Genomic DNA, 72,089 nt, shown 5'->3' on the forward strand with positions numbered 1-72,089 from the left:
GTCTGACTGTGAAAGGAGCAGAATGCTAGAGTGACGGCTGCGGGGGTGTTGGATTGACAAAACCTCTTTCTGTAAGCTTTTTATTTTTCAAGATGAGAGAGACATGAGTAATTTTAAAGATTGAAAGGGAAGAACCAAAATAGCAAAAACAAAAGGGTGAAAGGTATAAGAAAAGAAAAAGATACTCGACTGAATGAGGTAGGAGAGGAACTAGAGCACAGGCCTCGGAACATTTAATCATTAACTCAACAAGTATTCATTGAATGTTTACTTGGTTCTGGAGATAAAGAAAGTGATAAGAGATTCAGGTGGGAAAAAAATAGATAAGTTTTGTGGCAGAAAATGTGAAAAACAGAGAAACTGAACATGAACCTGGTAAAAATGGAATTTGTTATAAAACGAAAGAGCATTAATTTGGGGGAGTCATTAAATTTAATAGAATTTTCCAGCTTAATCTCAATTGTGCTTTACTTCTAAGCTTCCTCTAAAATCATTTATGTCTTTATCATCTTCCATGACTGCTGAGTCTGAAGTTAGCTTGTTACCCCGGGGGAGTTATTCAATCCAAAGTGTTTTATTTTTGGCTTTACACAGAGCAGCTCGCTTATCACGATGCAAGATTTTACTCAGCCAGATTTGTTTCTTAAACACCACAGAGATAGGAGCGAGGGAGTTCATTCCAAATCACCAAATATTACTAGATAGGAACAGTTTCAAAGCCAAGATAATAATGCGGAGCAGCCCATACCCCCTGCACCTGATGTAGTTCAATGTTTCTCTATTCAACTGAAATCAGAGTCTTTTTTTAAATTATCAGCTGGTGCCATGGAGGCTAAGACCAAAACGAAATAGATTTGTCCCCTGGTACAAAGAAGGAAACCACACACCGCTCTTGGGTGGAGGAAAACAATGTGTGCTAGATTGTGTGCATATGCTGCTTAGGTCTGAGCCTCCAAGGAATCAGACTCACAATTCCATGAAAGGTTCTGATTCAATTGCTCCTTTCAAAAACACTTCAAAGGATGGTAATGAGGGATACCAAAGGGATAAAAGGTTTCTTTCGGGGCTGTGTTAATTTATTTTAGACCAAAGAACAAATATCTCAAAAGACAGAGTAATGATTCAATCTTTCTGATTGTAGTGACAAACCTCGTAGAAAGACCAGGTCAGGAGGAGGTTGGAAGAAATTCCTAATCAATTGTACACCAACTTGCCTATAAAGTAAGTCTCTCAAGTTACTCTAACTGGGATGTGCATGCTGACAGCTAGACCCAGAGAAAAGTCAATGAAAGTGAGATCTGGGGAGAGAAATCAGGCAGATGAGAGCCAGTTATACCTTTGCTCACCGGGCTGCTAATGACGTCTCTGAGGATACAGGAGTCAGAGACAGACACAGGCAAAGAAGAATCAAAGATTATTTTGTCACAGCCAACTACCTCAAGTCTAGTTAGAAAATGTAGTGGATTGGGAGTTAAAATTATTGAGTGTGGATTTCAACATGCCCCAGGTTAGGTTACCTATGAGACTGGCATCAAATAATTTAATTTCTCAGTGTTAAGATGGAGGCAATTCCTCGAGAGTAAACTTTGGAGTCGTTGAGAGCTTTAAATGAGAAACTATGCCTTAAGGCATTTTGTAAACTCTAATATGTTCCACAAGGTAGGCATTTTTAAAGTTATTATTGTAAGACTTAAACATGTGATAACATATTAGAACTTTAAAAATCATGTCAAAAATGGCAGTAAGTAGTAAAAACATCACCAAAATCCTTGAAAAGTGACAAATGCGAACTCAAGTAAGCTGAATGAAAAACCAAACTTATAGAAAATATTGGTAGCCATCTACAAGGTGAGATTGTGATACATTTTAAAAGGTCAAGTAGAACAAATTAAGCAGAAAAGAAAAAAAAGTGGGAAATCATGTCCTTATCCTGGTTTCACCATTACTCAGTTGGTAAGGCATCTTGAGAAAGAATTGAATGCAACTGCTGGGGCGCCTGTGCCTAAACTGAGCTTTTGTTTTCAGGGGTAGAGATGGTAAATTTTCTCTCTGTGTTGTTTCTATTATATTTATTTCAAGTGCGTCCCTTACCCCACTTACCTAACACTGACATTATAAAAAGATGTTTAATTTTACTCATACTCAGGGTTATACAAATTAACACTGCATCATTTTCTACCCATCAAATCAGCAAAAATGCAAATTTTAATGAACTTGGCAATGATGAAAGGACATAGGCACCTGCATATATTGCTAGCAAGTGTGGAAAAGGGCACAATTTCAGTGCATGACAAATGGTCAATATCTATCAAAAGTACACGTTCATTGACTAAATAATTCTAGGGCTAGGAATTTATCCTAGATTTTATACATATGAATGATAAAATGGCATGTGTACAAAGCTCTTCATTGCAGCATTATTTGTTATATGAAAAGTTTGGGAAAAAAATGAATTATAAAATATCAGTACAGTGAAAACTATGCACCTATAGAAAATAATGAATAAGATCTTTATGTATTGATATAGAAAGTTCTCCAAGACATATTGTAAAGTGAAAAACATTTAAGTGCAAGTAGTGTGTGAAATAGTTTACCATTTGTGAAAAAAGGGTGGGATAAACATATGTTCATATTTGCATTTACATATATGCTAAAATCTCTGGAAGTATACATAGGAAATTAATAGCAGTTTACATACTGGAGAGCGTTGTTTGTGGAAACAAGATTTATTACTTTTATACTTTTTGGTTTTAAAAATATATAAATGTATCATTATTTCAAAATTAAGTGAATTAATTTTTAAAGAAATCATTTGCTTGGAAATCCATTTTCCTAACCAGATCGCGGACTATGCCTTGTTCATTTCCATGGTCTCATTGCCTGGCTCGGTGCACAGCACATAGAACCTGCTCAACAAATGCCTACTAAATAAACATTGAAATGCTGTAGGTGAAACTTTCTTGATGGAAGGGCAAACACCCTGCCCAATTCCCAAATAGAGCTGTTTATGTAATAAGAGTGACGGTTTTTGAAAAGGATATGGTGGAGCAGCAGAATAGAGACTGAGAAGATAAGAAAGTGGGATTCAATGCAAAATCCTAATGCTCGATGTCATTCATTTTTTTAGTTAGTTCCAGAGCTTGCCTACCAAGGTTGGAGTGGGTGGAATGAGGCGGATAATTTCAAAATGCACGTCAAAGAGAGAGGGAGGCAGAGAGAGAGAGAAATACAAGAAAAGTTTTCAATGGAAGCAGCTGCTTCTCCCTCTTGAGAATCAAGATGATTTGGGGTTTATTCAGTTTCAGGTAAACTATTTTGTCAGTTGGACTCCTGTTTTTTAAATGGCTGTGGATTTTAAATTTTTACTTCAGCTTTTCTTTTATGAGTGATATTGTTTTCTGAACCTCTCAGGTTCAAAATAGTCAGCCCACATACGCTCAGTTGAAGAATGAGTGATTAACACAGACATTATATTCCATGGCTTAGAGGACTGGTTCTCAATCTTGGCTGTATATAGGATCCCTGTGGAACTATCAAAATAATACTAATGCATGGTTCCATCCCCAGGAAGAGTGTGATTTAATTGGTCTATAGAGTGGCACAGGCATTAGGGTTTTAAAAATCTCCCCCAAGTGATTCTAATATGCAACAAAGTTTAAGAATTACTGGTATACAGTATTCTCCAGACTTAGTATGGAGATAAACTATCTCCAAAATCAAATGGAAATGTAATTCACTATTTATTTTGAATAATTAACTTCATAGTGAAGACTGTGAAAATAAAATATAATATCCATTTTTTTTCTTCTTGGGAGTAGCCTAGAGTTCACTATCTTTATCTTTTTATTATAGGAGCTAGATATTATAACAAGCCCCTAAATGCTTCAAATTAATGATCACAGGTAGGATAGCTTCAAGGGTCTTTAGGATGCTACTGCCTTGAAAACAATTCAAATGACCAACACAGAAGAGTAGATAAATAATTTGCTTTATATTACACACACATACACACATTCATGCACATATACAGACACAATAAAAAATAATCAACTGCAATTACTTACATGTAACAATATGGATTAATCTTAGTAACATATTACAGTATCAAGTGCAAAAAACAATTCCCAGAACACTACATATAACCTGACACCCTTTTTTTGACTTTCCAAAATAAATAAAGCTAAATAATATATTGTTTAGACATACACATATCATAAAACTATGGGAGGGAAAAACAAAAGAATGTAAGAACAAAACTCAAGACAGCAGTCACCACCCCAAGAAGGGAAAGCACATAGGTAGGTGTGAGTCCATGCGAATGTTCTGGCTTTTGATCTGGGTAACAAGTTTGTGGGTGTTCATCATATTATTAAAATAAGGACATTAAAAACTAAACACACAAATAATAAAGATGGGAATGAAACTTCCTCATGACGGAATCATTTGGGATTTGGTATATAAAAATATGGTGAGTATTTTTGTAAGCTTTTACTTTGTGTATATATTTACTCTACTTTTAAATAAAGATTTATATTGGTGGTAGAATTTAACGTATTAATAACTTTTGTTTCCAACTAACATAGTCCCTGATACTTAAATTGTGATTGGTTTAAAATAAAACATTTTCACCTCTGAAATTGGAAAAATCACTTTGATAATGAGTAAGTGACAAGAAAACAACTTCCTGGAATAACCTTAACTTTTGACATTCTCTGGAAAGTCTGACCAAGAGTAAAACTGAATTCTTCACAGGCAACTATATTAATGAAATATGACTCTCCCTTACTCTTCTTTCTGGCCTTACTCCTTCACCTGCTTACCTTCCCCAGTAGAAGTAGAATAAAAACAATAACCATTTACCTTTGTGTAGAGCTTTACAGTTCATAAGAAGTGGTTAACTTTATTTCCCATATTTATCTTTACCACCTTGTGAAAAATGTAGGGCAAGGATTAGCTCAATACATGACTATAGATGATTCTTATGATATAAAATGTCGGTTCCAAAATGTGGCATGTACACCATTGATTGAATACAAGACATATTTCAAAGTGTGTGCATATTGTTTAATATTAATATTCATGCATAGAATTTTAATATTTTAATATTGTTTTTAATTTGTATTGATTTGTACCTACTATTTATGGCAGATAATGCTGTTTTTTCACTTACAGTAGTGGCATTGTTGCCTTTTTTAAATAAACTTATTTTAATAAAAATGAATTTATATGAAGAAAACTCTTAGATAGTAGCACAGAGGAGGCACAGGTTATAGAGGTGATATGATATGTGAATACCTGAAATGTAGAACACCTCATTCTGGCATACAATATTTAAGACCATTGTATTAGTCTGTTTCTGTTGCTTATAACAAAATATCTGAAGCTGGGTGATTTTTAAGAAAAGGAAATTTATTGCTTACAGTTGCAGAGGCTGGGAAGTCCAAAGTCCAAGGAACACATCTGGTGAGCGTCTTGGTGGTGGTGACAGTTATGCAGGGGTCTCACATGGCAGAAATTGCAGAGCAGAGAGAGACTAACCTACCATGTGCTCTTCTTTTAAAGCCCTCAGAAGCACGCCCTTGGCCACCATTATTAATCCATTTACTATGGCAAGGTTCTACAATCTAATCACCTCTTCAAGGTCCCATCTTTCAATTACCATAAGAAGATTTCCCACTCTAAACAGTAACAGTGGGGATTTAACCTTCAATGAGATTGGGGGGGGCATCCAATCTACAGTATTCTGCCCCAACCCCCCCAAAACTCATGTCTTTTTCACACACAAATACATTCATTTCACCCCATAGCCCCAAAGTCTTAACCTGTTTCAATTCAAAAGTCCAAAGTCTCAAGGTCCCATCTATGAAATCAAAACAAGTTATCTACTTCCAAACAAGCATAGGGTACATATTCCCATACAAAAAGGGAGAAATGGGCCACAAGAAAGGAGTAACAGGTCCTAAGCAATCCAAAACCCAGCAGGGCAGGTATTAATTCTTACAGCAGGTGAATCATGTACCTTGACTCTATATTTGGTGTCCTCTGCACTCTGTTGTGGTGTTGGGCCCTCAGGTCCTCAGGCAGCTCCATTCCTATGGCTTTCCTGGTGTCAGGTGATGCTTTAGCTCTTGCACACTAGGGTCGAATGCTGGTAGCTCTACAATTCTGGAATCTCCATGGAAGTCTGGCTGTCATGGCTCCACTAAGCATGGTGCTGATGGAGTTTCTCTGTGGCAACTTCAACCCCATGTTTTGCTCGTCATTGCTCTAGTGAAGGCTATCTGGGGTGACTTCAACCCTGTGACAGATCTCTTCCTGGGCCCCCAGGCTTTTCCATACATCCTTTGAAATCAGGGTGGAGGCTCCCAAGCCTTCACAGCTCTGGCATTCTGTGAACTTGAAGACCTAACTCAACATGAACACTGCAAAGGATTCCAGCTTGTATTTTCCAAAGCTATGGGGCCAGCCAAATCTGGAGCCAATTTGGCCATGGCTGGAACAGCCAAAGCAGCTGGGGTGCTGGTGCTGGAAGCAGCTTCCTGAGGTGGTCATGGGCAGTGAGCCTGTGGAAGGTGCCTCAGGCCTGCTCTCCAAGACCATTTTGTCTCCCTAGGTCTCTGGGTCTGTAATGAAAGGGTTGGCCCCAAGGCTTTGGCAATGCCTTCAGGGCCTTTTTTCCCCTTTGCTTGATAATCCCTTTCTTTTGCACTAATCTTCTTAGTACCACTGAATTTTTCTCCTGGAAATGCTCTCCACTTCTCTGCCACATGGCCAAGCTGCAAAATTTCCAAATCTTTATGCTCTGCTTTTCTTTTGAATTCTAGCTTTACATCATGCTTTTGCTGCCATAAGTCAGCATAGGCTGTTGCAAGTAACCATGTGGTTTCCTGAGTGATTTGCTGCTTAGAAATTTTTTCTGCCCTATACGTTGAGTCAGTACCTTTAAACCTCACATTTCATAAAATTTGGGGGCATGAACAGAGTGCAGCCACATTCCTTGGCAGTTCATAGCAAGGGTGATCTTTGCCCCAGTTTCCAGTAAGTCTCTTCTCATTTACATCTGAGATCTCCTCAGAATGGTCTTTACTGTCCATATTTCTATCAGCATTCTGCTTACCACCATTTAGCCAGTCTTTAAGAAGTTCCAAACTTTCACTGATTTTCTTGTCTTCTAAACTCCCACCCGCAGCTAGGCTTTTCCTAGCCTGCTCCTTCAAATTCTTCCAGTATTTCCTCAACACCCATATCCAAAGCAGCTTCTACATTTTCGAGTATTTGTTATAAGCAACACCCCACTTCTATGGTACCAATTTCTGAATTAGTCCATTTCTGTTGATTATAACAAAATACCTGAAACTGGGTACTTGGTAGAAAACAAAATTTATTGCTTACAGTTTCAGAGGCTGGGAAGTCCAAAGTCCAAGGAGCATATCTGGTGGTGTTGACAGTGACCCCTCACATTGCAAGATGGTGGAAGCCAAGAGAAAGAACTTCTCATGCTTTCTCCTTTTAAAGCCCTCAGAACCAAGCCCCAACCATCATTTTTAATCATTCACTATGGTACGGTTCTACAACCTAATCACCTCTTCAAGGCCCCTCCTTTCAATCACCATAATAAAATTTCCCACCTTCAATAGTTACAGTGAGGATTTAAGCTTCAATGAGGTGGGAAGCACCTGATCTACAGCAACTATATTACTATACAAGAAAAAGAAAAAAGGAAATATGTATTTACTATCTAAAAAAAAAAAAGGATATATGTATGTGTGTATGTTTCTGGGTCATCTACAACTAAACTTATTTGGTAGCCCACTTATTGAGGGATAGTTACAGTTTTTCCTACGTTTCACCTTGGGGGACTACATACTGGTGAAATAATAGTGAGAAGTACACAATCTATATCCTCATGGAACTTACAGTCCTAGGAAAACTCAAACAGGGCAAGCATAAGATTAGTGTGTGGCAATTGAGGAGTAAAGACACAACCCTATAAGAGAAGATAACCCATTCATTGAGTATCAGGAAAAGCTTCCTGAAGGAGCCAACATCTAAACTGAAGAGTGTCTAAGCATAAGCCGGGCAGAAGGATATTCTGGGCAGAGACGAAACCATATGCAGATACCTGGAGGGGAGAGAGCATGATGCAGTCAGTGGGCTCTAGGTGGACTGGAAAGACAGGATTAAACACAGAGATAGAGTTGGGTGGCAGGAAATGAGGCTAAAGAGAGAAAGCAAGTAACAGATCATGAAGGGATTTGTCCCTGTAGATCAGTCTTTGATGGCAAACAACATAAAGGGACTCTAGATTACATTTTTAAAAAAAGAGTTTGTAGAAGATTATCAGAGAGAGGTGATATGTTGCATCCCACTGGTAGTACATACTGGTGGCTTTCCCAAAATAAAATAGACGATCAGATGTAGATACAAAATATATAAGACTAAAAATGAGAAAATAAAATAGAAATACATTACAAGGAATTTAGATTTCATTCTGTAGACAACCAGGAGTCAAAAAGGGATTGGCATGTTCAGATTTGCCTTTTAGACAGATTATTCTTGCAATAGTGGGAATAAATTCAAGTTAGGGAGAGGAGGTTGAGAGTTGTTAGTGATATAAAAATTAAGGAATAATGGTGACCTAAGTAAGGACAGTGGAGGTAGGGGAAGATGAGAATGAGAAAGAGTAGATTTGGGAACCAGGCTTGGTCACAAGGGTGGCAGGAAACAGGTGCTCTTCTATGCTCTGTGGCTCCTGACTTGCATTTCTGGACACTGAAAAGCCATGACTTTGGTGACTTGGCTTTCATGAAGGGGGAGAAGATAAATTCCAGATGGCAGTAGATTTGGAGAGTAGAGAATTAGCTGTTCCTTCTTCCTGAACATTCCTGTGTGGTCCCAGAGTCTGCAAAACAGAATTGCCCACCTTCAACAGTGTGGAAGTTGTCTATTTTATTTTCAAACACCACCTGTTTGGCCATAACACCTAACCTTGACTGTCCCCCATAATGGTATGTAAATTTATTAGCACTCTTTAGTCAGTTGCCTGCAACTATATATTTTGGCTGCCTCCCAAGTCTTTAATTCTTTTATTGATGCATTTCATGATGGTTGTTGCTTCTCTTTAAAAGCTTTTTGCAATCTCTGAGTTTTTGGAATACTATCTGTTACTCTCTTATCCATTCTTTCATTAAAATTGATTTTCTCAGCTTCTCACCTATATCTGTATGATGCAAAGAAATTTAGATAAATACCACAACCTAAGCACCAGAGGTAGAAATGGGGAACAAAAGAGATCTGAGTAATGTTATTTTAATTGCAATTTAAAGCCAAAAGACAAAGACTTAGTAAGGAGCTGTTTTCATTACAGTTGTTCCACGCATGAAATGAACCATTACACATTGGAAAAGAAGAAATCATTCCAGAGTGGCTTAGTTATAACAAACAAAATGAGTTCCAACAAGCTGTTTTTAGTCCCATGGCCAAAAAATGCATTCTGTTGGTATTTAGGAATTTTTCTAATGTGGCATTATATTTTGAAATGTTATCTCATGTTATATTCTTTTTCTATAACATATTTGCATTGAATAATGAGAGAAATGACCAGCTGTTCTCTAGCAGTTACAAAGCCCTTTATTGGAGGCAGCAGGATGATGGCAGATGGCAATTTTAGGTTAAAGTTTCACTAAGAATAGATTTGCAGCACCTTGTTGATAAGGAATATACAACCTTTCTGAGTCTATGAGAATAATCGCAGGGTGGTTTATTGAAATACTAATTTGCCTTTTGATCTCACTGTATTTTTCCCCTCATTAAAATGGAAAAGATTTTGGGTTCAGTGTATTTGAGTTCCAAGCCCAAAGACAGAGGTACTCAAAGACAACCCCTCTCATGAACTTTTGTTTTTGAAAGCCTGAATTGATTGAGATTAGAGGCCAGTGAGAGGAGTAATGGGAGAAAGAAGGTCTTTGGGGTTGGAAAGCAGGAAGAAAAATTTAGTATCATTGGTAAGGGAAATTCTGCAAGCCCAGAAAGAGGAAGGTGGTACTTGATGAGGTAGCAGGATTGACCCTGACTCCTTTGGAAATTGTGTCATGCACCCTGAGAGATTGTGTACCAGGCGACAAGACCACCACTCTGCCCCTAGGCTTGGCACGGGTATAGCTAGATTTAAAGGGACCATAGAGAAGCAGAGTTCTCTGTTTTTGTAATGATCATGAAAATTTGAGTAATAAATTTCTCTGTGATCATCACATTGAAGACAAGAAACTCTAATTTTTCAGAAACTCTCGAGACCTCTATTCTCCTGTGTGACCTTCAAAGTTCAGGTCCTGAAACACCTCCACCCCAGCCCCATACCCTATGACTAGTAATGAATTTCCCAGCACCTTGATGATTGGAGATTTGGAGTATAGTTTAAATGATTTAGAATGGTAGTATGATATTTCTTGTATTAGAGTGGAATGAAGTAAAAATTCAAACCCTTCACAAATGTGAGATGACAAAGAATTATTTAGGGTATAAAAATATAAAAGAAAGGGTCTTGAAGATATGATAAGAGATCACTCTGCACTTTAATAATAATTATTAGAAGATAAGTGTAGTAGATAAGTACAGACTGGGGCTGGGAGAGAAGAACTGTTTCCTGAAAAGTAGATTTATGTCCTTCACTGGCAACCCACCACTGTATTGCAGTACATGTTCCTAGGAATCTTTTCATTTCTGTCCTGAATCCTTCATGTGGAGATAGGGATAAACCGCTGCTCTTCCCAGGCCAGTACGTCGCTATCCTTCACAAACCAAGCTTGCACCTCACCCTTCTCTTCACCAGACTAAATGATGATGCTTCTAATAGGTTTATCTCCCAAATGGATAGTTTCAAGGGAGTTGCTCTTTTCTTTGCACTCTTTAATAGCACTTCTGTTTTCATATTCCATCATTCATTTGTGCCTGAGACTATTAGAAGCAACGTGGCATAGAGGCAAGACCTAGGGAGCAGTCCCAAAGCCAAGTCCACACAGGATTTTCAGAGGCAGCTCGAACTGGGTCATGTCCAGGCTCTGCCACTTCCCTGCTATGTGACTTAGGCCAGTCTTTTAAACCTTCCACGTCTCAGTGTCCTCATTTGTATTCATCATGTTTTCTATTTTCTGTGTTTTATGACATTTTGATATCTTGTGGGGAGGGGGGCTTCAGACACAGGGAGAGACTGCTCCTACCAGAGTTACTTAATTCCTAAAGATGGTAAACAACTTGCTTGGGAGCACATCTTTCATTTGCAAACCAACCAACCCCAAGTCTATACCCACTCCATCCCCTTTATCTAACTCTCAGACACCAAGCCAATATTTTCCCTGCCCTAAATCATCTTAGACCCCTATAGCCCAGAACCCGCCGCAATTATTCAAACTAGCCAGTCCTAAACTGTTTAGTCAGGCCTGACTTGCCTTTCCTGAAGAAACCCAGTAAAGGCTCTGGCCTAGGCTCTGCCTTCTGACCAAATCTGGCACTTCCTGTGTGGCCCTGTGCGGTGAGGGATGCCTCCTTCTTTTTGAAAGTGTAAATAATAAATTATTTCCATAGCATTGACCTCTTCGTGTCATCACTCAATCACCTCCATAAATTAAAATTCTGTGGGTACAAATGAGATAACATTGAGAAATTAATGTGATAGTAATAGTAGGTTGTCAGAAGGATTAAAAGACCCCACAATGTGTGTGTTTATGTAAAGTCATATAAACAACACTCTGTACAGTAAGTGCTTAATTGATGTTGCCTATTATTTTTAATATCTTTTAACACAAATGTTGAGAACTAAATCTCTTCACCTCACTTCTTATTTCTTCATTTATCAAGGGGATGCAATGACAGTATGTCAATAGCAAAGGAATACCTTGACAATTAATGTTGATTTTATTTAAAAGAAAAGCAGTAAAGGAACTACATTTGTAAACAGTATTACTTTTGAAAATTTCAATAGTGACTGTTGCATTACTAACTGAAAAAAAAATGCTCCTTTAGGACAACCTGATTGATCCAATGATAACAATAAATAACTTCTTGAAATGACTGCATTATTAAGGCAATTTAAAGATAGTCATTTTTGTCTTTTGTAATGTGGTTCAAACTATACAGTTTCCCCAGGGGAGTCCCAGCTGCTGCTAAATCCCAATCTTCCCTTCCTGGAAAGGAAAGGATCATGGAGCAAACCTGCCTGCAGTGGGAATGACTTTCACGTCTTCCTTTTGTTCTTGAGAAGACTCAGCCACATTTCTGAACAATCTCCGTATCAGAACCACATTTTTTGCCTGTTTTCTCATGTTCAATTTGAACCCCAAACTGTGGCCCCGGGCACTCCACGTGAAAGCCCTCTCTTGACTACCTCTCTGTCTAACCTTGGCAGGCCCTAATCTAGGCACCTTAGCCCCTTTATTGACCTTCTGCAACTATCCCAAACTCTCTAGCTTAAAGTGATATAAGACACATGCACAGCAGGGGACTGTAAAGGGATTAAAAATAAAGGAAGGGCTTTTCTGTTAAAATAGTAACAGTGACCCATGTCTTTGCCCCACAGCTATGGTAGAAAGAATGGGGTTATGAAAACAAAAAGAAGGCAAAGATTCTTGAGAATTTAGCATGCATCATAATGAACTGGAGGGCTTATTAAAGTGCAGACAGGATCATTTGGGCTTCTGGGAAGATGGAGTAGACATAATTTCCCCTATTCTTCCGCTAAATAGAACAAAAAACTCAAACATTTTCTCTCTCTCTCTCTCTCTCTCTCTCTCTCTCTCTCTCTCTCTCTCTCTCTCTCTCTCTCTCTCTCTCTCTCTTCTATCTCTATATATTTATCTATAACATAATAAAATCCTAAAAGGTGTAGAGGAGAAGGCAGACTGACAAGGACCCTGAGACCTGAAAAATGACGTGATAGTGGGTTCCCTGGATTTTCTTTTTGCTTCATATACCCCAGTCTTGGAATGGAAGAAAACAGCAACCAGGAAATGCCAATGGTCTCAGACAAAAGAAGAAAAAGAAAACAAAGAACCCTCAACAAAAGGACCAGGAAAGGAGCAACATAGCAAGACAGAAAACTTTCATAAAATGACAGCTCTACTCCAGCCAAACACAAAGAAAAGAACTGTGGCCTTTCAGGGCTCACTAAAGTCCATCCTAGTGAGGCTGTGATGAGACGCCCCACCTGTTACAAAACAGAAGGGTCCATCATCTACTGCCCAAATGTCTAAAAAATCTCTCATGCCAAAGTTTGCAGTGCTAAAGATTAGCATTTATTTGGATGGCCATTCAGAGGAGCCTGTGATAGCTAAAGGAGCTTTTAAGACCCTGGACTCCTTGACCACTTAAAATCCCAAGCATTTATAAAGCAAAATCACAAGTGAGGTAGGGGGCGTCCCAGGAGTTGTGAGGAAATCTGATTGGTCACAGGTGAAGTCAGCGTAACTATTTCTGGCATCCTGGCTAAGGTCCTCCTTGGATCTCTTGAGTCTGGAAGCATCAAACTTCAAAGCAGGCTTGTAGTTGTTTTTTATCTGTAAAGACAACTGGAGATTGGTGTTATCCTAGGCCATAAGGCATTCATTTAAGGAACAAATATTCTGACCCCTAACTCAAGTCTTAAACTAAGGAACAAACATCCTGACCTCCAAATCATGTCCTAGCCTAAGGAAGTTTATATTTAATCAACTTTACACCTATCTTATTATTAACTGAATTTGCTATTCCTAGGATCCAGCTCGTCCTGCTTGGTCAAGCAGATTTTCTTTAGCTATCCCCATTCCCCCCGACCCAAGGCCTGCTCTGACTGGGGTCAGGGAATAGCTAGGAGAAATTGGAGTCTGTTACAACCCCTGTGCTGGGGTGGTGTTAAAGAAGACCAAGTAGGGAGCCAGGACTTTCTTCCCCTCCAGCCAGAAGTGAGCCCCCACACTATGTCAATGGGAGTGCTGGACTTCCACCACCTCCTGGTGGCAGTGAGGCACCCTACCCTCTCCTCAATGCAGTGGTATCAGAGGACACCTATAGGAGAGTCAAGACTTTCACTTACCATCCAGTAGTAATGAGGCCATCCTCACCACAGTGTCAGTGGAGACCACGTAGTCCCCCACCCCGACCCAATACTAAGGAATCCCCCTCCTTGAGTGTTGGTGGAGACTTAGTAGGAAACTTGGACTTCTACTACCACCTGGCAATAACAAGATAATGCACAGCCTCCTTATCCCCCTGCCAGAGCAGTGTCATAGAAAGTCAGCTAAATCAAAGGTTTATATAAGATCCAGAGTTTCGTAACAAATAATAAGAATAAATATTTAAATATAAGAATAATAAAAAGTCCAAGTTTCAACTGAAAATCACTCTCATACTGAGAATCAGGAAAATTTCTAACTGAATAAAAAAAAAAAAAAGACAATCAGTTAGATGCCGACATTGAGATGATAGACATGTTAGAAACATTGGTCAGAGACTTTAAACCTGCCATCATAAAAATGTTTCAATGAGCAAATAAGAATGTACTTAAAACAACAGCAAATGAAAAATGAGAAAGCCCCAACAAAGAAATAGAAAGTCTCAGCAAAATGACAGAAAATAACAAAGGACCACATGGAAATTATAGTACTGAAAAATACAATAACTCAAATAAAAAATTCAGTGGATAGGATCAACAGTAGAATGGAAAGGACAGAGAAAAGAAACAGTGAACTGGAAGGTAGAATCGTATAAATTACCCAATCTGAAAAAAACAGAGAAACCTAAAAAAACAAATAAAGAACAGAACCTCAGGAACCATGGAACTAGAACAAAAGATCTAACATTTGTATCAGTGGAGTCCTAGAGGAGCAGAAAAAGAGAAAGGAACTGAAAAAGCACTCAGAGATAATAGCCGGAAACTTCCCAAATTTGGTAAGAACTCCAAACAAGACAAACCCAAAGAAATCCACGCTGAGACATATCAATAATTAAACTTCTGAAAACAAAAGAGAAATATCTTGATAGCACCCAGAGAAAAATGACACCTTACCTAGAGAGAAAGGCAATTTAAGTGACTACAGATTTCTCATCAAAAACCATGAAGGTTAGAAGGAAGTAGCATGATATTTTTTCAGGTATTGAAAAAAAGAGAAATGTCAACCCAAAATCCTATACTCATATTCTCAGGAATAAAGGTGGAAATCAAGATATTCTCAGATGAAGGAAAACTAAGAGAAGTTGTTTTCAACAGACCTACAAAGAATAGCTAAAGGAAGTTCTCTAAAAACAAAAAAATGATAATAAGATAAGGAACCTTGGAACATCAGGAAGGAAGAAAGAACACGGTATGTAAAAGTATGGGTAAACACAATAGACTTTTCTTCTCATCTTGAGTTTTCTAAATTATATTTGATTCTTGAAGCAAAAATTATAACACTGTGTGTTCTAGATGTCATTTGAAATGTATGCAGACAATACTTAAGACACTTCTATTACAAACCGGGAAGGGAAAAGGGCATACAGGGAGGCAAGTTTTCTATGCTTCTCTTAAACTGTTAAAATGACACCAATTGCCTTTGATATGTTACATATATATAATAGGAATGAAAAATGATACAGTCACTCTGGAAAATTGTTTGGACATTCCTTTGAAAACTAAATATGCAACTACCATACAAGCCAGCAATTGTACCCCTAGGTACTTATCTCAAAGAAATGAAGACTTAAGTTCACACGAAAACCCACCCACACATGTTTATAACAGCTTTATTTGCAATGGTCAAAAGAGAAAACCCAGATATCCTTCAGTGGGTGAGTGATTAAGCAAACTGGGATCCATCCCTACCAGAAACTCTTACTCAGCAATAAAAAGGAAAAAACTATTGACGCAACCACTTGGATGAATCTCCAGAGACTTATGCTGAGTGGAAAAGAAAACAATCACAAAGGTTACATTCTGTATGATTCTATTTACATACCATTCTTGCAATGACAAATTGTAGAAATTGAGAACAGATTAGTGGTTGCTGGGGTTAAGGAGGAGGTTGGAGCAGGAAGGAAATGAGTGTGGCTATAAAAAGGCAACATGGGGGATGCTTGTGGGGGTAGAAATGTTCTGTATCTTGACTTCATCAATGTCAATATCCTGGTTTTGATATTGTACTATGGTTTTACAAGATGTTACCACTGGGGAAAACTGAGAACAGTATAGGGGATCTCTCTATATTATTTCTTATGAGTGCATGTGAAGTTATGATTATCTCCATATCATAAGTTTAATTTAAAAATGCAGATTGCTGGACCCACCACCAGAGTTCCTGATTCAGTAAGTCTAGAGTGGTGCCAGGTAATCTGCATATCTAAAAAAGTCGCCAGATGATGCCAATACAGATGACTGGGACCAGACTTTGGGAACCACTGTCCTAGTAAAAGGGGAATTTTGATACCAGGGAAAAGCCCACAAGAGGCATTTCTACCCAGCAATAATTTCCTCCTATCCAAAACCAAAATGACAATATAAAATAGCCCCTTTCTTAGGGTGCTAAGTCCAGAAACAAGAGAAATAAGAGGGACCCAAAAAGGACTGGAAAGAAACCAGTCTTAAGTTTAGACCTGGTCTAGCCGTAAGCCCAGTGTGGAGAGACCAGTGTGCTGCCACAGCAGTCAGCAAGACCAGAACAGTGTGACCAGGAAATCACTGACCCTGAGGTTGCAGCAGTGCTCTTTAACACAGTCGTCCCTAATCCAGGTTTGGAACCAGAAACGCTTGTGGTAAAAATACAGCTTTCTGGACCTCACTGCAGAACCAATGGAATCGGAATCTCTTCTTGGGGGACTCAGAATACTACGCTTTTCACTAAGCCTCTCAAGGGACGTACACACACCAAAGTTGAAGAAACACTGGGATGAAGACTTGTTATGCAGAAAAATGGGAATAACTTGGGAAGAAGAACAGGACAAGCTGCCAGCACAGACCAGTGTGGAGTCCCAGGGACTCAAGGTGAGGGGCAGCACTCTTCCTTCCTTGCAGACAGAAGGGTTTCTCCTTCAGCACCCTTATTAGCTTCCTTTTGTGGCGCACCTGTTCTGTATCAGACATGGCATCTGGTACATTGGAGACTCTCTAATCTGATCCTCACAGCAGTCCTGCACGACATCTATTATTATTCTCATTTTACATATGAGGAACCAGAGGTTCAGAGGAATTAACTACTGAACATCATATAGCTGAGAAGTAGTCAAGCAGAGCTTTCAACTTGAGTCTTGCACTGGGCTAAGCCTAACTTCAAAACTCGCTTCAAATCGCAGTGGCACCTGGATTCCCCACTACAGTGTAGAAGAATGGAAATGGGAGGAGCAAAGGGTAGTGGAAAGGTGAATCAAAAGAAGCAGCAAAATTGCAGAAGCAGCAGCTAAAGTGGTGTGAGAGAGCACATAATAGAATGTCCTGCAGAAAAACAGTCTAGAGAATGAGGATAGCTGCAGAAGGAGATAAGCAATGTGATAGTGTGGGGCTGAGGCAGGCAAGAAGTGCCTTGTGACAATGTTACACTTGACACTAATATTATGCAAGTGGTTAATTTTAAATTAAGATGGAAATTTCTGTTTGCAAAGTAAAATAGTGCTATATAAAAATATATTCAGAAAGCCATATATGCTTTAATAGAAGAAACAGCATATTTTCTAGGAGATATAAATTACCAGAATAATGTAAAACCACTATGCTTCAAAGAAGCAAATGTCTTCGGATTTGCTCATTTCCACGTTAAGCATTTGTTTTCCTAGAACATGTGTCCTATAAATAATCTAACACCCAATATAAAATCTGGCAGGAAATATAGCCCATTAAATTTCTCCCATTGTGCTTTATCTGTCGTATGTTTTAATGTGGTTTTATTAACTGTGATAATTGCTCCTTTACTGCTAATGATAGTATGATACTGTTAACAATCAACTTCCAAGGTAATGGTTTTTATGCTTTCCACCTCCCTCAATAATTGCACTAAAACTGTGTGCATGCCTCTTGAGTTGAACTAGACTTGGATTTCTTGTACTCAAGTTAATTTAGTCTCCTTTCCAGATAGTAAGACAAGGACTATGCTGACCTCTTACTCGAAATTTCCACTATTTTACTTAATCCCTGGAGGATAATACCCTTCCCTACAATTGTTGTATGGATTAAATGAAATAATAGATGTGCAGTGCCTGCTATACTGTCTGCTTATGACAACAGCTTGTAATAGTGTGGTAACAGTAACAGTGGTGGCAACTGGCAGTAAACAGTAGAAGCAACCATCCAAAAAAGAGCTCTGAAAGACATGAGTACTTGGTATCCATTGCTTTGGTCAAAACGAGTTATCTTATTTTCATAGGTTTCTCTTATGTTGTTCAGAGGCAAAAATGCTAGTGTTTGGCCCATCCAAAGGGATATCTCAAGTTATCATTGTTTACTGACCCCAGACCCTAGGGTTTCCCCAGGCCCTCTCCCAGCTACTTTCCTTGGTCTGAGTCCATGCTTACCAAACAGCCTCTAGGTTGTGGTTTGTCTTTCCATGGGGATTTGTTCTCCTTGGAGAGAATGTACTGATCACCCAGTACGAGCATCTCAGGCTGTTCTTGGTTTTTCTCATTATAATTCTGGAAGAAAGGACGAAAGGATGAGAGGGAGGGAGGGAGGGAGGGAGGGAGGAAACAGATTATAGCCAGTCTAACTGTGGTGAGATGTTATCTCAATATGGTTTTAATTTCCATTTCCCTGATCATTACTGATGTTGAGCACTTTTTCAAGTACCTGTTGGCCATTTGTATGTCTTCCTTCAAAAAATGTTTATTCAGCTCTTTTGCCCATTTTTTAATTGGGTTATCTGTTTTTTTTACTGTGTAGCTGTTTTGGTTCCTTGTATATTCTGGATATTAATCCCTTGTCAGATGTATAGTTTGCTAATATTTTCTCCCATTCTATAGGTTGCCTTTTCACTCTGTTGATTGTTTCCTTTGCTGTGCAGAAGCTTTTTAGCTTGATATAATCCCTTTTTTTTTTCTTTTGTTGCTTGCGTTTTTGAGGTCTTATTCACAAAGTCTTTGCCCAGTCCTACTTCCTGAAGTGTTTCCCCTATGTTTTCCTTTAGTAGTTTTACAGTTTCAGTTATTGTACTTAAGTCTTTAATCCATTTTGAGTTGATTTTGGTATATGGTGAGAGGTCTACATCTATTTTCATTCTTCTGCATATGGATGTCCAGGTTTCTGAGCACCATTTATTGAAGAGGCAGTTTTTCCCCAACGTATGTTCTTGTTGCCTTTGTCAAAGATCAGTTCACTGTAAGTATGTAGGTTGATTTCTGGGTTCTCCATTCTGCTCTGTTGGTTCAAGTGTCTATTTTTATGTCACTACCATGCTGTACTGGTTACTATGGTTTTGCAGTATAATTTGAAGTCAGGTAGTGTAATGCCTCCACCTTTTTTTTCCCCCCTCTGGATTGTTTTGTCTATTTGGAGTCCTTCATTGTTTCAAATGAATGTTAAGACTGTTTTTCCTATTTCTGTGAAGACAGACATTGGTATTTTGATGGGGTTGGCATTGAATCTGTAGATAGCTTTGGATAGTATAGACATCTTCACAATGTTGATTCTTCCAATTCAAGAGCATACTGTCTTTCCATCTTTTTGTATTTTCTTTAATTTCTTTCAGTAGCGATTTGATCTTTCACCTCCCTGTTTAAATTGATTCCTAGATACATTTTTTTTTTGGTGACTACTGTAAATGGGCTTACTTTCTTGATTTCTTTCTCTTCTAGTTCATTATTAGAGAATAAAAATGCTACTGATTTTGGGGTGTTGATTTTGGATCCTGTCATATTTCTGAAATTGTTAATCAGCTTTAAGAGTTTTTTGGTAGAGTCTTTGGTTTTATGTCATCTGCAAACAGGGACACATTGACTTCATGTTTTCCAATATGGGTGGAAAGAAATAAAGAGAGAAAGAGAAGAAGGAAGGAAGGAAGGAAAGAACGAAGGAATGAAAGAAGAAAGAAAGGAAGAAAGGAAGGAAGGAAGGAAGGAAAGAAGAAAGGAAGGAAGGAAGGAAGGAAGGAAGGAAGGAAGGAAGGAAGGAAGGAAGGAAGGAAAGAAGGAAGGAAGGAAGGAAGGAAGGAAGGAAGGAAGGGAAATATCTTGCCTTATGAAAATTCTAATCAGGATTTTTGTTTTCTATTTCTTCTTTTATTGCCTGGATTTTCCATTATGTGGGGTAAAAGTAAGCATTAAAGGTATTTTTCCATGAAGAAAATATCAAAATAAAATTAAATGTATGTTTTGTCTCTTTTTTATAAAAGTAGCTGTTTTAAAAATAATTTAAGGATGATAATATTAAATAAAAAACATTCAGGTGCTACTAACTACCAGTAATGACCTCTAACAGGTTACTTTTCCTCTCTTAAATTTAAAAATGAGGTGGTTTTCTAAGACACTATGCCAAATAAAATGTGTGTCAATGAAGGCTGCATATAACCAAGAATATATATTTTATTTTACCTTTCATATCAACACTACTTTATGCCAGTTATAAAAAATATTTCTAAATTGCTTCTTATCCTCCAAAGTGCAAAATAGTTGTAGGCATTTTCAAACAAACTCAAGTTTGGTATATGTAATGACAGACAGATTTTCAGAGATGCTGAATTTTCCAAGGCATGGTTAACCAACCACCTTCTGTTGCATACTGAACCAGTTACCCAAACATTTTATTCTCAGCTGATGTAGACATGATAATTAAACATCTAGACAGAGATTCTTTTTGGCCATAATGTATTATTTCTTTTGTTAAAAACTTTGTGGTTTTTTTAGTCCTGCTTAAAACTGGCTTTGCTCTTTAGCTTATGCATCTGGAAACTTAAGGAAGAGGGAAATAAAACTACTTCATCTTTCTTCCGGATTGTTACTCAAGCCTCAGTTGTCTGTGAATTTGGTTCTTTGTTGCTAATGTCTTAGAAATCTATGAAAATACCAGGAAAGTCTCTAATGTTTATTAGGGCATATTGATGTTAATGATGAGCCAGCCCAAACATTTGTTCTATGTGGTAGACTGTAAAATTTAACTCTTTTGTGATGTCTACCCTGCCAGTTCTTTACAATAACGTTGTATGGAGTCAGCATCTCTTCTCTTTAACTGTGAGATGGAAATTTGACTTTTCAACCAAAAGATTGTTTTGGGAGATATGCTGTTTCAAGTAAACATATACAGCTATTATTTGAATTATTGTATTGCCTGGTTATTTGGGAATAAGTCTCTGAAATAAGTACCGAAATTAACAAATAATATCTACAGAGTAAACCTAATAAGAGATTTCAACTCCTGCCTCTTACAAATATACATTCTTGGAGACCTTATAGTGTTAGTCCTATGGGAGAGTATCTTTGAAATCCTTGTTTTGTTTTGTTTTGTTTGTTTTGTTTTGTTTTGTTTTGTTTTAAATAAGACTGAAAAGTAAAATATCCAGAATCATGGAGAAAAAGACAAAGACAACACCAGCATTTCTGAACCAGGTCATTAGGGTATATCCATTTTGGTATTGAGTGTTTTATGTGGAGAGATTTTTTTAGACATTGTGAATGGAGCACAATATAAATACTACCATTAACACAAGCTTTCATTTATTGAACGTTTGCACCTTACACAAAACACAGTACTGTACATGCACTTATTTCCCAACAAATCCATAGACTAGGTACTGTCATGATCATTTACAGATTAAGAAATTGATGTTCCAAGAGTTTAATTAAATTGGTACAGGTCACACACTTGTAAAAGGTGGATCTGGGATTTGAAACTAGCCTGTCTGACTTGGTGGACTTCCCTCTAAAGAAACTGTATCATGAATTCCACTAATAAAAAATATCTCACATGGCTTTAACTTAAAGATCACCTAATCAAACTATTCGTTCATTCTTAAGATGACCAAAATCATTAGATAATTTTTGCTATATTTGGATTTCCAACCTACAGACTGATCCAAAAAATAAAAAGTAATATTTAGAATTTCAAGTCTGAGATTTTGACACCTTTAAGCAGGCTTGCACATACAAGGAAAAAAGTATTCAGTCAAGCTAAAAGATACAGAGCAAACTTTGATATCAGCAATTTCATTTAAAGGGAGAAAGGATATTTTTGGAAAAAGTCTACAATTAGAAAATAAGGCAGACATTCTCAGAAAAAACTTGCTATATTACCTTGAAAACAGTATAAATAAAGGGAACTGTTTTTGAAACTCTTCATTAAAAAATAAAAATAATTTCCTTGATAGGAAATTAGAAAACTTCGAAAATGCTAATTTAAGTAAAGATATTCAGGTCCCCATGACTGCTGACTCTGATAAAAGTGCAATGGTTCATGAAAAAGAAGAAAAAAGAAACCTAGGCCCAGCCCAGCTGAGTGCACACTGACCAGAGAGGCGCCCCACCAGAGAGGCCCAAGATCTGCAGGGACCACACAGACCACAGCACCAGTGCGTGACTGAGCAGGTAGGTCTCACTACCGCTGGACCCCATCCCCAGCCCAGCCAAGTGCATGCCTACCAGAGAGGCACCCCGCCGGAGAGGCCCAAAATCCATGGAGACCACGTGCCCTGTGGCACCTGCACACAACCGAGCAGGTAGACCTCGCCACTGCCAGACCCCGTCCCCAGCCTGGCCAAGTGCACACTGACCAGAGAGGCACCTCCCCAGAGAGGCCCGAGATCTGCAGAGACCACACACCCAAGGCACCAGTGGACGACTGAGCAGACACTGAGGCAGTTCTGCCAAATTGGCAGCCCCAGCAGGATCCTAGCGAGACAATAGTGTCGAACCAGTGGACCATGAAATCCCCTGCCACAATGACTAAACATCAAAGGAAAGATACCAGAAATATGAAAAATCAAGAAAGTACACCACCAAAGGGTAATAACTCTCAAGCTCTGGGTCCTATAGAACAAGGGGCCCTTGAAATGTCTGACAAGAAATTTTGAGTGATAACTCTAAGGAAACTAAATGAGATACAAGAAAACTCAGCTAGACAACACCATAAAATGAGGAAAAGTACACATTACATGAAAGAAGAAATGTACAAGGAAATCAATGCCCTGAAAAAGAATGTAGCAGAGCTTACTGAGCTGAAGAATTCATTCAACCAAATAAAAAATACAACAGAGAGTTTAACCAGTAGGCTTGCAGAAGCAGAAGAGAAAACCCCTGACCTTGAAGATAGGCTATTTGAAATAACACAGGCAGACAAAAAAAAGAAAAAAGAATTAAAAACATTAAAGAAATTCTAAGAGAGATATCAGACAACCTTAAGTGCTCAAATGTCCAAGTAATGGGTATTCCAGAAGGGGAGGAAAAAGGAGATTGCATTGAACACATATTCAACAAAATAGTGGCAGAAAACTTCCCAGGTATAGGAAAAGACACACTTCTTCAGATTCAGGAAGCTCAAAGATCCCCAACTATATTCAACCCAAAAAGGTCTTCTCCAACACATGTTATAGTCAAACTGGCAAAACTCAAAGACAAAGAGAGAATCTTAAAAGTTGCAAGAGAGAAGCATAAAATCACCTATAACAGAGCCCCAATCAGACTAACATCAGAATTTTCATCACAAACCCTAAAAGCCAGAAAGGAATGGGATGACATATTCAAAATACTAAAAGACAGAAAATGCCAGCCAAGAATGCTGTACCTTGCAAGGCTATCCTTCCAAAATGAAGGGCAAATAGTATATTTCTCAGACAAACAGAAACAGTGGGAGTTCACTACCACACGACCACCCTTACAAGAAATTCTCAAGGGAGTACTGGGTTTAGTAGCTAAAAAATAAGTACCACTGCCATAAAAACTCAAGAAAAATCAAAACCCACTAGTAAAATAAAAATGCCAACAATGAAGAGAAAAAAAAGTTTATCTACAACCCAAGAAACCAACAAATACAGAAGACAAACAGTACATCAGAAAGAAAGGAACAAAAGACAATTAAGACATCCAAACAAAAATCAATAAAATGCTAGGAGTAAATCAAAACTTTTCAATAACAACTCTTAATATAAAAGGATTAAATTCTCCAATCACAAGACACAGACTGGCTGACTGGATTATAAAGGAGGACCCAACTATATGCTCTCTTCAAGAGACCCACCTCACCTATAAAGACTCACATAGACTAAGAGTAAAAGAATGGAAAAAGATTTACCATACAAACAGAAATGAAAAATGAGCTGGAGTAGCTATTCTTATATCTGATAAAATAGACTTTAAACTAAAAACCATAAAAAGAGATAATGAGGGCCACTACACAATGATAAAATGATTGATCCATCAAGAAGACATAACAATCATAAATACATATTCATCCAATGTCAAAGCAGCCAGATATATAAAACAAACTCTGTTAGACCTAAAGAAGGAAAAGGCACTAATACCATAAAAGCTGGAGACCTGAACACCCCACTATCAATACTCGACAGATCATCTAGGCAAAGAATTAGCAGAGAAACACAAGATCTAAACAACACTGTAGACCAATTGGGCTTGACAGATATCTACAGAACATTCCATCCAACAACCTCAGAATATTCTTTCTTCTCATCAGCACACGGATCATTCTCCAGGATAGATCACAGGTTAGATCACAAATCAGTCCCAACAAATTCAAAAAAATTGGAATTATCCCATGTATTTTTTCAGACAACAATGGATTAAAATTAGAAATCAATAACAAATGAAATTCTGAAACTATACAAACTCATGGAAATTAAAACAGCATTCTACTTAATGACATATGGGTCCAAGAAGAAATCAAATAGGAAATCAAAAAATTTCTTGAAACTAATAAAAACAATGATACATCTTACCAAAACCTATGGGATATAGCAAAAGCACTACTAAGGGGGAAATTTATTGCATTAAATGCTTACTACAGAAGAATGGAAAGATGGCAAGTGAACAACCTAATACTTCACATTAAAGAACTATAAAAACAAGAACAATCCAAACCCAAAGTTACCAGATGGAAAGAAATCATTAAGATCAGAGCAGAACTTAATGAAATTGAAACCCAAAAAACAATACAAAATATCAATGAATCAAATAGTTGGTTTTTTGAAAAGATAAATAAAATTGACAAATCATTAGCATGGCTAACTAAAAAAAGAAGAGAGAAGATCAAAATAACAAAAATTAGAAATGAAAAAGGAGATATTACAACTGATACATCTGAAAACAAGGAATCATTTGAGAATACTATAAACAACTATATGCCAACAAATTTGAAAATCTGGAGGAAATGGATAAATTTCTGGACACACATAAACTACCAAAACTGAGCCAAGAAGATGTAGAAAATCTGAACAGACCAATAACAATAAAAGAGATTGAAGCTGTTATTAGAAGGCTCCCAACAAAGAAAAGCCCAGGACCAGATGGATTCACAGCAGAATTCTACCAAACATTAAAAGAGGAATTGACACCAATTCTCTACAAACTATTCCAAAAGATTGAAACAAAGGAAATTCTCCCAAACTCATTCTATGAAGTGAACATCACTCTGATACCAAAACCAGGTAAAGATACAACAAAAAAGGAAACTACAGGCCAATATCCGTGATGAATATAGATGCAAAAATCCTCAATAAAATACTAGCCAACAGAATACAGCAAAACATATGCAAAATTATACACCATGATCAAGTGGGATTTATCCCAGGGATGCAAGGTTGGTTCAACATAAGCAAATCAATAAATGTGATACACCGTATCAATAAACTCAAACACAAGGACCATAAGATCATCCCTATAGATGCTGAAAAAGCATTTGATAAAATTCAACACTCATTCATGATAAAGACTCTCTTTAAGTTAGGTATAGATGGAAAGTATCTCAACATAATTAAAGACTTATACGATATCTCACTGCCAATATCATCCTGAATGGGGAAAAGCTTTCAGCTTTTCCCTTAAAAACAGAACTAGACAAGGATGCCCACTCTCACCACTCCTATTCAACATAGTGCTGGAAGTACTAGCCAGAGCAATCAGAGAGGAGAAGGAAATAAAGGGCATCCAGATCAGAAAAGATGAAGTCAAACGGTCCCTCTTTGCAGATGACATGATCCTATATATCGAACAGCCTAAACCCTCTACAAAAAAACTCTTGGAGTTAGTAAATGATTTCAGCAAAGTAGCAGGATACAAAATCAATACACAAAAATCAGTAGCATTTCTATTCTCCATTAGTGAACATGCGGAAAGCGAAATCAAGAAAGCTTGCCCATTAACAATAGCCACCAAAAAATAAAATAAAATAAAATACTTAGGAATAGAGTTAACCAAGGACATGAAAAATCTCTATAATGAGAACTACAAACCACTGCTGAGAGAAATTAAAGAAGACACAAGAAGATGGAAAGATATCCCATTCTCTTAGATTGGAAGAATCAACATTGTGAAAATGTCCATACTACTCAAAGTGATATACAAATTCATTGCTATCCCCATCAAAATTCCAATGACATTTTTCTCAGAAATGGAAAAAACTATCCAGACATTTACATGGAATAACAAAACACCACGCATAGCCAAAGCAATTCTGAGCAAAAAATAAATAAAGCTGGAGGCATAACACTGCCTAACTTTACACTATACTACAAAGCTATAATAACCAAAACAGCATGGTACTGGCATAAAAACAGACACACTGATCAATGGAATAGAATAGAGAATCCAGAAATCAACCCACACACCTACAGCCATCTGATCTTTGACAAAGGCACCAAGCCTATACACTGGGGAAGAGACTGCTTCGTCAGTAAACAGTGCTGGAAAAACTGGATATACATAGGCAGGAGAATGAAACTAGACCCATACCTTTCACTATATACCAAAATCAACTCAAAATGGATTAAAGAATTAAATATACACTCTGAAACAATAAAACTTCTTAAAGAAAACATAGGACAAACACTTCAGGAAGTAGGACTGGGCACAGACTTCATGAATACAACCCCAAAAGCAAGGACAACCAAAGGAAAAATAAATAAATGGGATTATATCAAACTAAAAAGCTTCTGCACAGCAAAAGAAACAATTAACAGAGTTAAATGACAACCAACAGAGTGGGAGAAAATATTTGCAAAATATACATCTGACAAAGAATTAATGTCCAGAATATACAAGGAACTGAAACAACTTTACAACAAAAGAACAAGTAACCCAATTAAATAATGGGCAAAAGAGCTAAATAGGAATTTCTCAAAGAAAGATATCCAAATGGCCAACAGACACATGAAAAAATGCTCAACATCACTCAGCATTTGGGAAATGAAAATCAAAACCACACTGAGATACCATCTCACCCCAGTTAGGATGGCTAACATCCAGAAGACTGTGAATGATAAATGCTGGTGAGGTTGTGGAGAAAAAGAAACTCTCATACAGTGTTGGTGGGGCTGCAAAATGGTGCAGCCTCTTTGGAAAATGGTATGGAGGTTCCTCAAACAATTGCAGATAGATCTACCATATGACCCAGCTATCCCACTGCTGAGACTATACCCAGAGGAATGGAAATCATCAAGTTGAAGGTATACCTGTTCCCCAATGTTCATCGCAGCACTCTTTACAATAGCCAAGAGTTGGAACCAGCCCAAATGTCCATCATCAGATGAGTGGATACGGAAAATGTGGTACATCCACACAATGGAATACTACTCAGCTATAAAAAAGAATGAAATACTGCCCTTTGCAACAACATGGATGGACCTAGAGAGAATTATATTAAGTGAAACTAGTCAGACACAGAAAGAGAAATATCATATGTTCTCACTTATTGGTGGGAGCTAAAAATAAATAAATAAATTCACACACACACACACACACACACACACACACACACACACACACACACACACACACACACATATCAAAAAAGAAACCGGGGCAGGGGAGAAGACATAACAATTGAAATTCCTTGAAGTTGATACGACAAGCATACAGAAAGGACATTGTTGGGAGGGAGGGGGCATCCATCTAGATGTCCTAGATGTCTGCAGTATCTAGAACCCCATCAGGCATGCAGACAACAGTCAGCACGTTTGTTGAATGAATAAATTTTTACGCTACACTTTCAAATACACTAAGAAAAACTAGTCAATGAGACGATTAATCTATTTCTTATATCGAATAAGTTAGAAATACAGAGAATAAATGTATGTTTACAAAATGAAAAAAAAAAAAAAAAAAAAACAAAATGAACTTTCCTGAACAAATGCATTCCAGTTTAATGCCTAACATGCCAACTTTAGAGATATTTCAGGAATTATCACAAATTATCAAAATTTTTGCCAGCTGGATTTATACACTGGTTTGTTACTAGTTGCTATCAGAAACTCTCTACTACCTCTGAGACAATGAAAATTTTCTTGATACCAAAATAAAATAGAATTAGGGGAGGGTGCCTGATTATTTCAAAGGAGAAATACTTCTAGTAATGGGTCTAAGGATAGAGTAAATGTAGGCCTTGGTAGCTTCTCCACTTTTCTGCTTTATCCTGGAAAACATCAGGTTGTCCCATAGACAAGTATGTAAGTGTAGCCACACCACCCCAAATCTATAAATAGGAATAAAACTAACAACCATGATTTTATTTATCCCTTATTCAATGCCAGAGATTGCTCTGACTATTTTACATGCATTAATTCATTTGATCCCCAGAACATCCTTGTGAGCTAAACACAACTTGATTTCTTCTTAAGTCCCTCTCTTCCTTTTCTCCATCTTTCACCATCGGAGCCACAAAGATCTATTTCAAAGCTTGGTAAATGCCAGTTTCCTGCCTGCTTTAGTAAATAAAGTTATTGGGAAACAGCCACACCCATTTATTCATGTATTGTCTAGGGCTGCTTTTTCATTTTAAAAAAGTTTTGTTTCCCAATAACTTTATTTACCATATGGCCCATAAAGCCAAAAATATTTACTGTCTGTCAATTTACAAAAAGAAGTTTGCCAACCCGTGACCTGTACTCGTATAGTCCACAGAGGAATTCAGGAAACCCTTGCCCCTTTCATTCCAGCTCTCTAAAAGTTCTGCCTCCACTTGTTTCTTCATTCTCCACTTCTCCTGGCGTTTTATTTTGGAGTTAGTTAGCTGAAGACTAATGGTGCAGACTTCAGAACCAGACTGTCAAGGTACACCTTCTACTCGCTCTGTAACCTTGGTAAACTTACTAAACTTCTCCATGCTTGAACTGTGTTGTTTGTGGCCACTGCTCCCATTTCTGCTCTACTATTGCTATTTTTTTGCCACTCTCCACCATCATCTCTGTTGTGCTAAAATAGGGATCCAGGAACTAGCAATCCTTGTGCATAATGCCAGGATGGAACTTGTGATGAGGCTTACCTGCTGTCCTTCCATTCAAAACTAGAAACCATAGCCTTTCTATCTCAGGTCCTTTATAGAGGGAGCATCTCCAGGAGTTAAAGTCACTTGTGGATAATGTATCCAAGTTGGATGGGGAAGGAAATTAGTCTTTCTGCTCCCCAGAGAGTAGTCCCACAGTACCCACACACAAGCTTCCATCTACCCAGATGCTTACTGCTGTCTAGGGGTCTGTTACTATAATTGCTCACATGCCAAGTCCACAATCAAATCACAGGGTGAGGGTACTGAGGCCTTTCATTTGCATCCTAAGGGAAACACCATATAATGGAATGAACTCTAAACTAGAAGTGAAGTTGCCTGGATTTTAGTAGTGTCTCTACCAAAAATCGCTTTATGACTTTCAGTTATCTCTTTAACCTTTCTGCATTTTCCTCTTGTCACCTCTAGAACCAGGCATGCTAGATAATTTTTAAAGTCTCTTCTCACTGTAGGATTTTTATGATATTACATAACCCTGAACTCACTATAAAGGACACTTAAAACTTGCCCAAATAGTGTATATTCAAACATACCTGAATTCAACCTGAGTTAAGAAAATCATCCCCTGTCTGGCCTACCAAAGGAATGGACTTTGTCTTAGGAAAAGAATTTAGGGCTTCATGGGTTGTCTATTCTGAGGGTCCTATTCATTAAATAGGTTCAAAAATTGTACAGAAGAAAAGAAAATAGCTTGCATACTCTTTTTAGATCTAGATCAACTGTTTCTTGCAAAGAAAAAGAAATGACTCACTTTTCTTAGCAATAATTTCTACACTCTAAGCTATATTTTAACATAAGCCTCTAGGCACCTGACAAGGGAAATATAAATGGCAGTATATTGGAGAAGTTTAAATGTCAGATTTATTCAATACTTTCAAAGCAATAGTTTCAATAAAAGAAAAAAAAAGACATCCAAGGACTGAATTTGGGAGCAAAGATTAAAGGCTGTGTGTTTGTGTGAAGAAGGGGAAAAAGAAATGACATAAAGATCTAGGAAATGAAAATAACATAGAAGTGCAGATGTTTAAATTTCAATGAAATGAAATAAAAATTTCAAGCTATTCCTGATATGTTCTGCGAGGTCTTTACTTTTAATCCTTTTTCAAGAGAACAGGATTAAAATTATTGAATTTTGGTTTGTGAGATGACATTCCTCAAATTTCGTTTTTGAATAAGGAATGAACATACTAAGCACTGGTATTTGGGCCCTAAATATTGCAAAGAAGTTTTTGAGAATGTGTTCACGGTCCACATTGATTAGTGGCATATTGAAGACTATATTTTGCAGGTGCTATTTCAAGAGTTTTATCACCCCTATTTAAACCCATTTATAATGAAGAAGAGGTCTGGCTGGTTAGTTCAGTTGGTTAGAGCGTGGTGCTGATAACACCAAGGTACAAGTGTACCTTGTACTGGCCAGGTGCCAAAATACATACATACATACGTAAATACATACATACATAAAATGAAGAGAGAAATCAAATTCAAAAACTAGTCTTTTGTTTTAGTAATTTATGTAGTCCACTAAAGAAGTCCTTACAAATAGGTTTATAAAGTTTTTCGCAGAAGAGGATATAGAAATTCTTTATTTGGAGTGTGTGGGGGTTGGGGGGTGGGTTGCAGAGAAGAGGTGACAGAAAACAGAAGTGTTTGCTCTTGTTCATATCTCTATCTGAGGGAAAGATGTATGTTTAAGCAGTGTGCCTCCCACTTGAGAAGGTCCTGAAAGGCACGGTAATGCACAAGGCTCTGGCAGGTAAGCTTCGCTGCCCTGCTTCCACTGAGTCCAGCCTGCTGGGCTTTGCAGCACATTCTCAAACCTAGAAAGTAGATTTGTGGTTACCAGAGGCTAGGAATGACAGGAGGTGGGTGGGGGTTAGGGAGAGGTTGTTTAAATGGACCCAAAAGTACAGCTACATAAGAAAAATAAGTCCCATAAATACATACAATCAATATGTTTCGATTAAAAAATAAATTCCTTTAAAAAACAAGCCAGAATTTCTAGAAACACATTCAAAAGGTCACTCATACATACCTGAGAGGCTGAGTTCCTTCTCATGTGTTCTAACAAATAATTCTAGATTCGGCCCTTGCTAGCCCACATGCTGAACCACTTACTTACAACTCCCCTGATGTGTCCCCTCCTCTGCACCTGGACACATAAGCCTCTCAATCTCACACTCATCAGACAGCAGCCCTGTGGCAATTTGTCTACTCACTTGTAGTCAGAGTAAATTCTACACCTTGATCAAAACCAATTGGTATAAATACTTCACAGTGAACCAAAGTGCCTGGGAATTCTGACAGTAACCACTGACTGACATTTTTTTTTTTTTTTGACTGGCAAGGGGATCGCAATCCTTGGCACAGTGTTGTCTGCACCATGCTCAGCCAGTGAGCACACCAGCCATCCCTATATAGGATCTGAACCCGTGGCCTCGGCGCTACCAGCACCGCACTCACCCCAGTGAGCCATGGGGCCGGCCCCAGTGACTGATTTTTAAAAATCTGTTTATTCAGTACACTTGAGAGTTTAACAACTGAAGATGCTAGGTGCCTGATTTTTATATAATGATTTTTAACTAAGGCATGCACAAATGTACTTTGGCACATAATAGCCTTACCAGACACATCGAGATTTATGTCATATCTTAAAAGATAGTGTTAAAATGTTTACTCTACATTTTTTATTATGATCCATGCATATTTGGTTTAGCTACTCTGTGCCCCAGCAATTTTTATGATTATTTTCCCTTTCACCACTATTATGGTAATTTTATATTCATCTTTTGAGATGCTGCATTGTGTTTTCTTTCAGCTAAGTGGCTTGAACATCACAATTACTTGTGATTGTTGGAAACACCTCTTTTGTGTATCAGAGTATGGGAAGTGGAGGATAACAGGGAGGATTGTTAATGTAATTGGATAGATTATATGATATGGTATTTTAATGCTCATTTATATCAATCTAGTAGAAGCTTACATGTCACCCAAATGTAGTCCCAGTTAGGCTGTCAACACTGTGGCACAATATTAGAGTGATTTTAAAGTTATTCCTAGAAGAGCATGTGCCTGCCAAGCATATAAGAGGGCTTCATAGTTTTGACCTTATTTCATGCAGTCCCGCTTGCAGCTAGAACCTGGCACAGAAAGCAGGACTTCCAGCTGGCATTTTAGGCACACTGGACCACCACAGATAATAAATGCACTTGACATTCACTGTTTGGTCTAAATTTACAACTGTAGCGAATAACAGGATTTGGATTAATGAGTGACCGGTATGCAGAGATATAGACCATCTCAATGGAGACCTCCCTGGAGTATCAAGGCTTACAAAGAGAAATAAACACATTTGGAAGCCAACAATGGTTTATAGATTATGTTTGCTAAACATGTACAATCCTCAGCAGAAAAAACACAGGCAGGTATCTGAGGCAGAAGTAGAGTGTGCCCATGCATGTCAGGGGAAGGGATTTTTTATCTCTAATAGGTACAGCTAGCTAAATATGCAGCTTCCATTGACAGTTTGTACCAAACGCAACTCAAGACTTTCATAGCTATCGGTAAAACCAAATACTTTTTTTTATTTGGTTGGCTGTTGACTAAGCATGGCAGAACTGTGAAGACCAGTATTGCCTGACTATGATGGGAATTAAACCTTTTTTATCTCCTAGCCCTCAAAAAGATTAGAAGAGAAAATGTTCTTTTATTTCTTTTTTACTATAAAAGAGATACATGTTTTTTGTTTAAAAAAATTTTAATACAAAAATGCCCAAAAAGGGGTATAAGTATCACCTGCTATCCTCACTATCTCAGGTAAACCCCATCAATATTTTAGTTAATATACTTCTAATCTTTTTCAATATATGTACATATGATTAATTTAAAAATACATAATCTGAATTTTTATATAATATGTTTTTAAAATATAGTGTTAAAATATTTACTCTACTTGTTTGTTATGGTCCATGCATATTTGGTTGAGCTACTCTGTACTCCAGCAATTTTTATGATTATTATCCCTTTCACAACCTTTATGGTAATTTTACATTAATCCTTTAAAAACATACTGTGTTACATCCAGGTTTTGTTTTTACTCACCAAAACACTGTGCTCATCTTTTCATGAAATTATTCTTCCACTACCTCATTTTTAATGGCACATGATATTCCATTGTAAAACTTTACTGTGATTTACTTAAGCAACTTCATATTGTTGGGCATTTGCTATGTCCAAGTGTTTTTGTTACTACAAGCAAGGCTATAATGAACATTAAGAACAGATATGTCCCTTGAAATTGGCTCCACTTTTAATATGTCCAAGTGTTCTTTTTGCCATTCCCTCTGTTGTAAATTAAGCTTGCACCCACTTACTTGCTGAGCATCTAGTTTTCCTCATCTAGAACTTTACTGACATCCCAATATGGAAATGACAGGAAATATTTAAAGAGCTATTACATAGAAGGGATTTATATGTAATGATTCTATTCTTTCCCTACAGACAGAAGCATAACCAGTGGTGAGAAGTTACGGGGGGGCAGATGTGGACTCGACATGTGATCTTTGCAGCAATACAGTAGGCTGACCTGGAGAGTTAGGAGTTCATGTCCCTGGAATTCAAGTGGGGGCTGGAAAGCCTTCTGTCAAGGATCTTTTAGAAGGCATTCTTATCTTGAATGGGAAATAGATTATATTTTTTCAAGCTTTACTGCTTATTTTAAAATGGAAACCTTTTTGCAAATTTATCTGAACCCATATATAATCCAGAGCAGCATTTTATTAGCATAAATGTGATTTAATACATTTAAGCTTTTGACACTTTCTTATAGTGAAATCAGTCAATAAGAAAATTTGAAAAATAGTGGTTCCTAATAAGTTTAAAAATTAGGTATCTAACAGGTTTGGGGACAGTTTTATTTTAGTAATTCTAAATTTTTATGAAATTTTTAAAAGGATTGTATCTGTAAGAGCCAATTTCTTGATTGAAATGTTCCTGTATTTTATGCTCTGATGCATCTATTAACAGAGTGTGTAATAATCAGGAAGTGTATGTGGAGCACTGTTGGTCAGACAGGCAGTGTGTGGCCTTGGGATCAAGAGAGAGCTGGAGTGAGTTGGCACTGGTTCTCAAATAAAGAGTTCAGACTAACACATGTGGTGTGGGGAAATGAGTTGAATCAGGTGGCAGGGATCAAAAGCCTGAGCCAAGAAGTGTTGAAATCCAGTTCATGGGTATTAATGGAAGGGAAGGGTACCAGCAAGGAAGAAAGTTGCTTCTTATATGGCAATTTGTATCTAAAGCAGGAAGTCTCTCTCTCCTTGCTTCCAAAGTCATATCACAATCTCAACGAGCGGACACACACAAGCTCAAAATTATAGGTTAGTAAAACATCTTGTTTTTGATGGCATGAAGATGCAAAGGGACAGAGTAAAACATTACTAACACTAATTGTTTGTGGATGGGCAGCTTCCTAAGCAACCAATTATGCTTAGAAATAGTGTTGGTTGATTGGTCTGGTCTGGCAAAGACTTTAGGAGATTTTCTAGGCTTATGAGCACATGGTCCCCACTGGGGTGAGAGAGTCTGGTGTGATGACACAAGGATAAACTTGAAGAAGATTACCTTCTCTTCCAGTCTGAGCAGGGAATGAATGAATAGAGCTCATGCTGTAATGCTATTTCCAGGGCAGCACAGGGTCAATCCTTGGTGTTCTGTCTACCTAAAAACTAAGAGGGCACATACATCTTCTAGGATGCTAGTGGTCCCCAATCCATTCACTTATTCATCTATACCTACATAAATAATACCCACAGAAATTATTCGAGATTCAAAAGCTGCTATAATATGTAAATATTTAACATTTATATATAACTACATAGTTATTCATTTATCCTTTGATTTTGAAGGAAATACACTCATTTATTAAGTAATCATTCGTTAATTTGCTATTTGTTGACATCCACTATGCTAAGTACTATTAGGTGCATAACTAAATGACTGTTATGCTTAAGGAAATTATAATATTGCTGAGAAACACACAATATATGCTTTTAAACAGTAGTATCACGGTGTATGTTTTGCAGACTGTTTCCATACATGCTATCTCATTCGTTTGGCAGTATTTCAGAAATTTCCATCTGAAACAGACCCAGATATTACTTTACCTACCAGGTGTACAGACGAGCAGAAGTGAGACTCAGAGAGACTGTGACTTGCCTAGATAATAAACATCAGAACCTAAACCTTCTGACTCAAGAGCAATGCACCCTTTTCACAGATCACATTTATTCTTCCTATTCAAACAGATACTCCAATGCCTCTTCTTCTTTCTAATATAACTTTAATTTTCAGTTTTTCCAGTTCTCTAAGTTTATCAAATAGCTTGAACTACTTTTTGAGTATTTAAGGTTTGTCTTGAGACAAATCATATTAAAGAAGAGCAGTTTTTAAAAATTTCCAAGACCATATATATTTATGAGAATTAAAACATACGTTTCTGATTCATTTACAATTTACTCAAACTTTCATTCTACAAGAGTGATCTGATGATGAGATGCATCATTTTGGCTTCAAAACAGTTTCTCTTAAAAGTAAATGCCATAGTTAATTAAAATTAAGTAAATTTACCCCTAAAAAATCTTCATTTAGGCCTCAAAACTAGTCTTCATAATATTTTATTAGATTCCAAACTTAATAAAATTGCTCATTTTTTCTAAAGCAAACTTACCCCCCATTTAATTTTTTCCAGCTCCTTATTTGTTTATAGATAAAGTGATTTTATTTTATATTTTCTCAGAATCTTTTAAAAAGTGTATATGACAGTTATTAAAATGGCCTTTGTTGTTAAAAAGGAAAGGAGGAGGGGGAAAAAATCACTGCATTTTTTCTAAAAAGTAATAACAAGCTTTAAATGAATACTTCTTTTCAACATTCAGACATGACCGAGCTTGGCATTAAACCCATTCTTAATTCAATCCATCTGTTCAATGCCCACTACTTTATTTTTAGTGCCACCATTTAAAACCGCCTGAAAAACTTCATAGTGAAAATTATCAAAGAACACAACTTTCGCAATACAAATATAACAAACATATATATGTACGTTCACCGACAAACTATCTTTTCTGATATGGTAATATTTACCTTGTGTCTCTCTAATACCAAATACACCTTTTGAAAGAAATTCGAAAATTTTTATATTAGGGAAGTTCAACTACCAATCATGTCGTTTATTTGGTGTGGCATTTAAGTTTAAATCATTAATTTAGTATAGTGTCAAGTGCATAGACTGAATTTCAAAATTTACTAGTAACAAAACAGAAGACAGATGTATACTTTATCAATGTGTAAAATTCTGGAGGCCATGAATACGATCTCAGTGTAGTTACTAAGCTTGTGTAGACAGGGTTGTCAACAGCGACAAGCGCTTTGTTGAGGTTCAGACCCTCAGACATCCTAGTATACTGCAGTTAGAAGCCACACAGCAACTGCAAAGCAACGTGGAGGGGACTGTGGCAAACCTAGGGCAGAAGCTGGCTAGCTCTGCCTGGGATATGCCAGACTTTCCCCTGCTGATCCTAACCTTCCAGAACAGCCCCAGGAGTTTTTCAAAAAGACCTGACTGTACTGCCTAGGAGTACACTTTCAGTCTCTGCACAGTTTAGAACCAGGGTTTCCTGTTTCAGCAGGAATTCTTGGTATTTCTTTTTGAAGCCAAAAATCAGAAGTTTCCCATACTCTAAAACTTTTTATTTTACATAACTGTACATCAAAGATACATGACCAGGTAGTTTTTACTTTATGAGAATCCTGCAGTTTTAGCTTTTAGGATAACATGTTTTATGCAGACTTTTGCAAAAGTTTTTTAATTTCTAATAAGAATTTGAAAGCATAGATGGGGGTGAAGAAAGTAAAAACTTGTTCTAGTAAGTTTGCCTCCAGAAATTTAGATATTGTCAGAAAATGTGGTCTTAGCTTTCCACCAACAGTGTGACCTTTCTAAGCCTCAGTTTCCCCATCTATGAAATGAGGGAGGTTGAATTTCATGATTTTTAAGGTTCTTTTAATACTAAAATTCTGTGTTCTAACCAGAGAGTTGCATATTTTTAATGCATAGAGCACAAATTTATTTTGAAAAATGCAAAATTCTGTATTTTATCTTCTAATCTTTTTTGAATAATTGGTATAATTATTAAATGAGATAATGTGTGTAAAGAACTAGAAATGCCTGATACTCAATAAATGGTAACTTCTAATATTCTCATCTCTTCCAAGGAGGCAGGAATATTTCCATTCCTTTGCCAAAATATCTTATATGCTGTTTCCTTCAGGGCTTGGGCTCACCTCTCAACCTAGTCCTGCTCCTGACCATTTTCTTGTCTCCAAATTAAAAACACAAATCAGAGGCAGAAAGATCCTGAAGAAAGGAAGTGGACCTATGAAGGGGTTGGGGTGGAGAGATTCTGACAAGGCGTTCCTAATGGAGAAGTATTTGGATGTAAGAAAATCTCATAGTAAACAACAAGAACAACACTTAAGGAGAAGTCTTTTAATAGTCTGCTACCAGGAATAAAGTAGTCACATGAATTTCTGGGGATTTCCTGATGACTTCCAGTCACCTATGGGATAGAACATGTTAAGTATTCAATTAGCAGTTCCTTGAGTACACCAAAGGAAGGACCTGATACAACTCAGAGGGTTCTCTAAACTTAATGAGGCCATGCTCTCTGGCTTAACAGGGCTAAAATGCAGCTAATATTCCCATCCTGCCTATTATGTATCTATAATGTATATCTTTCTGCAACTCACCATTTGGGACTGCCTTTTTAACTCCTGGTAGTTTTCCAGGTGTTTGAAAGCTGTAGCTGTATACCTGATACATACCAATTTATCCACTAGTTTCTCCAAGCTTTCAGTAAGCTGAGCTTAGAAAGAGCTTTTCTTCCAAAGCCTACTATGAAATAAACACTATGACAACATGCACTGGGTTATTCCCAATTAACAAATGACATAAAAGGGGAGAATGGGCAACTTCTAGTTTCCAAAACCCAGAAGTCTCCCTGGGTTAGAGAATTGATCCCTGGGACAAGATCCTATCAATAACCAAGTTCAGAGATCAGAAGCAAGAATCTGCTAAATTGTATCCTGGTATCCTCAAGAATTGAAGGCACCTGCAAAAAGAAATTCACTTATACTTGGGAAACAGATTACTCATGCACAGAATCTAGCTCCAAGGTTAATATACTGTCTCAGGATCCATGAAATTGTTTCTGTGATCAGAGGGGGAAAGGAGAAACAAGGGAATAATTTTGGCTACTACATTTGCTTTCCCTTATGGTAATTCAGAGTCCTTTCCCTTTTAGGACTCCAGGAATAGTTTTCATCTTGAGGCAATTTGTGCTAATGGACTGTGTACTGGCCTTCTGGGAGTTAATCCTGAGTTTACTGCTGACTGGCAGACCAATCTGCAGCAAGCTACCCCTTTGCATTTTCAATTTCTTTATCTGCAAAATGGGGATAACTATATTTGCTTTCCACCTCACAATGGCCTTTGTGATTAAGTAATTACTGTGTGTAAAGTCCATTGAAACCAGAAAGGACTATATATATGCTAAGAAGTATGATTATAACAAATCCCAACTGCTTCTCTGGTTAATTTCCTGCTAGACCAGACAAAAGGAGAAATTGAATTGGATTTGCAGGATAGGCATGGGTCAGCTGTACCATGATTACTTCAGATTGTTTACAGAGACTTTCAAGTGTGATTCTTTTCCCCCAAAGAAGAGAATGGTTTAAATTAAATGACATTCTTTCATCCTGTGACTGTAGGAAAGATCTATTACTATTTTCTAATCCCAAATCTTATTTGACACCATCCTCCATTTTATATTCAGTGAGGATTTTCTCAGTATCCACATAGGTAAAATGGAAGAGACCGAAAACATTCACTTCGTTAAACAAACTTTTTTGTTCAATTTGGTATTAATGCGTGTCATGCCCTAAGATTGATACCAGGCTAAAACAAACACAACCTTGCTTTATAGGAGGTCACAGTCTAGTAGGGAGATATACCATGCACGGACAGAATGTAACAGTTGCATGAGTGTTATCAATGGGTGGAAAGGTCCCCCAACAGTGAACTTAGTAAAATGAAAGACAGATCACCCTATTCCCATTCAAAACACAATATTCAGGATAAGGTACCCATCTTAACATGGTTTAAATGGACTCTATGAACTGGCATTAGCATCCAGCACCATCTTTACAAAGCCCACCTTGCACCCAGCAGTCAGGTGGTTCTTACCGTTCAGTCCCAGTTCCCCAAATCCACTGAGCTCTCTATCACCTCCAGTCTTAGTGCATGCTGCCCCTTTGGCAGGAAAAGCACTGTCTCCTGTGCTCTTCCCTGCCCTGCCCTTTGTCTAGTCTCTAGCTCACTTCCAGTGCTTCAGATTTCAGCTTAGATGTCACATCCTCCTGGAACCATTTTCCTGGAACTGGTCCCTCCTATGTGATTCTTTATCACTGTGTATTTCCCCTATCTTTGCTGTTGCTGCACAGTATTATAATTGCTGTCCCATTTTATCTTGCACTAGACTGTAAGCTCAGACACAGCAGCATATATCACTGATACAGCACCAGCATAGCAAGTGCACAATGAATCTATGTGAGAGAATGAATGGAGTATACTCCAGAACCACTAAGTGCATAGCTTAGCTATAAGAATGTGAAACTCTTTCTGTTTCCTTTCCTCAGGATTACTTCTCATCTTGACTAAATTATCTCTAAAGATAGGATCTACAGCTAAGATCACTTTCTCATACTATATCTCCTCAATAGGTATATACTGTTTATGTCATAATGGGTTTCTAATTTTTATACAATACTATTATAACAAAAATGCCAAACTCAAGTGACATAAAAGTCTTAAGGTACTTTAAACTACAATTTTATACTGAGTTTCTGTGTAATCCATTGCTTTCCTAAAGGAGGAAAATAGAGATTTATTGGCATGTTTGATCACAATATCAAAATTAAATATGTTTTTCAAAAATTTTAACGTATGTTGTCAATTTTCATTTTCCCTGAAAGTCCATTTTGACATCAATTGAAACCCGTTCTGTAAAAATGTTGTTTTACTGCATATAATTATATACTTCGTGTTGCACTACAGCTGTTCTCTAGTAGTTTCATCAATCAATCAGCAACACTTATTGAGCGCCTGCTAGAAAAGTGCCGAGGTATGGAGGAAAAGAGAAAAAGTATCATTGGTCTGATTCCTGGCCTCAGGCAGTGTGAAATCTAGTTGAAGAGTTACTGACATGTACAAAAAATTAAAATAATTATGCAGTAGGTATAAATTTCAATCTACAAACTTAGGAAGACAGGATATATAGTATTTTACTTCCTTACTATTCTTTATTACTCAAAGTGTGGCCTGAGAATCTACAGCACCAGCATCAACAGGAAGTTTGTTAAAAATACAGATTTTGAGGCCTGGCCTTAGAACTACTGAATCAAAATCTGCATTTTAACAAGGCACCAAACCGTCAGTATGCACACTGAAGTTTTTGAAACACTGCTCTGGTAGAATATTTTTCCAAGTAGTCTATAGACGACCTGCATTGGATCACCTGTGGACACTGGTGAAAAATACAGATGTAGCCAAGACCTATCAAATCACAATTTCTGAGTACCAAACCCAGAAATATGCAATTATGTTAAGTCCCCCAAGTGAAGAAGCTCTATAAAATTTGAGAAATTTTACTACAGCACCTAGAAATGAGCTACTTTTAAATAATTATGAAATTGCTATTAATTTCCAATAAATGGCATACAAAATATGTAAATACTGATTAGTGCATTTATAATTTCTGAGGGAGAAGAATATTCTGATATTCATATATAATCCAATGTAGTTTAAACTTAATAAATATTTATTATTAACTGCTATGAACAAAAGATTGTACTGTTGCTATAATGATTTATTAACTAAATGTACATTTATTAGTTTTCTATTATGTGTCAGGAACTGCATTGAGAATATAGCAATATGATATGGTATGGACTCATTTCTCAAGGAGAGCTGGCAAAAGAACATTTTAGAGTTTTCTTAGAGTTTTACTTAAAAGTATCTCACCTCAAAAAATGAAAGAAGAGCAGAGGGATGCTTATATTTACAGGGATCTCCTAAAACATATGGTTCATGAATATCTTACTTTAGAAGAAGTAAATATTATATTAAATATGTTTTTATACTTCAAATATGTTGTCCTGAGCATTAGACATAATTCTATACTTATATTTGAGACTAGAATACAACAAGTATTTTGGCTTTTATTAATACTAAACTTTGCTTTTTAATTGCCTCAAGTGGAATAGGCTAAGTTATGCTGCAGTAACAAAAAACCCAAAATGTCAGTGGCTTAAAAACAATGAAGTTTATTTTTGTTCATGCTTTATGTGTATCGTATTTGACAAAAGGGCCTGTTCACAGCAGTCACTCAGGGATTTGAGCTGTTGAAGTCTCCATCTTTCCCATGATTGGAGAATCAGGGAAAAGAGAATATGACAAACAGTATGCTGGATCATGACTCTTCTGCCCAGCACCAACACACATCACTGCTGGTCACATTTCATTGGCCAAAACAAATCACATGGCTGCTTGAGCTCAATGGAATGGGAGTGTATAATCCTGCATGGAGGGGTACCAAATATTTATACAGTCTAACATACTAAGCAGATAAAATAGTTGATTAAATAATAATTAAGCTAATGAGACTTACACCCCAATTCTAGTGCAATAGTGAGAGCTGTAGTTTAGTGAAGAGCAAGGTTATGGAGAAAAAAAATAACAGGACAAAGCTCCAGGTAAGGAGCATAATTGCTATGGTACAAATCTTAATTTTTTCTGAATTTCAATTTAGTTATTCCAACATTCCTCTTCAAAGAAGTAACCAAAGAACCACACCCAGTTATATTCAAATCATTATCAGGAAGAGTCATTAGCTTTTTCCATGGCCAGCCATGTCGTTCCCAAAGGGAAATGTCTTAATCTTTAAGTCATACAGTTTGGCAACCAGGAGTGGGACATACCTGCTAGCTCACAGGTTGGTATCGTTTTCTTCTTCTTCGCTCATTACACACCCCAAAAAAGTCAAAAATCCTATTTTTTTAAATTTAAGTGCCTAGTATAAGGAATGCCTGATTCCACCGGCTTGTGCAGGTTAGGGGGAAATAAGAAAATCCATTTCCCACAGCTCTAATTCCTTAACCTAATAAAAAGAGAAGTTTCCTATGTATTATAAACAAAAATTATGATGCATTGCTAAGGACTACTATTATAGATGTCAAAAACGCTAAAAAAAAAAACAAATGGATAAAACATATTTGACATTTTCAAGTATTTCACAGTCTCCTATTGTATAATATGTACAAAGGTAAGAAATTATCATTTTTTAGAGCAGAGGGTTTGAATATTGAAGTAGCAGCAGCCAAGGCAGAAAAAGTAGAATAAGACCAAGTTGTCTGAGGACTCCAATGTTTGGCACAAAATAGATAGATGTGGCCCTCTAATTAAAGAATGCCAATTCATGGTGGTGTGCATTTAACAGAGTGGAGGGACCAGGCAGGAGGAGATTGTATTAGGCTAGACAGGAGGGAGCGGCAGAAATAGAATTTAAAAGACCTTTTGGGAGGTAGAAAATAGCAGAAGAGGAACCAAGAAGTATTCACCACCAATCTTACTCTCTCATTCTGGGAATTTCTTACCTGTTCAGGAATTCTCTGTTGATAGACAATAATTGCCAGGATTCGGGAAGTCAACCTAAACATAAAACCACCAATAAATAGGACTTTAGAGTGTTTCCCTCAGGGCCTTGTCTTAATGAGAATAACTGTAACCAGGTTACAAATGCTGGTCATTACCCCTGCAATAGAAGTTACAGCCTTGTAGTGAGCTCTCAGGCCTCTTTCCAGTCCTTACATGTTTCTGTAATTCTCCCCTGGAATGTCCTTGACCTGTCAAAAATGTGTCCTCCCTTAGGAACCATTCCTGTTGCTACTTATTTTCTTGCCAATGGAAATCCCATTCTTGATTATGTGGCATTATTATTCTTCATTGTGTTACTATTGAATAGGGGTGCAGAGCTGTATGTTTCCATGGTAACAAGAAGGGTTTTTTGGGTTTTTTTTTTTTTTTTGGCTTCTAAAATTCTTTACCTGAGAGAAAATATGGTTATACTTGATTGAGTTGATGAGATCTTCTGCGATTGTGAGAGATCACTACTAGAGCTATTTGTGCCCATTTGGTTCCTTCTTAACAGTGAAATTTCACGGAAAATGCAGAGCAAAGCCTTAGTGGTCAGTGAGAAGATATACTTGGTCCCTTTCTCCAAAAGCCTCCTATCTAAGTAATAGTCATAAGTCTCCTATTGGTAGGGAATATGAGTCACTAAAAACAGAGCGATGACAGATAACAGTGATGGAGCAAATAACATGGGGAGATGAGGAAGAGAAGATGAGGGGAGACAGGGAGAGAGGGAGAAGACACGGGAATATTATGAAGGAGAGCTGCTGAAAATGTTGTAAATAGGAAGGGAATTAATCTATTGAGAGTGAGGTCATGGGGGCAGGATTGAGGCTTTAGCAAAATGGCACTTGCAGTTTCTAACAGTGCTGTGGAGGCATGCATGACCATCCCGCAGTCCTGAGGACCAGCTGGCATGACAGAGCAGGGATCTGCTGTGCTTCTATTCATCTCATTTCTGAGGCCCTGGAGGAAGAAACAATCCTAGGTGTGGAATCTGCATAGGACAAATGAGGCACGAGGTGAATAATGCTTTCCAGAAATGTACATGCTGCTACTTCCAGCTTCACCTGATTACCAGTAAGTGCACTGGTGAAGCAACTATGAGAGAGCCCGGTGATGTCATACGGAGAGTCCGGGGTTTGAAGAGAACTACATAAAGTGAAGCCCCTAACCACACTATTGATTGCCTCTCAGAAGAGGAGTCAAAAACTATTGAACACCAGTCTTGCTCTCTCCCTCTAGGAAGTCCCTACCTGTTCAGGAATTCTCCGTTGATAGACAATAAGCACTAGTGTTTGGCTGTAAAAGGCACCATCCATACTAACATAATTTGTATTTCAGTTTTAGGGTTATTTTTCCTCCCCTTAACCACCCCCATTCAGAGACACTGTAAAGAGCCTAAGGTGGGGAGGAGAATTAGTTTGTGGGAATTTATATGCTATTTGAAGAAGGTGAAAGCTGATGACTTATCGTTCCCCTTTTAATGCTGATTTTATTAGGGTCTCTGTCATTTTACAGCCCTATTAGAAGTCTCCAAGACTTCTTAGTTATATGAGTCCCATGAAAAGAGAGGAACTGAGAGGGAGATACAGACTGTCATAAAACTGTTTTAGAAACCCCAAGGCAGGGACAACAATTGCCAATTTTTTTTCATCTTCAGTTTTGTAATGCACATATCTTCCAAGAGAAAATCAGTCCCCCAATTTATGATGCATTTATGACTCATTTACACTTAATATATCAAAGCCACATTTTTCTGATAATTCTCAGATAACAGACAGGCTATCGCCTCTTTGTTAAACCACTTTAAACAGTAATTATTTGAATGTGAAGAAACCAGACTTGACCCAAACTTACTAGAATTTGTTCCTGAGTCTGATTCAACTCTGAGTATCTCAGAGCATGTAGGATTTCAAACATGAAACAACCTGCTCTCCAGTCTAATTATCAAGCTAAGCTTTAACTGACGAGGTATATTTTATTTATTAGACAATTATGTCATCAAAGGTTTTAACCAGCTCTATATTGGGCAAGACCTGGCTACTTTCCAATTTATAATGTGCCATCTGATCACTCCAGAGCCACAGGGCCAGCAATTACCCAAATCATCTATACTGACACAATAAAAACAGATTAGCCATAGAAAACAAATGGATTTACAATTAGGTCATTAAGAAGATGGCTACCCACTATCCCCTTTTCTCCATCTCCGTCAGAAAAAAAGGGCAAATAAGTCTGGTCATTTCCCGTTTCTCCCCTAGCCCTTGAGGTATTTGGTGAGTGAAAAACCTGTAAATTTTCCCAGTGTTTTTTATCTTCTTCCATACTCCTCCATCCTGCCCCAGGTCATTTAAATAAATGTTTGCTGCTTCAATCCATTTGTCCTGGTGGCAGTGATTAATGCACCTGCTTGGTTTAATTTTATATGCATTTCATATAACCCATTGTGTGTTTTCGGTCTTATTAAATAAGTGGTCCATCTTTTCACACAGTCAGTAAGCATTTTATTTATATAATGTGTATGTGTGTATATCTTATTTTTAAAAACCCTTGAAAATAAAAAGTACCCATAGCTTTAACTACCTGTGGTTATGTTTGTTCTCTAACATACATGCTACAATGCAAAATGAAGAAAGTTTTGAGTTTAAAAATTGTTTTTATTAATTTAAAACAAAATAGCTTCACATGTTAACACTTTATTGACGATGTATTGGATAAATATCCTAATAACTCACCCAGAAGCAACATCTACGCTTTTCTTAAATGCCTTTGTGTTAGGATATTTTATAATATAACTTTGCAGGCAGGATTTTTTAACTGATTTTTATAAAATTTCATTAATGTGGAAAGCCCCATTTTGATTTTAGACAAAGATTAGTCTATCCTTTTATTTCTAAGGATTACTTAGTGCCCAGACCATTAGTTCAAATTCTGGCCTAGCCAATCAAAATTCTTAATAGATTCCTTTTATCTTTGAAGTATGCCAAATAAATAGATCTGCAGGAAAGAGTACTGTCTTGATGCCACCTGCCATTTCCACCTCCATCTCCAGGAATGCAAGGACTATCACCAAATCTAGTAGATTAAATTAGTAATCTCAAGACTCCTTTTTTTTTTTTTTTTGTCTTCAATACACTAAAGGCAATGTTTGCCCTTCAATAACTGCTCCTGCAATGAATATGATATTGAATATGTCGTTTAGGAGAAGTATGAACCAGAAAGTCTTACCCAGGAATAATTATGACCAAATACACACACATACACACATATACTACTGAAAGGCTAAAGTTAAACCCAGACACCCGCTCAAAAGATTATGCCCATTAAGAACAATAGTTTCAGCCAAGATCTTTAAAATCTAACAAATTATTGAAGGATACTGCAAACTTTCAAATCAAAAAAAAAAAAATTTTTTTTTTTACTGGTAAGGGGATCGCAACCCTCGGCTCAATCTCATCCACACCACACTCAACCACTGAGCACACCGGCCATCCCTTTATAAGATCCAAACCCTTGGCCTCAGCACTATCAGCACCACACTCTCCCGAGTAAGCCACGGGGCCGGCCCTGATTCAAATTTTTAAATGCACTTTAAACTAATTTAAAAACTATAATTAAACAGCAATAAGCCCACTCAAATTTGCTACATTACCGCACGTTTTCAATAAGAGACCATCGGCATGTTAACGAGGACAGCTAGGTTAACTTTTGTGCCAATCTCAGAATAAATTTTCTTATGCCACATTTGCATAATTTCACTTCTTGCAAACATAACTTTGAGGTTGTTGCTCTACATTTTTTTGTTTGATTTTAAAATTAAGATCTGAACATGTCTATGTCTGTAAAATGTATTAGTTTCTCATTAGCACAGGCTGTTGTCATGGCATAATATTCAGTTAGGCAACAACAAATACATTTATTACAAAAATTGACATTTACTGAGCACTCACTACGTGCCAGGCAACATTTCAAGTTCTTTACACAATTTATCTCATTTAATTCTCACAACAACCCTACTAACTGGGCACTATTATTAATGAAATTTTAAAGAGGTGAAGAAACTAAGGCACAATTTGCCCAAGGTCATGCCGCTACTAGGTGGAAACAGTAGAATCTAAATGTAAGTGGTCAGACTTCTATGCCCACAATGCTGACCACAATATACAAGTGTTTCTCAGGCCTTTTTTTAATGAGACTTCTAAAACTCTAAAACATTTGAATATATCTTTTCACGTTATATCTAATCAGGGCAAACTCTGAGGTTCATAGCCTATGAGACAGAGGAAAAATTTCCTTCACCGTTTTATGAAACTCTGTTAAGCCATTCATGCATGCAATCATTTACTCACATAACAAACATTTGCTAAGAATATATAGTTACATAATAAAAAAAATACACAGCACAGTTTTTTCCCTTAAGGTCACAGTCTAATTTGTGAGACAAACAATTCCAGATAACAAAATACTCTAAGTGATAGATAGAATAAAACAAAATTCTGTGGGAGCGTACAAGAAGGATACCTGTCACAGACTGTGAAGACAGTGACTTCCTAGAGGGAGCGATGCCTGAAATGAATCTTTAAGGATAGGTAGGAGCTGAGGAGCAAATAAAGGTGGGAAAGCCATTCCAGATAGAGAAAGCCATCAGTGGGGAACTTCAAGTAAATAGTACAGTATGGGTAGAGTTCAGGGTTTAATGGGGGCAGGAGGGTAGGGATGTGGAAAGTCAAGTAGGATGAAATCAAAGAGGGTTGTGTGTGCTATACAAATAGCTTGTGTATTCGTATGAAAGGAATGAGGAATACTTGCAGATTTTCAGCAAAGGAATGACCTAGTGAAGCTCAGGGGAATGAATTAAAAGGGAAGCAGAGAATGGATAAGGAAAGCAGTAGGTATAATCCAGATGGGAAATATAAAGCCTGAAGTAAAGGAAATGGTAGTTCCAGTGGTAATGAGAAGAGGCTTGATTAGATGAAAGTCTCTTGCTATGGAGGAGAAAGGCTTTCATCCTCTGGTTATGGAAGATTAGGATGTGAGTCTCAGATTGCTGACATCTATGTCCTTGAAGAGGCCAATCTATGGTAGAAGATAATGACATCAGCATTCAGAAAGAAACAGTAGTGAGAGATGAACAGAATCCTGGTCCAAATGTTACTGGTGAATTGTTCTTTAATTAAGACAATTTCCACTTTTTTTCCTTTTTCCACTTATAACCAAGTATCCTAGAATATTTCAACCAGGAAAAACCCAACACATACTTTCAGACCAAGGATCATGATAAAACCTGACCCTGTGGAAACTTCAACTTATTACCTCTTTTCCTCTGCCACTTGTTTGGTAACTTTCAGCTGTCAATATGTCCAAATATTAAGATGGAGTTTCACCAGAGGTAATATCTTGAGTGTTTGTGACATCTGTCTTTTCCTTGTCCTATTATCTCCCTTTTCCCACAGTTTCCATGGTCGAGTGACACACTCATTCATTTATGCAGCAATTATTTATTGAATGCTTTCTACTCTAGGCGCAAAGATGAAACAGTGCGGGGGGGAGGGGGAGTCCTTTCAGGGAGCTTACTTACGTTTTAGTGGAGTTGTATAATGTAACCAGAAAGTGTAAAGAAACTAGGGATCCCCTTATGGAAAATAGTCATCTTTCAGGTACATGTTTTCACGTTACTCCATTAAGTTTGATGTATGTTGAAACACGGCTCAATCTTTTCTCAGCCCTCCCACTTCTACCCTTGTTTGGCCAGCTGTTCCAAATCCTTTAAGTCACTGCATATTTCCTTTCTAATTGGCTTCTGTCTTATCATGTTTCTATTGCTATATATTTTGGTTTCACCTTTTAGTAGCTTTCTGTGCTTGGATAAGTTACTTGCTAAGTTTCAACCTCCTCATCTGGAAAATAGTGGGTTTTACATGAGTATTAAATAAATAATTAACATTGGGAGCTCAGTACAGTAATAGACACATAGTTATCCCTTAGCACTATTGTTAGTGATAATAAAGAGGAGGAAGAGTAGGTAATGAAAGAAAATTGCTGTGTAGTAGGCATTAGAAGTTACTGGGGCCGAGCCCGTGGCGCACTCGGGAGAGTGCGGCGCTGGGAGCCCGGTGACGCTCCCGCCGCGGGTTCGGATCCTATATAGGAATGGCCGGTGCACTCACTGGCTGAGTGCCGGTCACGAAAAAAGACAAAAAAAAAAAAAAAAAGAAGAAGAAGAAGAAGTTACTGAATCTCTCACTCTAGATCAGGGGTTCACAAACTTTTTCTGTAAAGGGCCAAATAGTAAACATTTTAGGTTTTGCAGGCCAAACAGGCTCTATGGCAACTTCTCAACTCTGCTGTTGTAGTGTGAAAGCATATACATAATATGTAAACAAATTGGTATAACTCTATTCCAATAAAACTTTATTTATAAAAACAGATTGTGGGTCAGATTTCACTTACAGGTTATAGTTTGTCAATCCCTTGACTGAATCATAGAATTTCCAAGTCCTGGAGAGTTTTGTTAACAAATTCATGTAACCCAAAGGATCAAATACCTTTTGGTCAAAAGCTTTTCAATGACTTCCAAAAATAAACTGTTTTACTTTAGAGACAGTTAATTTAATTAAAAAATATAAATTAAACCAATGAATTTAACCAAATAGAAAATGTAGAATAAAACACTTGTATACTTTAAACATGTCTTGAAATTAGAGTTAAAACTTAGGAATTTATTCATGTTTATCCAGTACCATTTAAAGGAGAGAAACTGATTCTGGCAGACATGAGTATTTCCACACCTAATATGGTAGACACAGTAATGGAGGAAGAATATTTCTTCAAGCTTGAATAAAATATCACATAAGAATAGCAACTCTCATATCAGATTTGGTTTTCATCAAACTGCTTACCAGTTATTCACAGGATTTTCCAGATACTAGGATAACAGAAACAGATTGTGCTCCCATAATTAGTAATAACTACCACTTATTGAACGTTGATTAGCAAATTGGCCAAGGTTACAGAACTAGTAAGTGGTGGATCTTAATTTAAATCTAGGACTGATTGACCCTAACACCCATATTATTAACCACTGCTCTTTCTAGTCACAAGAAAGAGATAATCACCATTGGAAACCATTAAATGGTCCTTCTGTGTGATAACCTCAGCTCTCTTGAGCTTGGCTGATGCGAATTACTTGCTACCTATATGTCCAGGACTCATCTCTGAACTCCAGGTGTCCCAACCAAACATTCTACTAAACCATATAACTACCAATTTAACTATACCATTAGAGTAGTTATTTTTGACAATGTTCCTAAAGGATAAATAAATGCAAAGTACAAGACAGCACGAATTCCATTGCCTGGGCTCATATCCCAATATCCCACTTACCATCTGTGTGGCCTTGGAGAGGTTAATTGAGCCTGAGTTTGTTCATCTATAAAATGGGGATTCTACTTGGATCTGCCTCATAAAGTCATAGAGAGGATTAAATGAGATAATCTATGTAAAGTACTTGGCATAGCACTTAGAACACAGTTAATGAGTAGCAATTAGTATCAAAAGAAAAAAAAAAGCCATGACTCAGGTAGTTTAGGCCATGTACAAAGACAATCTTTTTGATGTACCTCTCCAACTGTAACAAAGCCAAAAAGGTTGACTGCTTTGCTTTGAGAAACACCCACACATATAGCTAAGTATATAATAGTAAAGATTTCAATTGTTTTTAAAGAGTGAAATAGAGGTTTATTTCTTTTTTTTATTATTTTATCTATATACGATATAGTTGATTTTCATGTCCCTTTACCAATTCCTCCTTTTCCTCCCTTCCTCTCCGCTCTCCCCCTCCCCCATCAACATCATATCTGTTGACTTGTCATTTTTAAAGTGTTCCTCATTTTCCCTTGACCTGCCTACTAAATTTTAGATGATATAGTAAAATTCAAGGTGTACTTTCTGCATGGCATTTCAAACTTGACACCAAAAGTCAGAGATTTGATAAGCTAACCTAATTCCCTTCCAGTTAACGGGGGAATCAGTTCCATCATAAGGTTCACTACAAAATTTTTCAGTAGTAGAATGATTTAAATATGGTGGAAGTTATCTTTCAGGACTACTTGCTTCAGTCATGGAAACCAGAAGATGAACTGTCCCATTGAAGTCAGACAAACAGAATGCAAACTTAGGCATTACATTTAAAGACTGACTTGGGAGGGTGCAATCCTCTAAAACCGCCATTTACACCACAGCAGCTCCACTTGATCAGGTCAGCTTGTTCCAAAGCCGGCCCCACAGCAGCTGTATCATATATACAAATGAACATAAACTGGAAAACATTAATGAAATAGCTGTTAGTTAAATGCAACAGCTTTGAGATTTGGAAGGCAATCTTCCAGATAAATATGAAATTAACTGGACAATTGCTCTACTCTGAACCTAGCCTTTGTGTCTGACTCTATGGCTGTTTATGACATTTTTCTATGTGTGTACGTAGACATGCCAATTAGAATAAATAGGCACTGCTGTGAATGATGTGTGTCTTTCCTCTCCAAAAACTATAGCATAATTCTGAGTTTTAGAAATTAAGAGTTACAAAGTTATTTTGCAAATGAATAAACTTAAAGAGATGTTGACCATGTGCCATTTGAAGGTATCAAGTTGTTTAGATTCCAACCATATAGCTTAAATTAAGTTTTTTTAGATTACAAATATATAACTTAAAATTATTCTTAGTGGACCACATGCAAATATTATTACATTTGAAAATTACGAAATCAAATAATTGTCTCATCCAAAAATAAAATTTACAAAAAACATTTAGAATTTCTTTTGTCCCCTGAAAATATTTATTAGTATTTAAGTTTATTAATATTAAAAAATTCTTTAGGAAGATTTATCATCCACTTAAGTTTTTAATTTATTTCTGCTGTGTTTCAAAGTTTTCTTTTGCTTTCTTTCTCTTTTCATTGTAAATATTTTCTGGAATATCAATTACTAGTAGTTCAGTATAGTTGATGTACCACAGTAAGTATTAATAAAGTATTTAATAAAGTATTTGCAGCTTATGGCACTTTATATGTATCTAAAAGCTCTTTTATGAATAATATTATTGCTCACTGAACTAATAAAACCTCACTCATCCTTTGAGGCCTAATTTAAATCCAACCTGCTCCATAAAATTGTCTCTGATCAAATGAACCTAAAAAACATAGTTCATCTAATCTCTTAGAGTACGTATTTTCTGCTCATTCACTTATTTTTAACTTTTATTTTTCATCTCCATCAATAACCTAATTACCTGATTATTTGTACATTTATTCACCTGCTCATTCATCCTTTAATAAACATTTCCTAAGTACATATCATTTCATTTCATATGTCAGTCATTGTGCTAAAATCTGGGTATACATAAATCAAGAGTCAGCTTTTGGTTTCAAAGACTATAAATTTTTGTAGATAAACAAACTTGTTCAATACTAACTTATAGAGAGTATACAGTAATGGTTTTATCAAAAAGGTATTGTATAGGATTTAGTAAGAGAACCAGAGAACAGAAAAGCTAACTCTATCAAGAGGAGTCTAGAAAAACATCAGAGAGGAAAAGACGTTTGGACTGGGTGGGTCTTAAAGGATGAACAGCAATTTGCAAGTGAAGAAGAGGAGAAGATTATTCCATAACAAGAAAGGTTACAATGTCATAAAATGACATGGGAGATTTCAAAAGTGGACCCATTTTCACTGGTGTTTCATCTGTTGGCCCAGATGCACTACTTCTCAGTCACCACTTTCTCAGGAGCCCGGAGACTTTCTCTGTTTATACTTGAACAGAAACATAGTCACATAAGTGCCTGCCTGGAAAGGGCCCTACAAGTGAACTAGAAGTTAATCTTCCAAATATCAGAGTAATTAAATGCCCCCCAAGTGAGATATCATGTTGCTTGGAGAGTATTTCTCAAAAACTGAGAAATCTAATGTCGGGTGACACAGAATTGTTAAATCTGACCCTCTGGAAAAATGTATACAACGTATGTCAAGACTAGATGCTAACCTTACTGTGAAAGATGCCTGCAATAGTACATAAAAAGACATCATCGTTAACCAGAATGCTCAAAGTGTGCAGGCAGAGAGTCACCTGGAAATTTCTTTTTTTCACCATTTTTAGTTGAAAAGTATAAATTTACATTCTCTCTTTTGAAATAAAATATACTACAGATTCCTACACCTTTTATCAATATGTAAGGACTTTACTTTTTGTTCATATTTTTGCACTTTGATTACTGCTGGACAGTACCAAAAATGTATAAAGTAAAGGAGACTGAAATTAATGGTCAGAGTGGCCTCAAGAAAACAAGTTGACTTCATGAATGAATCACCAATAAAATACTGGTTTTGTATGTGTAAAAGCTAAGTGAATTGGGAAATAATTTGGACAATTGGATTTCTGTTAATTTACTGTGGGGTGGGGGGGTAGAAGGGGAGTTTCTATTACTAAGATCCATCCTGGTTAGATTCATCACAGTATTATGTGTCACACCAATTCTTTTAAGCTTTACCTATAGCTATGATGGCCACATGTGTCTCAACTAAAAATCTGGATGTACTACCTAATAAAGGAATTTTGGGTGAATCAAAAAATGCGTTTAAATGAAGTATTTTTAAGTTTTTTTAAAGTCGCATTTCATTAGATATTTGACAATTTAACTTTTAACAGAAGAAATTGTGTTCCAAAAGAAGCAACCACAAGCTAAAAATTTGTGCTCAAAGAAATTACTAAGAAAGTATCCCAGGAAAACGATGGAAAGGCGGGCAATAGGGGAAACAGAACAATGAAGGGGAAACAGGCAAGTAAGGGCAATATGGCAAAGTCCCTCAGGGGTGTTCAGACTGATCCAGGGGATCTATAGAATGTAAGTTAGGCCTTAAAGTTGTCCTGACAAAAATAAGGGAAGTGAACTTTCATACCCCAGCCCCCACTAAATTAGGGTCACCCAAAGGTGCATGCAATTTTCTATGCACTTTTGGCTTTCTAAGCATGCAAGCAAAGTGCTCTGTGGTAGCTTGAGGGCAGTCCACCAAAAAAAAGAAAAAGACAGATGCTGTCTACAAGCAGTAGCACATTTCTTTAGAAAAAGGAGAAAAGAGAGTGGAAGGAAGGAAAGTAGGAAGGAAGGGAGGTAGGAAGGGAAGAGAAAGAAAAAAGGAAGGAAGGAGAATAGGAAACAAAAAACAGTGAAAAGGGTAGGGATGCAGAAGATCTGAATGGAGCACTGACACAGACTCACATGAAAAGAGAAGAATTTTAGGAAAATTCCAGCTGTGTAATCTGATATCTATTTTATCTTTCCTAACCTGCCTTGCCTGCCACTTAGGGAAACTTCATTATTAACATTATTAACCCCAGCAAATAGGGAAGCTAAAGTCTTTACATGGGACAGGATTGAGGTGCAAATCCTGGCACTTAACATTCTACTCACTATTCTCCTTTTGGATATAACTATCACACCTTGGTGTCTGTAACATATTCTAAAGAAATTCTGCCCAAGTCAATTAGCACAATCCTATCATGTATTGTGGTTGACTCTTTTTTGTCATTTTCTTTTGAATGCTTTCTAAACTCAAAATTTTCTAACCCGCATTGAATCCCCCTGTCAGCGTGAGGTGAGAGATTATACTTTTGTATGAAATAGGCAGGTACGTATTAGTTTGATTTCTCATCAGGGGAGAGAACTGTAAGGTAATTTGCATGCTCTGATGCTCCAAGATAACTTAAAAGTTATCTCTGCTTTTCCTTGACATTGATGAAACAAGACTACACCCACAGGCAATGGCTCAAGGTCACATTTTGGATTTTCCTTCATCTTTGATTTCCCTTCATTCGATCTCTGCAAATTTATATTGGTAAAATGAGCTCACTTTGTACTGAATGACCCATCTTAATGAATACTGATGTTGTGTAACTTCTCATACTCGTAGCTCTGTCAGACATTTACATGACAGTCTCTAGTGGATAGAGCAGGTTAGAATATAATGGTTCTATGAATTTCTTTCTGCCTGTGGAGCCAAATATTTCCACCAGCTTCACTAAGATTTAAAAAAAAAAAAAAAAGGGAAATAATTCTACATTCTGATGAAGTTTTGTGCCTCAAACCTTTTCTTTCCATTATATCCTCAAATCGCACATCTTAACATTTTCAATACAAAAGTTCTTAATATAAAGCACTTATTATTGTAAATATCAAAGAAAACAGGCAAATAAAACTTGAAAATTAATTGTATTATGAAAATTTTAAATTCAGAAAAATTACTGGCTTTTAAATTTTTTTCCAAAGAACACTTATGTACACATTGAAAAAATAAAATTATACCCCAGTGCCATACTCTCAGTCTCTAGCAAGATTTTAGCGATTTACTTTGCAAATTGTTTTATCACTAAAAAAAATATCATCAACAACTTTCCATATAAGTTCATAAGATCTATTTTATTCTTTTTAAAAGCTACATAGTAGTCTATAATATGGAGTATCATAATTGTTTTTATCAATTCCCTATAATGAACACTTACATCATCTCTAAGCATTTGCTCTAACAATGCTCCAAACATCTTTTTTTCTTACCCTCACATGTACAAGTACAGATTCCTGAAACAGAATTGCTAGATCAAAGAATAAGCACATTTTAAATGATGAGAGATATTGCTAAATTATTCCCAAAGAATTGTATCAAAGTTCACTTCCCTCAATAGTATGAGAGAGTTACCTTCACCCCTTACCATCACTAAATTTAATTAATCTTTTTTTTTTTATTATGACTGGCATTTGTATTCCCTCTATGAATTGCCTTTTCTTATGTTTTGCCCATTTTTAAATTTTGATTATTTGTGTTTTTTAGATTGATTTGTAATATGCTAAGAATATTATTTGGGGGAGTATAAGTTGTATATTTTATCCCAGTTTCTTCTTGATGTTTTCCGGTGGTCTTTCACTGTAAAGAAGTTTTGATTTTTAAATCTTTTTTCTTTTATGGCTTTGGGGTTTGAAATTTTCCTTTTTATCCTCACTTCTAATTTTTTGAAGTTTTTATATTTTATTTAATGAAAAATACAGTTTTTTAAAATATTTTTTATGTAAGATGTGAAATAGATATATATTTTTGTCCCCATAATTGTGGAAAAACCATTTACTCATTTGGCCCCAAACTATTTATTGAATAATTCACCATCTTTCCACCCACTTGAAATGTCACTTTTATCATACAGAAGAACCCATTCTAGAATCTATTCTTATACCATTACCACATTGTTTTAAATAGTATACCTTGGCACTATTTGATATTTTTAAGGTGTAATACCCTTTACTAATCTTTTTAAAAATATATTTATCTCTACTCTTGCAATATTTGCAGATCATATTTCTCTTTGCCAATTAGTAGAACTTCCAGAATAAGATTAATAATGCTGACGAGGAACTCCTGTGCCTTTTTCTTAATTCTAATTGGACAGTCCCTAATGGTTCACTGTTATATGATGTTTGCTGTTTCAAATGGCCATTGTCTCTGTCTGCTAGCAACCCCACAACATCCTCCCAGCTTTTTTGGTAATAAACCGCCTATTACCTTTCTGGGAATATGACCCCATTTTGAGTCAATCTTAGTGTCCAGGTGAGCACATGACTCAAGCCCAGCCAATGAAAGAAGCTTCCCCAGAATTTTTCAGCTGAAGCTTGCAAGGGAAAATCTTTTGCCTCTCAAGTAACAACACTAGACTGTATGTGAAACTGAAGTTGTTGGTTCCATGCCATCATGTTTCCTGCCTTGTGGCAAATCCTTAAGTTAAATAAGAGAAACTGAGGTTCCCCACAGGTGTAAGGTGCTGGGGGAGGGGAAGAGGGAGGGGCAGGGAGAGCTGTAATCACTTTTTCCTGGAGCCGGTCATGTCAGAAGAGACCATTTCCATCCCGGCTCTTTTCAGGCAATAGGTCTGCTTAGAATTCACAGATCGTTGTTACCAGTCTAGTAAAAACTCCAGAGATTTCTCAACTCTTTTCCGAACCTTTTTCCCCAACTTTATCTCCCAAATTTGTTTCTCATTTTCTAGAACTCTGTTTTCAGCAATCATTTTATTGACATGGAGAATGTGCCTTTCCCTATATCTATTCTGGTCAGAATCTGGCATAGTTTATCCATAGTCTTACCTGGATCTGGTTATTTCTGGTGCCATAGAAATATCTTTGTAAACTCTATTGTGAGGCAAATGGAATTAGTTGTCAGGCCCTCTGGCCTCATATCTGGCTGGGTATGAATCAACATGTCTGTTGTAAATAAGTTATGTAAGAGTAGTGCATGTGCGCCCGTGTACCTCTCGGCTCCTTGCCGCTATTGTGTAGTTTGGTGTATAAAACAATGACTTCTAAATGCTGGCAGTGGAGCTCTCATCTGAAATAAAGCATGTCTACTTTGCCCGTGGCTACTCCGTTTTTCTTTCACTTACCTGACTCATGGCCTGCACAGGACTGGATGGTGGGGTCTGTGACCCAGCCTGGCATCTGTTATCTTTATCAACTCTAATCTGAAGACCTGTTGTACGTTGAAACTCTCAGTGACTGAACTATTAAATTTTCATTTTGGAATCCCCCCTTAAATGTCACTGACTCCAACCTGTCATCACAGCCCCCAAGCAGCATGGAGTGATTAACTCTCAAGCCCTTTTAGCCAGCCTGGATTTGAGCCTGTATCTGCACCTACCAGGAACCTTCGCTACCCTATGAACCGACCTTGTTACCTCTACCATCCTTGGAAACCTTGGGCAAATCATTTAATTTGGCTCAGTTTATCCATAAGGAAAATGAGATTATAATACCTACATCAAAGTTTTGATAAGAGAATGAAATGAAATTGTATATATAAAGCATGTAGTACAATCCCTGGTATAGAATTAGCACCCATAAATAGTTGTTACTACCATCATCTGTCAAGCAAGAATCAGAATTTCCCAGGGAAATTTTTTAAAAGTATAGAATTCCCTCTTTACACCTCCCTGGAGTTGGATCTTAGGGTCTCACTGTTAGAGAGCCTCACAGATGATTCTGATGAAGGGCTGGATTATGTGAAAATTCCTGTGAATCAACCATTTCCATCTTTCCAAAGATTCAACTTCCAGAAAGTTCTTCCCTTTATTAAGTTAAATTTAAATTTAATTTCTACCCCTATTTTTATTTTTGTCTCTGAGAAATAGACAGACAATAAAATAATATCTTCTCCTTGGAAGTCCCTCAGACACATGAAAGCAGCTATTACCGCTCCCCCTCTGTCTTTTCTCCTCTTGGCTAAATATCCTCAGTTTCTTCAACTGCTCCTCTACAGCACGATGTTAAGTCCTTTCATCTTACAAGCCTGCTACACTTCAATGCTTAGATCAAAATGCAGCACTCCAGATTTCTTCTGATAAGTCCCAAATGGGAGAGGGGAGGTGTCCTATTACTGAAATAAGTTGGCATTAGGTTTGTTTATGTTGCGTTGAGGGGCTGAGAACAAGGTGCTGTTAACCACCATTGACCCATGTTGTGCTTATTGTCACCTAAAACTCCCCTATCATCACCTACAAAAAGATCCCCATCTTTTTCTTGACTCCATCTTGCCACATCAGGCAGCTGTGCTTATTAATTCATGAGTAAGAGCTGATTATTTATCTCACATATCCTTTTGTTAGATTCAATCTTTTCATCTGCCCCTTAGATTTTTACCTGAATCCCAAATCAATCATCCAATGTAATTTCTACAATTCTACAGCATTGTGGCATCAACATTGGTAAAAAATATTGAATAGGACAGGAATGAGAGGAGAACCAAGTGGAAACCACTGGAAAATACCCTTCTCGTTGTTGGTGTTGTATATGTATCCCTAGGCTGAGAGGCAGACTTTGAGTTTGTATCTTCTTCTAATTCTAGTTTCTCTACTTGTTAATTGCATGATGTGAGGAATGTCAATCAAGTTTCCTATACCTCAGTGACCTCTTATATAAAATGGGAATAGTATAAAATGGGAATAAAGTAATAATAGTTCCTGACTCCTAGGGCTGTTATGAAGATTCAGTGAGTGATTCATGGAGAACACAATAACATAGCTGGTTACTGGCAAATCCAGAAAATGTTGGTTAGGAGCATGCATTTAGATTCAGGCTGTTCTACCACTCACCATTTAGAAGTTGTCTGAGCATGGGAGAGATGTCTTCCATCTCTGAACCACAGTTTCTCCCCTGTGAAATAGAGACATAATCATACCAACTTCACAGGATTATTAATGAAGATTACATGAGATGATGCATGTAAAGCATTTAGCACAGTGACTGGTACATAGGAATCACTAAATTAAGTGCAACTTTGTTGCTACTATTATTATTGCTGTTATTTATAATATCATTCAGTTCTTTTCATCCCCTGTGCATTGTCCTTTCCACTATTTTATATTACTCAAGCCCCTCTTTTCAAAACTGAACTACTGGGCCATTAGTGCCTAAATAAATCTTTGCTCTTTGAAAGAGAATAAAATAATGATGTAATCCCCTCCAATTTTCATACTTTTCCCTAAAAGGACTTTTAAAAATACTGCATTTCAAAGAGTTAATAAATCTTCAAAGTATTTTATTTTTATAGTTGTATTTCACGTTTCTTCTATCACATGTAGAAAATTATGCTATGACTTCAGAATAGTGGTGCTGTGAATTCTGCAGTTCTTGAATTACCCTTGAAATAAAACTAAGTTTTCTTACATTGTTATTACTGCAGACTTCTCAAGTTAGAAAAAAAATCATGGATTAGAGGATCCTTACCACTCCCTCTTACTGATACTTTATCTGAGTACATATGAGTTACCACACAAATCTCCTATTCAGGTACCAGATACAAATCAAAGTTCTAAAAATGGGGATAATGATTGAGGTGCTCAATTGTTTGCTGGGCAGCTCTTCACTGGTGCTTGCCTGGCAGGTGGAGAGGAGAGTATTGTGCCTGCACTCCTGACAGCTGTTCCCCATACCTTTGCCTGCTCACTCTGACCCTGCTCATGTTGCTAGACCCCCATCTGCAGACCCCTTAGGTTCTGATTCTCCTCTCAGGAATTATTTCCTTGGCTCCTGATTCAAGTTTGGTCCCCATCGTACTGCTACAGGGCTCTGTAGACTCTGACCTAGAACTCTCTCTCTCTTTTGAGCTTTCCTCACAGACCAATATGAGTCTGCAATCTTGTCTGCACCCCCCACTCCCCTGCTTTCCATGCCCTGCTCCCAGAACTGACCCCAGACACCTAATCTGGTATTCTATAAACTACTGGGTTGGCTGTTACGTTGAGAACTTGGTATAAGTACAGATGATGATGGCTATCGCAGTTCTTTAGGTCTTGGATGGTGTATAGAAATCTGAATGATTAAAATGCTCCCCAGTTAATTCTGATCTACATCTAAGTTTGGGAGAGCTACATTTTACATATAACTAACATATCATTTTTCCTAAAACATGGTTCAGAAAAAGACAAGATCCTTCTCAAAATACTTTAATTTTTTTTTAATGCCTACAAATTAAATTCAAAATCCCATCCTGGTGTGTGTGGTCACCATAATTTGGACCCAACAAACTTATCTGCTTTTCCTTTCATTACACTGATGTACATATGTACATATGTGTGTATGTGTGTGTGTATCATACACTCTAGCCAAGCTCTGCCTAAGACATCCGACAGGCTTTCCAGCCTCCATAACTTGTCCTCCACCTGGAACACCTTCCTTCTACCTCCATCAGCAGTTGAAACCCACACCACCTTTTAAGAGTTAACTCAAGCTCTGCATTAGAGCCATATCTAGCCTTGATACTTCACCTTCACCCTGCATGGAATCTTCACTCATTCAGTCAAGAAGTATTCACAGAGAAGCAACTACTTGCCTGGTGGTGATGAAGGAACAGGTGACAGAGTGTCATAAAACTGAGCTTTCACGTCACCTAGAGTCTAGCAGATTTATTCCCTTGAACGCTTATAGCACTTGGTTTATGTCTTTCTTCTGACACTGACCTTGTAATACAGTTATTTGTGTGCATGTCCTTTGTCCTCTCTTAGACTGTAAGTTCAAGTATATGTGCCCTGCAGCATCTGCCTTGGGGTTGTACACATGGCTAATGCTCCTCCAAGTGTTATGGACTGAACTGAATTCCTCCATAGGGATGAACACAAAGTAGATGCTCAACATTGATTGACATTAGGCACTTCAACAACTGCACATCATCCTCTGCAATAGAAAAATATGTTTTGTGGATGCCAAAGCAGAACAAAACAAGCAAAATATTGCCAAACTTCGAAGTATAAATGTGTTTTCCTCAAAGTGCCCTTACTATTAGGATCTGAAACTAGAACTAGAACACTTTGAATTACCCTTCAGAGGAAGGTACTGAAATAATTACAAATTCATGTATGATTTATCAGCTACATTGGTGGACTGAGATAAGAGAATATGCACAAGGTGCATGATGTCAGCTTAATTTTCAGGAATAAAGCTGAAGAGTCTCCTTTCTTGAAAATCTCAAGATAGACAGGCCCAAGAAGAAATAATGGTAATAAAAAAGCCTTGGAAGTATGTGACTAGCCTCTAAATTCTGCAATAAATGTGCTTTGTTGAGCATTAGTATCAGCATATCATAATGTCAGCTCATTTGATGTGGCATAACTTCTGTAAGTCTTCTTAAAACGTCAAAATACAGGCTATAGTTCTTTTTTTCCTGTGCAGGAAATAGGAAATAGTAATAAATTTCCATAGTGTACACAGGCTTCTGGACAGGTCTGTTTCTTGGCTCCCGGGCTTGTTGTCAAGCAGTTATACCTCTGCAGAACATGAAATGTTGTTCCATGGGTATCCAGTGATTGGTCTCCTGTGTTCACTAAAAGGCAAAAAAAGGCAGAGTTCCTAGTGACCAGCAGGGAATGGAGGGCAAGGAACACCTGAGGGGACTTCTCTGTTCTGCAAAAAGGTCTGCCTACACGGAGCTTCTGTGCCCAGCATTGTGTTGGGCCAATAGTAGATGATCAATAAATACTTGCTGACAGGTGAATGTTGAATAAATTCTAGCTTCTTATTGCTGGGATGTACAGAGCCTGTGTCAGAATGCTGGAAGGACACCTTATAAACCTATGGGGTATTTAAGTAGGAGGGCTTCAAGAAACGTCCAGGGAAACATATTTCAATAAATATTGCAACTTTCCTTCTCTAATCTGTTTAGAAAAAGTCTATTATACTTGCAGGTGTAAGCTACTCAAGGGCAGGTTATACAACTCCTACAGCTTGTGTATCCTCCATAGAACCTACAAACTTCTGCTCACATTTAATTAATGCATGTTTATTAGCTTATTAGGAGTGGGAAACAAACAGGCAAGAGAAATCTTTGATATCAATGCACGTAGGAAACCCCACACACGCCAAGAGAAAATATGGCCTGAGCCTCCAGTAGGGACCTGAAACAAGGCTGCTTATGCTGCACCTCTTCCTCCTCTCTGTCCCTGTTTCTCTTGTACAGGTTTACACCTCTTCTTATCACTATAGAATATGGGAACTGTTCCTGATGGATAATAGAAATCAAATACACAGTAGCATCCTTTCCCTTTCTCTTCACAATAGGCTGACCTTTTCTTCTATTTTACTGGAGTCCTTTCCTGACGATAATCCTATCATTTTGGTTGGCTCTTTGGAAGTTCCTTGAAAGCATAGGAGACCATTCTTTCCCTTTTATTTACCTCCTATACACTCTGGAATAACTAAAAGGGAAAGTTTTTCTTTTTATATTTTCCCCACAGACCTCATGTTTCAGTCAAAGAGATGACTAACTCTGAGAGGGTTCAAGATCCCTTCAAGGTTGGCATGTTCCATGATTTTCAAAGTCACATAAACCTCTCTGAGAACAGATCTCTCTTTGAGAATAGTCACAGATACATTCTACTGACATTGTCTTCAAGAATACAAACCCTTCAATCAATCCTGAAGAAGTCTCTACTTGAAACTGATATTCTGAGCCAAGTCCTCAAAATGGGCTATTTTCTCAATCCACACTCGGTATCTCAACTCTTACACTAACTATTAACTAACAAGATGATATATTAAACAAGCATCATGCATCAGGATAGAAAAATAGCTGTCCAGATTTGTCAGGACTTACAAGAACAGGATGGCTTTGTGAAAAGACCCTTGGACTAAGGAAAAGACCTTATTTTCAGCTCTCACAAATCATTTATTAACTATACAACCTAGGGTAAGTCACTTCTGTGTTTAGAACTCCCTTCAGAGTGAACATGTGTCTTACAAATTCTCCTGGATCTTATGAGGATTTTATGAGTTGATGTACATGAAAAATCTTTGAAACGCTACCCACAGGGAAGGCAATGGTTATACTCTGGTATTCACAGAGATAAGGCAAACAGTCCTGTAACTATTGAACCCTATTCATTCAATCAACAAATATGTGTTAAATGACTCCCATGTACCAAGCAGTGTTTTAGGTGTTGGGTATACAAAAATAAAATTTGAAAAGCAAAAAAGCCCTTGTTTTCATGAGTATAGGTATACAAACATTCTCATGGGGCAAAAAAATAAGTGCTATGAAGCAAAATGAAACAGTATTGGACTAGAATGTGATTTTGGCAGCAGATTATGATATTATACATAGGGTGGACAGGGAAGGATTCTCTGACACAGAGACATTTAGGCAGACCCCTGAGGGAACCTAAGGACAAAGCTATGAAAATATCTGGAGAAGCAGCATTCCACACAGAAAGGACAGTAGTGCAAAGGCCCCAGGAAGGGAATGTACTCAGTGACTTCAAGGAATACGAACGAGGTTTGTGTGGCTGAAGCCCATTAAGCGAGGGCCAGAGTGGCTAAAGAAAGAGTCTGAGTGGTGGCAAAGGACCAGGAAATAGACTCTGGGTATTGTTCTGCCTATGATGAAGGGGTATAGAAGAACTTTGAAGGGAGGAGAAAAAGACCTGTCTTTCTTTTTAAAAGGAACTCTCACCAGGAAGGGTGATCATAGACAGGAAGAGTTGGAAGCAGAGAGACCAGCTAGAAGCATTTTGCAAAAATGCAGGCAACAATTTATGATGATTTAGATTAAGCACCTGATGGTGAATGTAGTGATTCTGGGTATATTTTAAAGGTAGAGCCAACAGAATTGCTGATATTTTGGGTATGAAGTGCAGAGAATAAAATGAATAAGGAATTACTTCAAGGTAAAAGCATGTTCTTTTGGAGTGATTGGAGAGGAAGAAATAAAAGAGATCAAATTTATTATTTTTTCTGAAAAAATCATTTATTGAGCTCCTAATATATATGATATGATTCCTTTCTGGGGGGGGGGTTGTTTTTATTTATTGAAACATAACTGATTGCACATATCTGTGGGGTACAGAGTTGAATATCAATGCCTGCGTGTGATATGTGATACTCAAATCAGGATAATGAGTATTTCCAACATGACACAATGTAAACATTTTTTGTGGCCCATTACCAATTTCTTTTTTTATTATTATTATAAATATTCAGGAGATACAAAGCTAATTGTCACCCCTCGTGCCCATGATGTGAGGGCCAGATTCCTACTGGTAGCATACCCATTACCAGAAATTACTTTTGTACCCTGTGTCCCCACCCAATTATCCCCCAACCTCCCTCCCCCTCCCCCTTTCCCCCCCCCACTCCACTTCGTAGCCTTAGGAATATTCCCTCCCTCTGTAAGACCATGGCACTACTGTGGTCTTTCTTTCCTTCCTTCTCTCTCTCTTAGCTCCCACATATGAGTGAGCACATGTGGTATTTATCCATCTGTGCTTTCTTTATTTCACTCAACATAAGTTTCTCCAGGTTCATCCATGTTGTTGCAAATGGGAGAATTTCATTCTTTTTATGGCAGAATAGTATTCCATGGTGTATATATACCACATTTTCCTTATCCAATCATCCATCAATGGACATTTAGGTTAGTTCCATATCTTGGCTATTGTAAACAGAGCTGCAATGAACATGGGAGTGCAGGTATCCCTTCGACATGATGATTTCCATTCCTCTGGGTATATACCCAGAAGAGGGATTGCTGGATCGTACAGAAGATCTATCCGTAGTTGTTTGAGAAACCTCCATACTGTTTACCATAGTGATTGTACTAATTTACAGTCCCACCAACAATGTAGGAGTGTTCCCTTCTCTCCACCCCCTTGCCAGCATTTGTTATTCACCATGTTTTTGATTATAGCCAGTCTAACAGGGGTGAGATGGTATCTCAATGCAGATTTAATTTGCATTTCCCTGACAACCAGTGATGTTGAGCATTTTTTCATGTATCTGTTGGCCACCTGTATGTCTTCCTTTGAAAAATATCTGTTGAGCTCTTTTGCCCATTTTTTAATTGGGTTATTTGTGTTTTTACTGTATAATTGTTTGAGTTCTATGTATATTCTGGATACTAATCCCTTGTCAGATGCATGGTTAGCAAAAATTTTCTTCCACACTGTTGGTTGTCATTTCACTCTCCTGATTGCTTCCTTTGCTGTGCAGAAGCTTTTTAGTTTGATATAGTCCTATTTGTTTATTTTTTCTTTCGTTGCTTGTGCTTTTAGGCTTGTGCCTGTGCCCAGACCTAATTGCTCAAGTGTTTCACCTACATTTTCCCTTAGTAATGTTACAGTTTCAGGTCTTATACATAAATCTTTAATCCATTTTGAGTTGATTTTAGTATATGTTGAGAGATGCATATCTAGTTTCATTCTCCTGCATATGGATATCCAGTTTTCCCAGCACCACTTGTTGAAGAGGCAGTCTTTTTTCCCATTGTGTGTTCTTGGTGCCTTTTTCAAAGATCAGTTGGCTGTAAGTACATGGGGTGATTTCTGGGTTTTCTGTTCTGTTCCATTGGTCCAAGTGTCTGTACCAGGCTGTTTTGGTTACTATAGCTTTGTAGTATAATTTGAAGTCAGTTAGTATAATGCCTCCAGCTTTATCTTTTTTGCTCAGGATTGCTTTGACTATTCAGGGTCTTTTATCATTCCATATGACTATCAGGATTGCTTTTTCTGTTTCTATGAGGAATGTCATTGGCATTTTGATGAGGATTGCAAGAAATCTATAGATCACTTTGGGGTAGTATAGACATTTTCTAGACATTTTCACCCTGTTAATTCTTCCAATCTAAGAACATGGAATGTCTTTCCAAATTTTTGTGTCCTCTGTAAGTACTTTCAGAGATGATTTTAGTTCTTATTGTAGAGATCTTTCCTCGCCTTGATTAAACTTATTCCTAGGTATTTTATTTTGGGGGTCACTATTGTAAATGGGCTTGCTTTCTTAATTTCTTTTTCTACTAGTTCATTATTGGAGTATCACACTAATGATTTTTGCATGTTGATTTTGAATCCTGCAACTTTACTGAAATCATTTATAAGCTGTAAGAGTTTATTTTGTAGAGTCTTTAGGTTTTTCTATATATAGGATCATGTAATCTGCAAACAGGGCAGTTTGACTTCATCTTTTCTAATCTGGGTGCCCTTTACTTCTTTCTCTTGCCTGATCACTTGGGCTAGTACTTCCAATGCTCTGTTAAATAGGAGTAGTGAGAGTGGACATATTTGTCTTGTTTATGTTCTTAAGGGGAAAAAAAGCTTTACCCATTCAGGATGATATTGGTGGTGGGTTTGCCACATATGGCTTTTACTCTGTTGAGATACTTTCCTTCTATATCTAATTTGCTGAGACTCTATCATGAAGAGATGTTAAATTTTGTCAAATGGTTTTTCTGTGTCTATTGAGATAATCATATCTGGGTTTTGTCCTTGATTTTGCTGATGTAGTATATCACATTTATTGACTTGTGTATTTTGAACAATCCATGCATCCCTGGGATGAATCCCACTTGATAGTGGCGTATAATTTTTTGTGTCTACGTTCATCAGAGATATTGGTCTATAGTGTGTGTGTGTGTGTGTGTGTGTGTGTGTGTGTGTGTGTGTGTGTGTGTGTGTGTGTGTGTGTGTGTTTATCTTTGTCTGCTTTTGGTTTCAGGGTGATGCTGGCCTCACAGAATGAGTTTGGCCTCCATTTCAATTTTTTGGAATAGTTTGAATAGAATTGGTATTAGTTCCTCTTTAAACATTTGGTAGAACTCAGCAATAAAGCCATCTGGTCCAGGGCTTTTTGAGACTTCTGATTACTGCTTCAATCTTGTTGCTTGTTATTGGTCTGTTCAGGTCTTGTATTTCTTCTTAGTTCAGTCTCAGAAGTTTATATGGGTCTGGAAATTTTTCTCTTTCCTCCAGGTTTTCAAATTTGTTAGTATAAAGTTGCTTATAACAGTTTCTATGATTTTTTGTATTTCTGTGGTATTGGTTGTAATGTCTCCTTTTTCATTTCTGATTTTTCTTATTTGCGTCTTGTTTTTGTTAGTTAGCCTAGCTAATAGTTAATCTATCTTCTCAAAAAAAAAACCTTTTCGTTTCATTGATTTTTTTATCATTTTTGGAGTTGCTATTTCATTTAATTATGCTCTGATCTTAACTATTTCTCTCTGTCTACTAATTTTGAGATTGGATTGTTCTTGTATTTTCTAGTTCTTTGAGATGTAGTGTGAGGTTTTTTATTTGAAATCTTTCTATTCTTTTGATGTAAGCATTTATTGCAATAAACTTGCCTCTTAGTAATGCTTTGGCAGTATCCTACAGGGTTTGGTATGATGTGGCTTTATTTTCATTAGTTTTAAGAAATTTTTTGATTTTCTGTTTAATTTCTTCTTGGACCCATGGGTCATTCAGGAGCATGGTGTTTAATTTCCATGTATTTATATAGTTTCCAGAGTTTCACTTGTTATTGATTTCTAGTTTTAATTTGTTTTGGTCTGAAAAGATACTTGAAATGATTTCAGTTTTTTAAAATTTTTTGAGGCTTGGCTTGTGACTTAAAATGTGGCCTATCTTGGAGAATGTTCCATGTGCTTATGAGAAGAATGTATATTCTGTAGTTATTGAATAAAATGTTCTGTAGATATCTGCCAAGTCCATTGGTCTAAATTGTAGTTTTAATCCTGTGTTTCTCTTTTGATTTGTTGCTTAGATGATCTGTCCAATGCTGAGAAAAGGGTGTCCAAGTCCCCAACTATTATCATATTGGGACTTATCTCTTTCTTTAGGTCTGATAGTGTTTGCTTTATATATCTGGGTGCTCCAGGGTTGTATACATATATTTTTATGGCTGTCATGTCTTCTTGCTATATAGATCTCTTTATCACTGTATAATGGTCTTGTCTCTTTTTATGCTTTTTGGCTTAAAGTCTATTTTATCCAATATAAGAAGAGGTATTCTTGCTCATTTTTGGTTTCCATTGTTATGGTATATCTTTTTCCATCCCTACACTATTCGTCTGTGCGTGTCTTTACAGGTGAGCTGATCTCTTGAAGAACAACACATAGTTGGGTCTAGCTTTTTAATCTATTCAGTCAGTCTGTGTGTCTTCTGAGTGTGGAATTTAACGCATTTACATTTAGGGTTGTTATTGAAAGGTATTGTCTAACACCTGGTATTTTATAGATTTTCATTTGGATGTATTAAATATCTTTTGTTCCTTTCAACCCCTTTTATGGTTTGCCTTCAGTGTTTATTGTTTTTATGAGTTGGTAAGATATAGTTTCTTTCTCTTTCTCATTTGCATTTCATTCCACTAGAGTGTTTTTTCCTTTCTTGTGTATTCATGATAATGATTATCATTTTTTGGATTCCAGATAAAGGACTCCCTTGAGGATTTCTTGCTGGGCTGGTGATGTGTTGGTGAACTCCTGCAGTTTTTGTTTGTCTGGGAAATACACTGTTTCTCTCTCACTTCTTATGATAGCCTTGCTGGGTATAGTATGCTTGTCTGGCAATTTTTTTCTTTTAGTATTTTGAATATATCATCCCATTCTCTTCTGGCCTGTACAGTTTCTGTTGAGAAGTCTACTGTTAGTGTGATGAGGACTCCCTTATAGGGGATTTGATCCTTTTCTCTTGGTGTTTTTAAGATTCTCTGTTTTTGAGCTTTGTCAGTTTGACTATAAGGTGTCTTGGAGAGGAACTTTTTGGATTGAATCTGATTGTGGATCTATGAGCCTCCTAGATCAGAAGAATTATGTCTCTCCCTATTCCTTGGAAGTTTTCTTTTATTATTTTGGTGAATAGGTTTTCAATGCCTTTTCCTTCTTTTATTATTTTGGTGAATAGGTTTTCAATGCCTTTTCCTTTCTCCTCCCCTTCCAGAACACCCATGTTTCCATGTTTCAGATGTTTTTGTGCTTAAGGTTGTCTGTTAGATCTCTTAGATTTTCTTCACTGTTTTATTCTTTATTTTTATTTATTTATTTATTTATTTATTTGATGATGCACCAGGGTTATTTTTAAAAAACCATCTTCAGGACTGGAAATTCTTTCCTCTACTTGCTCTAACCTGCTGCTTTAGGACTTGGTTGTGTTTTTTATTTAGTTGAATGAATCTTTCTCTTCCAGAAGTTCTGCTACATTCTTTTTTAAGGTACTTTGTAAATTTTCTCCTTCATATCCTGGATACTTTTTCTCATTTCATTGTGTTGTCTAACTGAGTCTTCTTATATCTCATGAGTTTCCTTAAGATTGTTGCTCAGAATTCCTTTTCAGCCATTTCAAGGGTTTTCTGCTCTATGGCATCTGGTACTTTAGAATTATTGTATTCTTTTAGTGGTGTCATATTTTCTTGGTATTTTGTTTGGTTGGTTTGAGGTTTTTTGTTTGTTTGTTTGTTTGTTTTCAGTATTTCTAGTATCTCTACATTGATGTCTGGTCTTCTGGCAGAGCAGTTGTTTCTTCTGTTACTCTAGAGTGGGCTTTGAGGAGAGAGACTTCCTCCCACAGAAGTCTTTTATATTAACTGGTGAGTAGAGTGTTTTAGTATTGCTTCTGGGTAGACACAGTAGTAGAGTGTCCATGTGGGTACTTCAGCTGTATTCAGTGTTGAAGTTGCCTGTGAATGCTCCATGGCCTAGACACTTGGGCCCTTAGTGATTCTTTGCTGAAGTTAGTGACACTGTGTTGGTTCATCAAGGACACAGGCAAGCTCTCAACTTCTTGGGAGAAGTGCCTGGGTGCCTGTTGCTCTTTGGCTGGGGTGGGTGTCCCTGGGCAGGCTTGTTGGCATCCTGGCTAACATCCCATGACCCTCATGGATGCACTGGGGTATACTGGTGTTCCTCAGTTTGTATGGGTGACCCTGGGTGGGGTTTCTCTTTCCTCTTTCCTGTGGGCAGAGGCTCCTTCTGGGTCCTTGTTTCCCCCAGTTGGGGAATCGGGTGGTGGTAATTGAGAATTTTCTTTTTTACACTGTTGGGTATCCTGGGTTTCTGCAATCTTAGGGGGTTGTGTGTGTGTCTCTCCCAGGATCAAGGCAATTTGCATGGTCTACACACATACCTCCCACCCCCAGATATGCTACCATGTGTCAAAGAGTAACTTCCCCTGTGGGTTGGTCCACTGGGTCATGGGCTTCACTCATTCACCTCTTTCCCCAAGCTCCACTGATGGCTGTCCTTGTGTCAATGCAGTCAAGTGCTTGGCAGGCCACCTACATGCTAACCATCACTCCTGAGCTCCCACACACTCCTGCCATCTGTCAGGTGGGGAGCTGCCCATAGTGACTGCTGAGGTCCCTGGGTGTGCTTCTGCTATCTGTCAGGCAGGGACTGCCCACAGCAGCTGCTCAAGTCTCTGGGCAAGCTACTGTTATCTGTCAGGTTGGGACTGCCAGTGATGGCTGCTCTATTACATACTTCCTAACCTCAAAGGAATGCTCAATCATTTGAGTAAGCAAGGGGCTGGTCTGTGGCTCACTTGGGAGAGTGTGGTGCTGATAGAACCAAGGCTACAGGTTTGGATCCCTATATAGGGGTGGCTGGTTAGCTCACTTCGGAGAGCCTGGTGCTGACAACACCAAGCCAAGGGTTGAGATCCCCTTACCGGTCATCTTTAGAAAAAAGAAAAAAAATCTAGGCACAGAAAGAGAAATACCACATGTTCTCACTTATTGGTGGGATCTAAAAATTAATATATAAATTCACACACACACACACACACACACACACAAAAAGAAACCGAGGGGGGGAGAAGATATAACAACCACAATTACTTGAAGTTGATACGACAAGCAAACAGAGAGGACACTGGTGAGGGGGGGGAGGGAGGTTTTGGTGATGGGCAACAATAATCAGCCACAATGTATATCGACAAAATAAAATTTAAAAAAAAAAATCATTTGAGTAAGCAAAAGCCAAATTAGGATTGGGCAAAATTAAACAATATTTACTTGAGAATTAGTTTCAAATCTCACAAGCTTAAAATTTTGCAACTTTTTTTAAAGGAAAAGATAAAACAATGGCATCTAATGAAATTTCCTCTGGATGATTCATCGAGGCCATGGTTGAAGTCCCAAAGCTGCTGTAATTGTGCAATTTGGAACCAATTGGTCACAGTAGCCACAACAATATAATACAAATGTTCGCTTTCCCTAACCAAATTTAGTTTGATAGACCTGGGTTCAAATCATGGCTTCATCACTTAGTAGCAGTGTGACTTTGGGCAACTTCTGTATAAGCTCCAAAACTACTTCCATCTTCTGTAAATTTTGAATGGTGATACTATCAAAGTCATGGGCTGTTATTGAAGATGATACACAGGTAATATCACATTTGACACACAGCTCATGATAACTGGGTGCTGCTGCAATTACTTCCTCTGCAATGCCTCCCACATTCCCTACATGTCTGACTCACTCATTTGGGAATTTACTACTCAGTGCATTCTTTTC

This window comes from Cynocephalus volans, chromosome 12 (genome assembly GCF_027409185.1).
Source record: "Cynocephalus volans isolate mCynVol1 chromosome 12, mCynVol1.pri, whole genome shotgun sequence".
NCBI lineage: Eukaryota > Metazoa > Chordata > Mammalia > Dermoptera > Cynocephalidae > Cynocephalus > Cynocephalus volans.